At 37.9% G+C, this 72,089-nt stretch overlaps 1 protein-coding gene across 1 annotated transcript; it reads left to right on the forward strand.

The window, feature by feature from the left end:
* Nucleotides 1-1,477: 1,477 nt before the first annotated feature.
* CTSC (cathepsin C) lies at nucleotides 1,478-37,183 on the forward strand (the record flags this gene model as incomplete). The annotated part of the gene is made up of 7 exons (XM_080712213.1): nucleotides 1,478-1,649; nucleotides 3,390-3,535; nucleotides 22,533-22,699; nucleotides 24,286-24,441; nucleotides 29,028-29,143; nucleotides 35,343-35,474; nucleotides 36,681-37,183. The coding sequence occupies 7 exons, from the start codon at nucleotides 1,478-1,480 to the stop codon at nucleotides 37,181-37,183; spliced, it is 1,392 nt and encodes a 463-aa protein (XP_080568339.1).
* Between the last annotated feature and the right edge of the window lie 34,906 nt (nucleotides 37,184-72,089).

Consider the following 72,089-nt stretch of genomic DNA (forward strand, 5'->3'; position numbering starts at 1 on the left):
AGCCTGACCCCACCATAAAGTTCATTTCCACCTCTGAGCTTTCCAGGGCATCTCCTTTTGCCCCCTCCAAATTGGCTTTCCAGGCTTAGAAATCAGGATAACATTTATCATTCAAGAACAGTTCCTGGGTGTTTCTAAACCAGAATCTAGGGAGATAAGAGTGAATGATCACACTTGCTCCCTTTAAATGCTTATAACCTGGTGAGGAAATTTTACACAGAAAAATTTGTGACTGGTGGGAGGGGTCAAAAGGTATGGGCCCAAGAGGGCAGGAACAGACACTACAAGGCTGTCTGGTCATCACTGTGAACACTAGGGCTCGGTGGGGGAAAGGAGCCAACTTGTCAACAGCAGCCAGGAAGGTAAACTCTCACACAAAAGAGAGACATCTACACTGAGCAAGGAGCCAGGCAAAATAATGCCACCTAAAAACAGTGGGCCATCAGACTGGCTCACTGGAGACACTTAAAAGACGATGCTTTCCCAGCAGCACCCAGTGGCATCCTGGGCAGCTGCTTCCTCTTTCTGGTCCTTCAGTTTTTCATCTGCAAAACAGAAGGGCTTGAGCAATGTGATCTCTGAAAGCTCTGTGTGTGTGTGTGTGTGTGTGTGTGTGTGTGTGTATGTGTGTGTGTGTGTAACTACATCTTATAAAGTTAGGGGGGGGGAGGACAGGTAACATAAATTTGCACTACAATTGAGTTCTCCTCTAAGCAAACAAGCAAACAAAAAGACAAAACCAAGGAAACAAAAAGGTAGTGAGAAGCCTGGCCTGGCGTGGTGGCACAGGCTTGAAATCCCAGCTTTTGGGAGGTTGAGACAGGAGGATCGCGGTTCCCACACAGACTCGGCTTCTACTTTATGAGGGCCTTTGCAATTCACTGGGACCCTGTTTAAAAATAAAGAGCTCAACATAGGGCTGGGGGCGTAGCTCGTAGGTAGACCGTCCCTGGGTTCCATCCCCAGAACCACAAAACAAAAAGTAGTGAGAGCTGGAACAAGGAAGGAAGAGAGGCTGTCCAGCAGCTTAGAGTGGTGGAGGTTAGCAAGTAAAGTTTCTCGCAGGAAAACAAAGGAGAGCCGGTCTTGATGCAACTAGACTTCAGATTAAGAGGAGAATAAAAGCCAGTTATTAGAGTCCTCCATTTATTAGATCGCGTCTTCTCTCGGCTGTTTTCCCTTCACTTTCTGCTTCCCTGCCGGGACTAGGTCCTATTATCCTTATCCAGCTGTGCCAAACGTCGAAACATTCCTTAGCAAAAGAATCCGTGCCCACCCCTCTGGCTCAGTGTCCGGCGGCCACCAGGTGAGGGGCGTGCTGGGGAGCCCGCACCGCCCCCCCGCCGTAACCCCGCCCGCCGGGCCCCGGGCTTCCGGGCCGCTGGCTATTTCAAGGCGGGAGCCACCCGGGTCGCCGGAGTCCTCCTGCGCCGCGCTCAGGTCCTGCGCGTCCTCCGCCTCCTCCCGGGCCGCCAGCATGGGTCCCCGGCCCCGCTCGCCGCTCGCCGTCCTCCTGCTGCTCCTCTGCGGAGTCTGCGCCGTGCGCTGCGACACACCTGCCAACTGCACCTACCCTGATCTGCTGGGCACCTGGGTCTTCCAGGTGGGCCCCGCCAGTGCCCGACGCGACATCAACTGCTCGGTTATGGGTAAGCCGCGCGCGCCCCGGGACCTGCCGGCTCTCGGTGCTGGCCCGGGACTCCGAGTTGTGCTCTTTCGGTCCCTGCGCCCCCATCCGCGGCGGAGGCTGGCGGTGGCTGAACTCCGGATCCCTTAAGGGTAGTTCTACAAAGCCAGGGCCTCCAACTTAAATTCGATGCGCTGAGAACCTCTAAGGTCAGACAGAATCTTGATTATCCCGGGGCCTCAACTTTTTTTTTTTTTTTAAATTTTCCCAATAACTTTTTTTCTCCATTGTTATTTGCTTTGGTTTAGAAGAGAGTTGAAAACTTCTGTTATAAATTGTCCGGCCCAATCTGGCAAGTTTTTCTAAAGAGTGCAGGGAGATTTTTTTTTTCCCCCTGTAGGAAAAGACCCCTTGTGCTCAGCAATTTGGACGTGTGCTTGAGATGACAGTACTGGCCCTAGAAAATTTCTGGCACCACTCTGAACTGTCTCATGTATTGCAAAGAGGGGGTAGAAAAGCTTTTTTTCTTTTGAAAAATTTTTGTATCCAGTAATTATATTTGGAAATGCCCCAGTCCAAGCACAATGCCTGGCTCATGGAAGGCTCCCCATAAATCTCTAGAGCGTGAACACACTGAGGTGTTCCATGTGTCATCGGTAACTTGGTTGCACCCAGAACAAGGAAGCTAAAAAAGAAAGTTGGAGAGAAAACAAAACTGCCAGTCAGAAGAGCCACCCTCCTGGCCTGCCCCAAAGCCTGCAACCTCGACTTTGCACAGTGAATTAAGCTCTCCTCTGTAATGTTCTCATCAGCAGAATGCAGGTCGTCAAGCACATTTTTTTTCCCCCAGACCTGTTTAACTAACTCCAGATGGCTGCATGGCTTTTTGTGATCCTGGGCACGGTATGCCATTGTTTCTTTTATAAACTGAGTATGGACATCGGGGCAGAAGGGAGATTAGGATTTACACCACCTGGTCACATGCCATCTCTACAGTATTAATCTAAAGGCAAGAAAGCTGTCTACAGTGTGGGACTCTCCAGATGGACCCAGCTGAGCCCTGTTCCGGCAGCCTCTGCCTAGAAACCTACCTTTGACCTTAATCCAGTAATTAAAGACACCCTCCTTCATCTTCTGAAAGTTAAACATATGGTTCCTATCAGCACACATTAGCTTTATAGGCTAGAAATTCAAGTTTGCTGAATGTTTTGGAAGGATTTAGATTCTGAGATTCTCATTTCTAGAGCCATCCAGGATAAAGAGACCTCGTTTCTTCTCTGACTAGAGCGCTTCCTGTTTTCTCCTGGCTTTACCATATGATTTGATAGCCTGTCCTTTTATTATATTTTCATTACCATTTGTATTCTCCCAATTCTCCATGCAATTGTGAACATTCCTCATTCCTTATTTTTCAGTAGAAGAATTTTTTAAATAAGAAGGACATTTCTTTAAAAAAAATGGTACATTGTAATTGTGTATGATAATAGAAGAATTTTTAAAAGTTTAATTGCTCTGAAAAGGCTGTACTTTTGGGGGTCTCTCTGCCTTGCCGGGCTATATCACATTTTCCTGTCTCTGAGAAGCTTTCAGCCAGCGCTTTAGGGAGGCAACAAGATGGAGAGGAATCTCTTCATTAGCCAGACTGTGGGCACAAATTGGGCAGCATGAAAGGAAAACAGATGAATCAAGTAAAATTACTGAGGAGATCCTTATCCCTGAAGTTCAAATCGTTTTTCTTTGTTGTACATTTTCTTTTCTGTAGAACCATCAGAGAAAAAAGTAGTGGTGCACCTTAACAAGTTGGATACAGCATACGATGACATTGGCAATTCTGGTCATTTCACCATCATTTACAACCAAGGCTTCGAGATTGTGTTGAATGACTACAAGTGGTTTGCCTTCTTTAAGGTTAGTATGTTTCCACTGTTGACAGCTGAAACCCCTTCTGATTAGGAGACTCTAGAGTTTTAATCTCTGATTAAGAGGATAACCAGAATTGGCCCTACTTTTTCTAAGAGAAGTTAGTGTAATTTTCCTACTTCATTTAAAATTATGATTTCAGTAGGTCATAAAAAAACTCGATCTATATTTGTATATGTATAATCCATTCTATTTAAATTCACATTTTGGTAAGTATGACAAAATTCTCTCTTACTGTACCTTTATTTCTAAATGTTGCCTTGGTCACTTGGCTTTCTACTGGATCTGTGGGAAAAGTAAGGAGATAATAAATTTAGTTTTCTTGGAGTTTATATACTATTCTTATTGTTTTCTCTAACCTAAATTAACCTAACCTAACTTTATTGAAGTAGTATAATGTGGTAGGTATATGCTGAGGCTGTCCTCAAACCTGTAGTCCTCCTGTTTTAGCCTCCACAGTACTGAGATTACAGGAATGTGTACTATCCCTGGCTATGAGTAATTTAGTTCATTAGATTAAGGTTAAAAAAAAAAAAAAAAACATTGGAGCTACCATAGTAGTAATGCTGACTAAAATAAGTGTTTGTCCATTCTATCATTTGCTTTTCTTCTGTTGAAGAATAACTGTCCTTTCCTGTATTGAGAGACACTACTTCTAGTTTCAGACAAACTCTGGGTTAAAGTAGTCTAGCAGCAGATGACCATCCATCTTACATTTTCTTCTGAAAAATTTGGAACTCTTTCTATGAGCAAGTATTTAGTGGTTCAACTAAGTTGAATGTACAAGTCTGAAACTAGCTGTTTCTCATTATATACAGGATATAAATAAAGACAGACTTTTTCATGGGATAGAGTTTACAGCCTTTGTAGCATCTGGTAAGAATTGGCCATTTATAGGGACTAGCGGGATCGCAGGGAATGAGTTTTTCACAGATGACGAAACACAAAGCAGCAAGAGAGGTCGAACCCCTTTGTTGGGATTTCTCATGTGAGTTGTGATTTATCACCAGGATATGGTGTTCCATATGAGCCTACCATGTTTTGTAGAATAATAACTTCCAACAATTTTTTTAAAAGGATCCTTCTTTAGTATAAAATTTTTGGAAATTAAAGAGAGGGAGGGAGGGAGGGAGGGAGGGAGAGAGAGAGAGAGAGAGAGAGAGAGAGAGAGAGAGAGAGAGAGAGAAATTGTCTCTCTTCAGCTAGATTGGCTGGTCTGACACTTAGCTGTGGAATTGGTCTGTGCATGCTAGGACTGATGGCCACAGTCATTTCATTAGTTGAAGCCCATGCTTGACCAGTTGTTAGGAATATCTTTGTGAATTTTAAAAGCCGTAGTATGTATACGGTCAGAGGGATTCAGTCTGAATTTAATTCTCAGTTTGCACATTGTTGAGGATAGGGCTTGGAAAAACCTTTTGCTCTGTCACATTCCTTCAAAGTTTCTTTGCCTACATATCAGATTGCCTGTGGAATTGGTGCACGCAAAAGAAGAGAGATTCAATTTTTATTGTGTACCTTGAACCTTCTGTATACCTTCCATCTTTGCCATCATTTTCTCCTTCTTTTCTTCCTCTGCCTTCTTTGACACATGACAGACACTTTGTTGATATTCAATAAAATGAAAGGATGAATCGGAACTTCATTCAGAAATAAGTAAATAAATTATTAAATGGGAGGTAGAGACTAGTATATTAATGAATAAGTAATTTACCCATTTGGCCTAGAAACCTTTTCATTCTTCAGTACTGCAGAATTGGAGAGACTGCTGGAGAAACTTCTAAAGCCACCATTTAATCACCAGAGACATATAATCAGAAACAAATGAGGGCAATTTCCCTCAATATTTTTTTTTCATCAGGGACAGAGGTATTCATCTGTCCCTGATGAGTGATGGCAGATGAATGGGGAATTTGAGCATTTCTTTGTGAATTGATGTAAGCAGATTTGGTATTTTGCCAGAGCCGTAGAACATTAGGTTAGAAGAAAACTCACTTCTAAAGCCCAGTAAAGTGTTCTCAACCTTAGGTGGGAAGAGTCGATGTAGATAGGGATGATTGACTAGTCAATGACTAGGTTGATACAGTGGAATGTTGACTAAACATATGCTTCTGTATGGCATGGAACAAATGCCTGTTTTCTTTTAGAATTAACAGTAAGAATAGTGCTCCTACCCAACTGATTTTGTTTAAAAACATTTCTAAAGTGTTTATTTGACAAAACCATTATAAGGGCCATGTTTTCTTTTCCTGGAAAAAAATAAGAAAGAAAATCAACCACTCTGTTTAGTAGTTAGGCCTTGTGAAAGGATCATAATTAGCAGAGCATCATACTTCACAATGTAGACCATAGATAAAATACTTATGTTATTTCATTTTATTTTTGGCACTGGGGATCAAGCCTATGGCCTCATATATGCTAAGAAAATGATCTACTACTGAGTCACATTCCCAGCTCACTAAAATATTTATTTTCAAAACATGTTAGTCATTAGCAAGGTGTAGTGGCACATACCTGTGATCCCAGTAAGTACTTGGAAGGCTGAAACAGGAGGACCACAGATTCAAGGCCAGCCTCAGAAACTTAGCAAGATCTTCAGCAACTTAGTGAGACCCTGTTTCAAAATAATAAAATAGGGCTGAGGGTGTCATTCAGTGGTAAGTGTCTCTGGGCTCAATCTCCAGTATTGCAAAAAAAAAAAAAAAAAAAAAAAAAAAAAAAAAAAAAACATAAACTACATTAATATAATCAAGTGATTTAAAGTAAGTTATTTTAGGAAATACAGCTTCAAGAGTGATGGTAAACAGAAGTTAAAGACTTGGGGAAAATCATAGGGTGGGGTTGCTTTAGATAATAGGAAAGTTGGGCATTTTTGGTGATATTTGTTAAAATGAAGCTTGCTGGATTTTACCACAAGCATAAGGGTATTTCCTACAGTGTGCTGGGAAGCCATAGGATTTTTCCCCACAGACTTAGAAACTAGCTTCAAAAAGTATTTTTTTGGGGGAGAGGGAACTGTAGCTTGATCCCAGACCTCTGCATGCTAGGCAAATGCAGTACCACTTGGCTACACCCCCACCTCAAATTTTTTAAAATGATGAATCAGCCAAGGTTAAATCATCTTTTATCTTAAATATTAAGTGTATTAATATAAAAACTATAACCTCCACTCAACTCAAGACATTACAGATATGTCTGACCATATTTTTCATGCACTCCTGCCATCCTTATTCTATACATTAGTCTACAGATCGGTTGGGTTTTGGGGTCTCTACACTGACTAATACCAGACTATACCATGAACCTCCTTTTACCTTCTTCAGATGTGTTTTCCTGGGAATGTTTCTAAGTATTTTTTCTGCTTAAGTTTGTGGAGTAGGTGATGCTTGCAAAATATCCCATTCGGCTCTGGCTCCATCTCCTGTTCCCCTTGGGTATCCAGCAGCACAGCTGGTAGACACAGCTGCTGTACCATTCACTGCATTCTCATTTGAAGCAATTTGACACCACTCTTCTTGCCAGGAACTTGCTTTGTTCAGTTTCCCTTATTCAGGCCTTACCTGGAAGATGAACATTTTTCATGATTTGAGATTCTTAAACCTTTTTTACTTGGTTTTAACTGCTTGAAAAATTTGAGGTGGAGTAGGGATAATATGATTTTTTTTTTTTGCATGTGACTTTAAGCTAGATAAATTATAAGGAAATAAAGCTTGCCATTGAACAAATTTTCACAGTTCAAGGTGGGCAGGAAGCACCAGCTAAATATTTTTTGAGGGTCAGATGCCATCCAGGCAAGCACTTAAGCATTTGTAACAGCTCTCTATAAAAACAGTAGGGAGCCATTAGGTCATTAAAGAGTGGAAACTTCTTAGAGACATTCTTTTAAAACATTCTGCTTGCCAAAACAGATGACAATTCTATCTGCAGGCCAGTCTCTAAGACCATCAGATTTTAATAACATTACCCTTTGGTTATACTTGACACTGTCCTGCAAATGTGCTCTTAAAAGTTTCTGCATATTAAAAACAGCCAACCATTTATATTGTAATGCAATGAAACAAAATAAAAAATAATATAAAATGCTTACTTTTGCCTGACTTTGTGTGATGGGTGGGTACAAGAGGATTGCTTTCCTTCTTTATGCTTTTATGCACTTTATTAATTTCCTGTGAGGAGCCTGTGTAAAGCTGCTCTGTGCAGCAAACACTCCACCAAATCTTCCAGTGGCAGGAAGTCATGTGAAACACACTAGGCTTCAGAGGACCCCCCTGAAGTTCAGTAGGCTTTCCAAACTTTTACTGTTTCTCATTTCATTTTCTCAGTTGAAGAAACTCAATAGAAAAAAATGAAGAGAAAAGATACTCGAGATTTTATTTTGACAATTAACCTCAAAGGCTAGAGAATATACATGGAAAGGAAACTAGATTCATTATGGTTTGAAAATACATCAACTGATTTGTAATTGAGCCTTTTATTTAGGGGCTTTCCAAAAAAAAAAAAAAAAAAAAAAAAAACCACCCACTACCATCGGTAATTCCATAGTAGGTTTCTACTCAAAACCAGAATATGTTGCAAAACATATTATCAGCAGATTTAATTGCCTATTTTGTGTGCTAGTGATTTCTAATGTTCAAGCTTGTTGAAATTTAGAAGAACTTTTTTATAGAAATTTTGTGAAAATGTAGATTATGTTTCCACAGTAAAGTATATGGGGATTGGGCCACTTATTTTTCTTCATTGTGCCTTCTGGGTTCACATTTAAGATGAAACCATTTTAGAATTATTTTCGAGATAGGTGTACTTTTAAAAATACAGATTCACTATATCAAATTCAGAATTTTATTTTATCTATTTTTTAACAATTTGGGGTTTACTCTTACAAGGGTTTCAGTTGAGGGAAGGTATCAAAAGTTTAACACTTAAGCTGGACATGGTGGCGCACGCTTGTAATCCCAGCATTCAGGAGGCTGAGACCTGGAGGATCGCGGTTCGCAGACAGCCTCAGCTACTTAGTGAGGCCCTCTGCAACTCAGTGAGACCCGGTTTCAAAATAGAATAAAAAATAGGGCAGGGGGTGTAGCTTGGAGGTCAAATGCCCCTGGGTTCCATCCCCAGACCCGCAAAAAAAAAAAAAAAAAAAAAAAAAAAAAAAAGTTTAGCACTTAATTCATGTCTTTATTGTGTTCGTTATTGATGGTTGCTTAATTTCAGTGTGACTCAGTTTACCACTGTAAACTCTTCATAGGATGTCACTGATCTTATCAGTCACTTGTTCATGCAGCTGGGAACTGTGGGGATGTATGATTTGCCACATCTGAGGAACAAACTGGGTGAGCTCAATTGAAATATTTTTAACTTCCTTATTAAAAGCCAGCTTCCTGTCTTCCCTGGTGGCTTATGCAAATCAATGTATTTATTCATCAGAGAAAGGGAGACTGGAGAGATTATGGTTTTCATATGGATTTCCTGCTTGAGCCTGCTTATCTGCTACTTCTAACTTGCTTGCACTGTTTTACACAAGTTATTTTTAATTCTTGCATGTTCTCTTTGCCTGCATCAAATCCCAGAAATGATTGATGTGTGTAACCTGCATAGACATATACCCCAAAAGATAATGGTCCAATTAAGAAAAAGTTAGCCTGAGTTAGTTTACATTTTTAAAGTAACTATGGGGCCTCAGACTGCTTATTCTTTTCCCAAAGACTCACTCAAAGGGAAGAACCATTGGAGGCCACAGCATGGTAGCTCTGTCTCTCAGTGGGGAAGGTTTTCTTTCAGAGAGGTTGATGTACCTGTCACTCATCCCTGTGAGATTTAGCTTATCTTTTTTTTTTTTTTTTTTTTTTAAAGTGGCTTCTAGCAGGGTGTGGTGGTACATACTTGTAATCCCAGCATTCAGGAGGCAGAGACCAGAGGATAAAGGTTGGCGGACAGCCTCAGCTACTTAGTGAGGCCCTTTTCAACTCAGTGAGACCCTGTTACAAAAAATAAAAAGACTAAAAAATAGGACTAGGGGTGTAGCTTGGAGGTACAATGCCCCAGGGTTCCATCCCCAGTACCACAAAAAAGTAAAAAAATAAAGTGGCTTCTACTAGGAACTTAGGATATTGACTAGGAAAAGGAGGATTTTTTTTCTTTATATTCTCCTCCCATTTTCAGAATAAAGATTTAACTTGCTGCTTACACTAAATTTATAAATCTAGATTTCTAAAATTTCTATTGGAAAAAAAGGAGTGGATGCCTAAAGTCGATAGGGACTTAGCCTTCCTTGTGTTTTTGTTTTTGTTTTGCTTTTTGTGTTTTGTTTTTTACCTTACTGAGGTACTGGGGATAGAACCAGGGGCATTCTACCTCTGAGCAACACCCTCAGCTCTATTTTTCTTTTTTATTCTTTATTTTGAAACAGGGTTTCACTGAGTTGCAAAGGGCCTCAATAAGTAGTACCTGAGGCAGTTCTCAAACCACAATCCTCCTGTTTCAGCTTCCCGGGATTACAAGTGTACACCACCATGTCTGACTCTTCCTTGTATTTTAAATTAATATTCTGTCCCTTTTTCCTTGGCTTTCAAATGCCAAGTGAGGAGGGCAATAAGGGAAATGAGAACAAATGTTGAGAACGCAACCTCATATCTTGTAGCTCTGTTTTCCAAGCTTTGTAATGGGCCAGCTGTGGCCCACACATCTGCTAGTCAGGGATTGCTCAACAGTTATGCCACTGTATCTCCTTAAGCATAGGGTTTGCTCCAGAAAGCTGCTAATAACAGAGTGAAGTGAACACAGATAGAGCTGAAACAAATAGGTTGTTTGTTCTCAATTCTATCTGGTGACGGAGTTACTATAAATTGTGTTACTTTGCCGTGCGTGGTGGCGCACGCTTGTAATCCCCGCGCTTGGGAGGCAGAGACAGGAGGATCGCGCAGGTTCGAAGCCAGCCACGCGTGCTGGCTTAGGAGACCCTGTTTCCAAAAAATGTAAAAATAGGTCTGGGAGTGTAGCCCGGAGGTAGAAGGGCTTCTAGGAGCCCCAGTACCACCAAAAAAAAAAAAAAAAAAAAAAAAAATTGTGTTAGTTTTCTTTAAAACTCAGTTTTTAATATATTGCCAGTTGTTAGTATAGGGAGATAGAATAAGAAATACCCCAAATAAGTTCACAAAATAACTACTCTGAGAATGCAGACTATAAAATTCTGCACTAAGCCTCTCACCTTTCCACCTGGTTAGGGAGACTCAACTACCAGTAGAAAAGGCAAGCTCTGGTTTTGTTCTGTAAATAGGATACATAGACTGATACCTAAACCTGGATCCAAGGACACTAAACCTATACATTTGTAATGTATATATGTTATGTTGCTAGAATTTACATATTTCTTAAATACATTAAAAATCAGGGTTTTAGAGTGGCAGATGCTTGTGGATGCATGAGCTTTGTCTGCATGGTAGCTGCATGCGGAATGTATGTTGCCTAAGGACTGAGCTTGCAAATGGAAGCTTGTGTCTTAAAGAGCAATAAAAGATACCAGGGTCTCCATATCGGTGCTGGTATCTTTTTACTTACCTATGTTAACTTTTAATAAGATGCACTGTGACCCTTGTTGGGTTATAACCCTAGTCTTTATTGTCTTGTAGTTATTAGATAGAGCCTCTGCTAAGTGGTCTGTTAAAACCACAGCCAAGAACAGAGCTTGAGTCTAAGAGGCAGAGCAGCCTGCACCAGTGGACCTTCCTCTAGGAGCTAGCAGAGGAGGCAAGTGGCAGCTACAGTCCATTCCGGAGTCTTTATTTGCATGTAAAATGCAGAGGAGTCCTGGTGACCTACCTCTGAGGCAGCTGCCCTCCTGAACATTTCCTTGGAAAGCAGTAATCACCACCTTGGAATGTGAGCAACCAGAAGCTACGCAGGAAAAAGAAAAAAAAAATCTGGAAGAGACAAAGTCTCATGGAGCTTCACTCTTGAGCCTTTTAATAAAAGGAACACTATGGAACATTTGACTTTTTAAAAAAATATATTGTTATTTCAGTGAGTTTTTCCAAACTAGTCAAGATTTGAATTTTGTATTTTATTTTATTCATAGTTAAATTGCATTTCTCTAATTACCTTGAGGAATCTCAGAGCCTATTTTAAGGAAGAAAAATAAGGCTTCAGGATCTCTTGTGATGTAAATTACTGGAGGGAATATGGTCCTGTGGAGAACATGTTTAAAGGAAGAAAAAGAGATTGTCTCAGATAAGCCAAATTGCTAAAAAGTGTCCTCTTATAGACTGTATATCTGCAGTTCCTCTGGCTAGAAGAAGATGGTGTGATCCATACCTCTTATGTTTTGATTAGGTGCCAGTTTTGTACTAAGAACTTGACATACTATATATTTTTAGAAACCTGTAAATACTACTAATTTTTCTTTATGGATAGGGGAAATTTGTCTTACAGCACTTAAGCAAATATAGGTTCTAACTGTAAAACACTAGAGCTAGTCTTTCAAGCTTGAGGACTCTCAGGGGCCAAAAAGTAAAACAAAAGCCATTTCACAAAGAAGTAAATCGTATGTAGAGTCACGTTGGGGCAGATGATCTGTTTAATTTCAGCATACGAGTATCATGATTGTTACTTTAGTGGAATGGAACACGTACTGCATTGGCTCTTGCTGAAGTCTTGGGAGGAATTACCTTTGAAGCTTAGGTTTCCTTACCGATGAAGCTGTTCACTTTCTTGCCTCAAATTCTTTCATTAAAGACAAAAACTTACCTTGTCCTTCTGTCTGTAGCCTTAAAAATCAGCAATAGAGCCTTCTACTTCAAATTAAATACAAATTAAATCTCATACCAAATAGACTTCTCTTAATGACACTATTGTTCATACTGATTGCTTTCTTTTGGCCTTTCCCTGCTAAATAGTGGATTAATTTCCTCCTCTCTAGATTTAGACCTGATTTGATAAGCCTAAAATGTGGGTCTACACCTAATTCATATAGTCTAGGAGGACTTTAACCCTGTGTTACTCCTTAAATAGAAGAATTTTCCTTTAGATGTTAGTTTGTCATAATAATGACAACTATTTTTTTTTTCTTGCGGGTCTGGGGCTGGAACCCAGAGGCATTTCTACAACCCCTGCCCAGTTACTGAGAGGACAGGTCTATCATTCTTGGAACAGAGACCTCCTAAAGATGAAGTAATGATATAGTCGACTTCTCCTTCCAGGCACTTTTCCCATCCTACCTCCAGATACGATAAGTTATCACTCAGGACCCTGGTGCCACCTCCCCATCTCTCTCCACTGGTGGAGAGACTCTGTTACCTTGGTTTCCACTGTATTTTGCAGTTTTCTCTGGTTTCATACTTATAGAATATTTTGATAGTATGTCTTCATCTTCTGGGATGGAAATCTGTATTTCTCTCTCAACATTTCCAATACTTAATGCACATAGAATTTCATAGGTTGTTAATAATAAACCACACTTCTCCTTATTATAGACTTTTGTAATATCAGCGTACAAAATATGAATTTTATTGGGTCCTAGAAACACATATCAGCAATGGTGCTGTATCTTTTTAGTTCTATACTCTAAAAATATTACCAGGGTATCTGCATCCAGAGCTTTAAAAGAATCGTATATTCTTAAGCTGATATTTCAGGATATAAATATTGTCAAAGCAACCGATACATAGTAAAATGTATTTAATATGAAACATATTAAAAAGTACCAAAGATTTTTGTTTGAGTTATTTGGAATCTAAATATTTGGATTATCAAAGAGAAGAATTAGAGGCTACAAGGTTGCAGTTTACAGTTTCAATGTAATAATCCTTAGCATTCTCTGTCAAAATTATTCTTCATCTTTGGTCTTTAAACTCTGTAATGGCAGGGGGTCAACTGTGTATTACTCATAATTTTTTTCCCTATGTATGTGCAATATGTCTCAAATAATGAGAAATAATAGGCCTTCAATAAATATTTGCAAGAAAATTTTTAATATATTATTGTGGTGGTGTTTTTATTGATATGTTTCTGAAAAGGTCATTGATTTTATTTGCTTGGAGACTATGCATAGCATAAAGGCCATATTTATTGAATGACAATGGAAAAGAGATTAGACTTTTAAATTTTCTCTGCTTATTTATTTATGCTTTAATCTTCCTGAGCCTAGGTAGGCCAAAATAGAGCTCTATGTTAAAAACCAGTAAAAGTTCTACGTTTCGGAATTATCAAAAATTCAGTTTTCTTGGTTCCCTGAAGCCTGCTCTTTGAATTGGCCTGGAAGGCATTAGGTCATATCTCACCTCTGTTAAATACAGGGAGGATGAGATGAATTCTTCTGTCTTACAAACTTTATGAACAAGTACATGAGAACTGTGCTTAGGGACTTTGGCTACCTCCTGACTGGTATATAGCTTTTTCTTAGGTAATTCTAAAATGTGTATTTTGGTTTAAATGGAATGTCTTTAGTGATAGGAATAATCAAATGTAAGATTCTCCATTCATACATATAAATCTAACTGCCATTTTTTTGGTAAAACACTGGATGTTACTTGTTTGCAGCCACTATAATAAATTTCTGGCAGTTCAGCGGTTCATTAAAACGTGAGGTTTTAAATAAATGGTTTAGTCTTGTCAGGAGGCCGAAAACTAAAGCGAGTTCTCGAAACTGACTTAAGAAAGTTGGCTTTTTAGGAAAGGTATGATACTCTTGGAGAGTTTTGGCAAGTACCAATTTGGTAAAATTTGCCAAAATTTTTTTTTCTTGTGATCTAACAGTTGTATTCACACTGGAGATGTGGTAGCCAGTGGGACTGGTTAATTGTACTTAAATATCTATCATAAACAAAGGGCACAGTATTGAGTAAACATTTTTTGTTTTTCAGATTCAGTGTCTCCATGTTTTATCATTTATCAGTATTGCTCAAATTTAATGTCTATATTTTATCATAAAATCATTCTACTTTATGAAAGGGGCTCATTTTTAAAGTGGTAATTCATCTTGTGGTTCAGACTTAAATTTTCAAACTTTTATGTGTTCTCTAATATGTATAGAAATACATACATACATACATATATATATTGTGTGTGTGTGTGTGTGTTACTAGGGATGGAACCCAGAGGAGGATTTCTACCTCTGGGCTACACGCCCATACCTATTTTATATTTTATTTGGAAACAGGGTGTCACTAAGTTGCTGAGAGCCTCACTAAATAGCTCAGGCTGGCTTGGAACCTGCGTGTTCCTCCTGTCTTAGCCTCCCAAGCTCTGGGATTACAAGCATGAACCACCACGCCCGGCTATTAGAAATATTTAAAACTTGCATACCAACATTACTATACTATTGATTTTTTCATAATGCACATGAAATGTTATTAAGTAATATTTTATTTATTTCATATAATCATCCTACTGAAATATATTTGATGATAACACATGAAAACAATGAAAAATATGCTTCTGTGTCATAATTTAATTGTTACATTGTATTACTGTTAATAGTTCCCATAGTTGTAAATTTTGAACATTAGGACACAGAGTTATTTATTTATTTATTTATTTATTGGTACTGGGGATGGAATCCAGGGACATTCTACCTCCGAGCTACACTCCCCAGCCCTATTTTTTATTCTTTATTTTTGAAACAGGGTCTCACTGAGTTGCAAAGAGCCTCACTAAGCAGCTGAGGCTGTCCACAAATTGCCATCTTCCAGTCTCAACCTCCCGAATGCTCAGATTACAGCGTGCATCACCATGCCCAGCCTGGGACACAGGGTTTTTTTTTAATGTGTTTTGAAATATTTTAAATAAGAAAAAATTTAGTAGGACTTGATGCAATTTTGTTAAAAGTAAAAAAAAAAAAAAAGGAAAAAGGTGCTCCAGTTTTTACAAGAGTTTAGGAGAATTACTGATTAGTATTAGGACTGCTCACAATTTAATACACAAATTTGAACTGAAATGCTTGTTTTATGGATGTGAAAAAGGAAATATTGCGGTGATGCAGACCTGGAAACATTTGTTGCAGACATTTAAATATTTGTTCGTGAAAACATGGCTAATAGAACTCAGGCAAGTGTCAGCTTTCCCATTTTCCCATGTTTGGGTCATTAGTATTTACACATCCTGTGTTTTTCTGCAAGTATGTTTTTAAGTTACTGGTACATTTTATGAAGATTGGCTTGACAAAATCAGATACGATGCTTAAGTCTTTGAAAGCAGGCACGTGTAGGGTGACTACAAGATAGTAGGATGTGTTCTAGCCATCTTTTAGGTACTTATTAGCACACTTTGATAGTGGAACTGACTCGGAGCATCACTGTTGCTTTGCATTTTAAATAATAATGGAAATTGGTTTATAACTTTATATTAAAATATAAATAAAAAGCATAATAAGCTCTTTCCAGTATTCCACTTGTCATCTTTCCCCCTTATTTTAGAAACTGCCAGGTGACAGGATAGCACCCAATGCCAACAGCTGAGTTAGTTGACAGTTTGGGGTAGAATGGGTTACCCAAATGCATGGATGGAATCTTAAGCAGCTTTGTAACCCCAAAGCCCAGGTGGTAGTAATAGTAGTTATATTCTTACTTGCTTAGTGTATAGTAACTTTCTAACCTCTTGAAACTTTAATATCATCTTTGTTCTTCATAGCAGTCCAGTGAAGCACAGTATTAGTCACAGATTTTATTCCCATTTCAGATGAAGACATTGCGGGCCACTCCTTGTAGCTTGTTCAAGACTACATAAATAAGTGGCATTACTGGAATCTAAAGGGCAAAGTATTCTACTCAACTGCCTTATCTCTGAGTGTGTGTTATCTAAAGTATTTTAGTATTTGCTAGGTATATCATTAACCATAGAAACTCTGCAACAAGGTTTAAGTGATTTGATTTTTACCCTCCCAAGTGTTAAAGTGACCCAGGATAAATAAGTTCTAAAATATCCCAAGCTGTTCCTGTTTTTTTTTTTTTTCCTTCTTTTTGTGGTACTAGGTATTGAACCCAAAGGCATTCTACCTCAAGCTATACCTCAGCCATTTATATACACACATACCCCCCTCACATATATATACATGTGAGGGCGGTATGTGTGTATATAAACATATATATATTACATATATGTAGATGTAACATATATGTTACATATATTATATATTACATATATATGTTACATATATTATATGTTACACATATATGTTACATATATACATATGTTACATATATACATATGTTACATATATATATATAATTTTTAAACAGGATTTTGTTCACTTGCTGAGAGGCTCACTAAGTTGCTGAGGCTGGTCTTGAACCTATGATCCTCCTGTCTCAGCTTCCCATTTACTGAGATTACAGTTGTGTACCACCACGCCTGGCCTCAAACTGTTCTTTTTTTAAATTATTTAATATTCCTATGTAGGTCTAGTTGGATATTTTATAAAAATGGAAAATTTAAGAAAGGGGATTTTGAGAATGTTTGGCAACATAATATTAATTTTAAAGATATAAATGAATACTTACTGAATTGTAGTAGTTTTGAAATGTAAATGATAGGACTTGGAAATATGTCATATTTTGTGAAATTATGTATTTGTTGCAGTAGAAATTGGCATAAATGAATGGAAATGTAGTCTTCAGAGACCGATGTTTATATACATAACAAATTCTTTTGGGGGAAAATTTTGGCTATACTTAGAGCTAGTTAGCATGCCCCAAAATTCAACTGCTCAATTGGTGATAATATAAAAAAACAGGTAAGATTTCATAGTTGCAAGAAAAATGAAAGGTCCCCTGACAACATTCAAGTCAAGAAAGTAAAGAGTTGGAGCAGATGGTCCCTCAAGTTAAGATATTGAGTACTTGGCTTCTGAGCTGGGCAATATTCTTTTTTTGGTTGTAGTGCGCTGCATGGCCCTGGATGCCTCTTACTGTACCTGTTTCCTACAGGCTACTAGGGTAATTTTAAGTTCTAAGAAAATCCAAAATGCTTCAGACTATGAAAACTGCAGAATAATATAAAATTAAGTTTTAAAGGGAAAATAGTTTCATCAGTTTAATGTATCAGAAGTTATGTACAAGTGGATAGCATTTTTGTATATTTATAAGATTTGAGTTGCAACTACCACAATGAAGTTGTTGGTTTTTTTCAAGGATCAGTCTATACATATAAGGAATGGGTCTAGATTAAGAACTACTTACCTGGCTATATTAATTTTATGTAAAACCGGCACTGTAAGGATGTGCAAATATTCAAAGGGAACTTTTGGAACTTTTAGTGCAGCCTAAATTTACAGGTAGGGAACAGGTTTGGAAAAGCAAATTGACATTTCTAAAGCCATACTATGAGTTAAAATAATTTGAGTTTCTTATGATATCTTTGACAACATTATACAGCTATTCATCATGTTTTTTTTTACTTGTTTTAATATTGAAATTGGCGTGGCATTCATATTCTCTCTTTTATTTCACTTTTCCCTATTTCATATTAGATAACTAATTGCTTCTAGTACCAGACACTTTCCTAGGTGCTGAATAAATAAAAAATACTATTCCCACAGTGGTTATGTCTTTGTGGAAAAATTAGCCTCATGGGCTGTTAATAAAATTGAGTTTGAATGTATAAAACACAACCTATCATATAGAGTCTGCTATTATCAGCCTTATTTTATACATAAAGAAAATGAAAGTACAGAGAAGACGAGTCTCCTGTGCAGGATCAGGCAGCTAGTGAGTGGCACATCGAGGTTCTGTCTAGTGGTCCAACCCTGAAAGAGGTATCTCTACCCACTAATGCTTGCCCTACCCTTAGCAAGAATGCTAAAGAGACTGAAATTGCTGAGGCAGCGAAGAGTGGGGAAATGGCCATGCGGGCTGCTGGAATGTTGAGGCAGCTTTACAGGGTGTTGGACAATGATTTGAATCTGAATTCAGTTGTTCTTAAATGTGTGTGTGTGTGTGTGTGTGTGTGTGTGTGTGTGTGTGTGTGTGTGTTTACTGGGGATTGAGCCCAGGGGCATTCTACCTCCGAGCTGCAGATCAACCCCTATTTTATTTAATTAATTAGTTATTTTTAAAATATTTGTATTTTTAAATATTTGCATTGAAGTCATACATCTTAATGGGGTACAAGATGGTAGAAGCATATATGCACACATCATGCATTTAGCCCTCCCCAATCCCTACCCCATTCCCTTAGATAGTTTTGAAATAAGGCCTCACTAATTTGCAGAGGGCCTTGCTAAGTTGCTGAGGCTGGCTGTGGACCTGCAATCCTCCTGTCTTAGCCTCCCAAGTACTGAGATTACAGGTGTGTGCCACCATGCACAGCTTTCTAAAAGTTTTTTTTTTTTTTTAAGAGGATACAATGAATAAAGTAATGACCTTCAGAACACAAGAACCTGTATTTGATTCCTTTGTAACTTATCCACTTTTTTTTCATGAAAGGAATAATGCCTACTAATCCAAAAGATTGTTGTGAGCCTCAAGTAATATAGGTTGGAACCCATTGGATTTTAAGTATTTGCTGTGTAATTTCTGTATTTCTCCCCTCAGCTTCTTTAGTAATTGTTTACCTCTAGCTTTTTGTGAGAAGATAAAGTATATGAAGAAAGGGGGCATGGTAATGGGAATAATATTTGGTTATAGCCGTCTTTAGTTATAAATTGTAGTTCAACCACCTCGTTAGATCTCTTTTGTCTACTGAGAATATATTTCTATGTTCTATTGAATCTATAAGTTTTATGAGTGTTCTGGACAATGTTTATAAAGTATTAAAATAATGACATGTCTGCCATCATGACACAAAAGCATGAACTAGCAGGCACAAAAGCATGAACTAGCAGGCATACTGTTTTTCTTCTTTTTTTTTTTTGGTGGTACTGGGAGTGGAACCCAGAGGCTTTCTACCTCCGGGCTATACTCCCAGACCTTTTTAATATTTTATTTGGAAACAGGGTCTCACTAAGTTGCTGAAAGCCTCACTAAGTAGCTGAGGCTGGCTTCAAACCCGTGTGATCCTCTTGTCTCAGCCTCCAAAGCATGGGGATTACAAGCGTGCGCCACCACGCCTGGCTCATACTGTTTTTCAATAAGACTGGATTTATAGAGGCAGGTAGCTCTCTTCAGCCAGAGTTTGTTCATCCCTTTCCTATAGAACTCAGAAAAAAATTACATGATGTTCTTTTGAGTTAATATAATTTACTAATAATTTCAAAATTTTGAACATTTTTCAGCACTTTTTTGTTCTTGTTTCTATTTTTAACATTTCTGTTGCTCGGCATGGTGGTGGCTCATGCCTGAAATCCCAGTATTTGGGAGGCTAAGACAGGAGGATTGCAGCTTCAAGCCTCAGCAGCTTAGTGAGTTCCTCAGCAAATCAGTGAGACCGTATCTCAAAACTACTTATGGTGTAGATCATAAATAGAATACCCCTGGTTCAATCTCTAGTAACACGTACACACACACACACACACACACACACACACACACACACACACACTATTATTCTGCAATGAGTATACCCTATAATATAGCACTTTGTGTGGGTGAGAAAGAAAAAAGAGAAAAAGAAAGTAAGAAAGAGAGAGATAAAAGAGAGAAAGGGATGATTCCTGTAAGGTAAGTCTCAAGAGTTTTTGGAACATTGTCAGACTATATCCTAAAAGAACAGAGATGGAGGGAGCACTGACCTATCCTGCCTGGCCTGTCTAACCAGTAGGCAACAGAGGAGAAGAGAATATGATTGAGAGTCAGTGCCAAAGACAAGGTAGTAAAGCTCCAGCGGGTTTAGGTTGCATTGTATGAGCTCACCAATATTGTACTATTTTTGAGCAAAAAAATAAACATTTTGTGCTGAGGTTGTGGTTCAGTATTCGAGCATGTGTCCCAAGCATGTACCTGTGAGGCCCTGGGTTCAATCCTTAGCATCACAGAAAATAACTAAAGTTGTATATTGTTCCATAGGGATGTTGTTCTCCAACTTGATTTACATCCTGGTTGAAAGTAATTGTGTTGAAAATGGATTCAGTACACCTACCACTCCGTTAGCAGCACTGTGCCCTGAAGAGAATGGGTTTATTTGGTGAGAAGTGAGTGGCAGCCTAGAAAGTGCCCCTATAGTTGCTTCCCACATTCCTCTAACCTAGAGGCTGGCACTCTACAGGCCTGCTTTTGTAAGTACAGTGTAATTTGCACGTGGCCTTGCTCATTCATCTATGTATTCCCTTTGCACCTTTTACATTGTGGCAGCCTAGGGGGGGTAGTTGTGAAGGAACCCCTTTAGTCTGTAATCCTGAAATATTTTCTCTTTGTTCCTCAAAAAGCAAAAGTAGCATTTGTTAAACTAGATCAGGACCCGGGCATGGTGGCGCACGTTTGTAATCCCAGCATTTGGGAGGCTGAGACAGGAGGATCATGGTTCGTGGACAGCTTCAGCTACTTAATGAGGCCCTTTGCAACTCAGTGAGACCTGGTTTCAAAATAAAGAATAAAAGATAGGGCTGAGGATGCAGTTCAGAGTTAGAATGCTTCTGGGTTTCATCTCCAATATGGCCAAAACAAAACAAAAAACAAAAACACTAGATAGAAGCCTTAAACTATAGCCCCTGGAGCCAAAACCAACCTATTGTCTCTTTTTGTAAATAAAAGTTTTATTGCAATGCAGCTGACCCTGGTGCCAGTTTGCTCACGTGTCGTCTTTACTGTCATGCTGTGGCAGTAGAGTCGAACAGGTGTAACCTACTCATACCTGTATTTCCCGTCAGGCCGTGCAAGAAAATATCTACAAACCTGCATTTCTCCCTGGAATCCCAGAATGTGTCCTTTTCTATTCTAGTTTCTTAGTTTTACAGATGAGAAGACTAAAGCCTTGCCCAAAGTTTTACACAGAGTTTGTTCCATTAAATTGAGCTGAAGCCTAGAATTGCCTGTGTATGAGTTTCTCTTGGCAGAAATACAGCAGGACATTTTCCCCTTCTGCTGCCCATGTGCTGTGCTCTGATTCTGGATCATGTGCCATTCCCTAGTGAGATGCTTTTACAAGAAGGTAATGAGGCCCTGGGACCAAAGCACCTGTGTTCAAATCCTGGTGCCATCATTTTACAGTTATTTATCAATGTTAACACTGAAATATGACAGAGGGTCATATTAGTGAAATAAAGTAGAGGAAATAGTCAATAATCAAGTTACTTTGACCCTCTCATAATAAGTATATTCTAATGATTTTATTAAAAATGTTTTCCTTCCTTCCTTCCTTCCTTCCTTCCTTCCTTCCTTCCTTCTTTCTCTCTTTCTCTCTTATTTTAATGTGGTACTGGGGATTGAACCCAGGGGTGCTCTACCTCCAAGCTATACCCCTAGCCCTTTATTTTAAAATAGAGCCTCACTCAATTATGTGTGTAGGGCTCAGGTTTGCAGTCCTACTTCTTCAACCTCCTAAGTATTGGGATTACGCGAATGTGTTACTGTGTCCAGTGTTTTATTTTTTGCAATACTGGGATTTGAACTCAGGTCCTCACACATGAGAAGCAAGAGCTCTGCTCTATCACTGGCCTATATCCCCCACTTCTCATCTTGTCTTATAATCTCCTGATGTATTTTCTGAGTTTAAAAGTGCAGCTGGATAGGGTGTTGCTGCAGGTAGTGTCATTCTTCTGAGCGGAACCACCACTTTGTCACTGCTAAGTTGGTGTGTTGTCTCCTTCCTCACAAGTGTATCGTGTTAAGTAAACTAACTCTTGTGAAATGCTTTTGAATATAGCAGATGCTCTAAAAATGTGAGCTTCTTCTCTTGCCTTTCATTCCTAGAAGTATTTTATTTGGCTGCCAACAGTGCTGCACATAGATGGAGCTTCTCTCATTTTCTAGTATAATTCTCAGAACATAATCTCTCAGGTTAAGTTGCTGGTAGATTGGCAAAAAGAGAAAAACGGGGCATCTTTCCTATGATTGAGGGCTAGGGAAACTGACCTAAGAGCTGGATACAGATTTCATTCTTCCATCCTCTTTTTATTTGATTGCAGTATGAAACGAAGGGCAGCAAGGTCATCAGTTATTGCCAAGAGACGATGCCTGGGTGGGTACATGATGTGCTGGGCCGGAACTGGGCTTGTTTCATTGGAAAGAAGGTCGGAAGTACTTCAGCAAATGTCAATGTGAATGTGGCGCGCCTTGCAAGTCCCCAGGAAAAGTGAGTTGTCACAGTGAAACTTATGTTTAATTGTATTTTATGGTACCTGTGATTATATGCCTATATTCTTGGAATTTTTTATTTTGATTATATAGAATTCATTTGGCTTAGAAATACAGGCATGTTGTATCAAACTTAACTGAAAATATGTTGACTTAGTGTAACTGACTGAAGAACATATTTTTTTTTCCCCAAAAGATTCCAAAAGTAAGGGACCAATGAGAGAACTAATAAATTCAGAGTTCATATGAAGGGCCACAGAATTCCACATTACTAGTAATGAATGATTATTTTCAGGGTTGCTATGTAATAACATATTGCAGAATACATGCAAATATATATGTTTGGGTTGAACAAATGTAAGGGTGTACAAAATAAACAAATCTTAAACACGACAGGAACAAAAATCAAAGTTCTTAGTATTTATGAAGAATATTAGTTTGCAAAAAAACTGCTATAATATAAGGTACAATACACTGGGGTGGCTTAAATAAGAGGAAGTTACTTTCTTTCAGTTTTGAATATTAGAAGTTCAAGATGAAAGAAAGTGTTTCTAAACTTGGTTTCTTCCGAGGCCTTTTTTCATGGTTTACAGATGGCTGACTCTTCCTTCCCCTGGCCTTCCTTGAGTATATCCTAAATTTTTTCACCTAAGGATACAGGAAAACTGGGGTAGGCCCATCCTAATGGCCTTGTTTTACTTTAATTATCTTTTTATATTTATTTGTTTATTTACTTGGCACCGGACATTGAATCCAGAGGTGTTCTACCTCTAACCTCCACCCTCAACCCTCTTTAATTTCTGTTTTGAAGCAGTCTCACTAACTTGCTGAGACTGATCTTGAACCTGCAGTCTTCTTATCTTAGCTTCTCAGTACTGGGATTATAGGTGTTTGCCCCTATCCACGCAAGGCTGGCAATAGAGCCTGGCAGAGGTGAAGGAAGATTAGCTCAAAAGGATGAATCACACTTGTCTCGGCAACTGCTGACCAAGATGTAGACTGAGTGAGTTTAATTTTAAAGTAGTCGTCCTTGGCTTGATCCTTCAGCAGCACGCTTCCCACTACACTGTTCACTCTTCACCTGCCCTGCATGGTGTGCTGCGCACTGCTGAGCAGGATTTGATATTTCAAACACTGTCTCCTTTAGTGATGACGTTTCTAACCAGGAAGCTCAGAATTCTCATCGCCTCTCCCACAAAATGAGCATTTGGAACTAATGACCTTCAGCTCATAATGATCTGTTTTCCTGTAGTAGGATACATTATCTCTAATCTCCTTAGATCTTAAACACCAAAAATAATAGTGTTTGTAGCCTGCAATGACATCTCATCATTATCCCTAGTGCACATTTCAGCATATGAGGTTTTGCTAGATGTTACGGCTAACCAAGGGAAGGATAGCTATGCTTCTCAAATGCACATAGGTAGTTAAAAGGTTACTTCCAGACAGCCCAGCCCTCACCTCTCCTCCATCTCTCCATTCTAGTGAAACCAGTAGTAATACCTTAATATATTGCCAAAGCATCATTTGAACTGTTTGCTTCCTCAGCCCTCCATTTGAAACCATCTTACTTTTTGTCTACAGGTATTCCAATAGGCTCTACAAATATGACCACAACTTTGTGAAAGCAATCAATGCTATTCAGAAGTCTTGGACTGCAAAAGCATATTTGGAATACGAGAATCTTAGCCTGAGAGACATGATTAGGAGACGTGGTGGCAACAGTGAGAGAATCCCAAGGTAATAAAGTCCATCACTTTATCACTAGTAAAACTTTCAGTGTTGAATGCTCTCCTCCCTTCCAACTAGCCCCATGTGGGTTGCCCACCATCTTATTGGTTATTCCATTGCAAACTCATTGTCTTGTCATTGTGTGGCCATCTTCCTCTCTTATTCATCTACATTTTCTTGCTTTTCAAATCTTGTGTTGTTTTTGAAATGTATAGTACCTCCATTACTCCCTTTCCATTCTTTGCACTCTGGCTTGGAGCTTTGTTATCTCTCTTGTGTGCTATGGATTAGCGTCTTGCCTACCTTCTTCTTTTTTCCAGTGTCGTTGGTCTCTTCTATTCTTTGTCGCTATTTTTAGCTATTCTCCGAAATACTGGCAATTTTGTCTTCCTATATCCAGCTATGAATGTGTTACTCCCCACTGTCTAATGAATAAATACCCTGGTTTCCAAATCTATCTAATTATGACCATAACAAAATTTAATACTTTGACTTACTTTCAAACAATAGGACATACAATTTTTGAAAAAAACATTCTTTCTATTTTACCTTTATTTATGCCACTCTTTTCCTCAGATAACCCTCAACTTGCTATAAAAAACTGCCAAATATGGCACCTATAAGCATCTGAAAATCTCAGTGCTTTAAGGTCCAGAAAAAAACAATCCTGATTTGTCAATTAACCTTCCAGTCCTCTCACCAAGAAAGAATATTTCATATCTTTAGCTTATGTACTCCATAGTGTGTTTCTTACTTTGGGGAATTATGTCATAATAATTTAAATTTGTCTAACCAGGAATCTGGCTTTTTTTTTTTCCCCAAATTAAAACTGGATCTAGTAAAAGATTTGTCATCCATTAGCATTTCTTAAGTATCCAGTGATATTCCTGTGGTGCTATACCTTGCATTAGAAAAAAATAACAATATAATTAAAAGAAAGGGAAGTGAAAACCAATAGGGAGCAAATGGTACTTGACAAATTATATAAGTAAGTTATTTTCCCTCGGTTCCTGGATATATTCTTCAATTACAGAGAATATATGACCAACTCCCTAATATGTAGAGAATCCATGGTTCAAATTCATATTATTGAAACAGATCACTCAACTACCTAAAGTGCTTAAGTAACTTTTCCACTTGCAACTGATAATCCCAGTGCTCTGACATTTTTTTGCTGTAAGACTATGCGGGGCTTTGAAATAATAGCATCCTCCCATAATTCTGCCCCTTTGTCAAAATAATCTTTCTGGTGTTTCTCAGCGTTTCGGGTGGCATTTCTAGTCCATGAGGTTCTTTGGCTAATCAAAGTTGGGAAAGGTAACACATCATACTCTCCTCTTGGATTCACCAAGTCAAGTCCTAGTGCATCTGAGTGAGACAGGATGTTGAGATGTATTTAGCATCAAAACTCCAAGAGAACTTCCAGAGAGGGAGTGTTGTTAGCATTTGAGTCTAGGGGATTGGTTTGTGCCAGGAAGATCTGAGCATTACACACACAAGCTTCACTGTGTGTGGAATGCCATGCCTCTGAGGACCTCTTTTGTGTTTGTGCTTAGGCTTTCTGTCCGTCCAACCACTTTTGTTGTAGAGAAAGGCTAGCATTTGAGAAAGCTGTTTTTTTTCTAATAAGCTTGATAAAAAGTTTAAGATAAGAGGTGGGATCAAGTGAAGAAGGAAGTACTGAAACAGAGATTGCAGTCTGGCTGCCAGGCTTTCAATCTCATTCTGTAGAGAAATTAATTCTCTTACAAAAATTCCATGATGTAGTAGAAACTCTCAAAGATTCTTAATCAGAGGTTAAGGAGTTTGTGAAACTGCTGAAATTATAGACATAATTTACTGTTTAGGAGCATCTCTCTGAGTCCAGAATTTAGATTCCTGAAGAATCTGGGCTCAAAGCTTACTTCAGCATGCACCAAGCACCTTCCACTCTATTTCCACCCTAGTAAGTTTCACTTTTCAGATTATTTTTGTTCTTTTTATGCATGTAGTGCTGGAAAAAATACTCTGTCTGACAGGACTGTAGGGCAGAAGATGGAAATTAAAATTTAAGTACCTGTTTGGTCAGAGAATCACTTAAATGTGTCAGCATCTTATTTAGAACTCTTAATGAAATGAATGATGATGATGGTAGCTATCATAATAACTGCCATTTCTTAATGACTTAGACACAGGTACTGTTAACCATTATTACATCGAATTTTCATAACAACTCTGTGAGATAGGTGTGAATATACATATTTTAACAGGAATAAACTGTAGTTTTGTAATTTCAGGCTCTTTGCAAATGTCATCCAGATACTCAGTGGTAAAGTCATTTGTAGCCTGCTGATAAGACTCCGAGATACATGCCCTGAAACTGCATTATGTTGCCAAACTTAGATTTTTCTTTTAGCTTGCCTATTACTTACTATATCTTAGATATACTTAGATATTATATCTTAGATATTCTTAGATATATAGGACAATTAGTTGAAAGTATTGATTAGTATTGACTAAACATTTTGTTTCTTCATGTAAACTCACAAAAATAATTTATTCCCTTTCATAATTTGTTTGCACTCTTTTTATTCCTAAGTTTCATATAAAATGTCTGAGGCATGATTTCCCCCCACCATATATGTAGAGTTACCCATGGTACATATTCCTTGGACATAATCCAAGTTGTTTGTTTTATTAATACTACTATAACATCTTTGTATTTGTTAAACATTTTTTGTGTGCTTCATATCTCTTAACGTCGTCTGCTTCATGTTCATCTCTATAGCATATTAATCTTCAACTAATATCCCTGGCTTAGGAAATTGTTTTAGCAACTGATTGATAGTTTTGTATAGAATGTTCTGTCTATTCCGTGTAATTTTCAAGGTTATTGATGCTATTCTCAAGTGAATTGGTTTTTTTATTCTCTGTTTCATCTCACTTTTGTTTGTCATGGTATTCACCTGTGTCATCTGTGTAGAAAGGATCCACTAGAAAATAGGCACAAAGGCCATGAAGTAATCCAGACATAGCCTTTGCCACTGACTAAACCGGAACCTAGTGAACATCAACTCAGGGACCACTGAAAAGTTGCATCATATGATAAAACAATGCCAAGTTAAATAAATTCCAGTCGTTGGCAGTAAAAGAAAAATCTTGTTCCAGTGTAAAATTGTGCCCCAACAAATGAGTTGAAGAAGGATTTCAAGAAAGAGAAAGTGAGCCAGGCGTGGTGGCACATGCTCGGAATCCCAGCATTTGGGAGGCTGAGGCAGGATGATCATGATTTGAAGCCTCCCTCAGCTATTTAATGAGGCCCTTTGCAACTCAGTGAAACCCTGTTTCAAAGTAAAGAATAAAAAATAGGTCTGGGGGTATAGCTCAGAGGTAGAATTCCCCTGGGTTCCATCCCTAGTACTGAAAAAAAAAAAAAAAAGTGAAGCCAAGCATGGTGGCACATGCTTATAACCCCCATACTTCGGAGGCTGAGATTGGAGGATCGCAGCTTCACTGCTAGACTCAGTTACTTAGGCCCTCCGCAATTTAGTGAGACCCTGTTTCAAAAAAAAAAAAAAAATAGGTCTAGGAGTGTAGCTCGGAGATAGAATATTTCTGGGATCCATCTCCAATACCTCAAAATAAGAAAGAAAAAAAGAAAAGAAAAGAAAAAGAAAGTGAGTTTTCTTTGGGCATTGGTGGGTGGAGACTGCTCTGTAAGCAGTTTTTAAAATTACAAGTTACAGAAAAACTCAAGAGGGTGTTGCAAATAGTGGGATTTTATATCAAAGGAATAACAGCACAGTCACTGATGGCATTTCTCTGGTTTGGAAGTTTGAGAAAGCTTGGTATGTCTAGAGCTAGTGTGTGTATGTGTATGTGTGTGTGCGTGCATGTGTGTGTTAGAGTATATGTGTGCATGTGTTCTGTATGTGCTCATGATGCATGTGTGAGCATTTGAGCATGAGTGTGTGTCTGTTTTTAATCTAGAGAAGTATGTCTCACTGTCTCTAATCTAATAATTTTCTCATTCCTAAAGAAAGTATGTTTTTATTTCTGGGCCCAGAAAACTCTGCTTTGTATGTGTTACTTTCCAGCTACATCGTATAAGGTACAGTTCTCTAACGATGAAACATCCTATATCATTTGTGGAGCTAGGCTACCTACTTTATACTTTGACCCTTTTTTTTGGCCAATTTCTTTCACAACCACCCTACTACGAATACCACTATCTTCTGACTCAAACATCAGCACCCCTTTGTATGCCGTCGCCAGCTTCTCATTTATTCTTCCTTAGTCAAAAGCTAGTGTGAGAATGCAAGCTGCTCAGGATTACTGAAAATGGAATCACAGTGATGTATCAAGCCATCATCATTTCACAACGGAAAATGACCAGATCCTGAAAAAGAAATGGTTAATGAATGATGTTTACCAAACTGAGTTGTATAATGAAAACATTGTGTAATAGACACATTGAAATGCTCTTGGACAAATATTTTTGGATCTAAATTTAGAAAGTAGCTAGAATGATCGTTGAAATTATGGATTTAAAGGTTAGAAAATCATCCTCCAAGGATAGACTATGTGTTGATGTCACATGTTTATTTTCTTCCTAGGCCCAAGCCTGCACCAGTGACTGATGAAATACAGCAAAGGATTCTAAATTTGCCAAAATCTTGGGACTGGAGAAATGTTCGTGGTACCAATTTTGTTAGTGATGTTCGAAATCAAGGTAAAGTAAAAAACCTTGACTCTTCATTCATTTTTCTATACTATTTATTGAACATTTATTATGTACCAGGCTTTGAGATGGAGGGATAAAGAGATGGAATTGGCATGATCCACTTTAATGAAGAAATGGAAAATATGTAGCTTATGAATTCTTACTCCTTTCTTTCATGTTTATGGCAGGCGTTAGTAATAAATAATCCTTTCAACTGAGATCAGCATTTCTTTAGTGTCCTTTTTTATATATTGCGACAACCAGATTATTATATAAGTCACACTCAGAGGGTCTCCGATAGCAACAAAGAACTGTGTACAATTTAAATTGTTCCTCTTTCTGAGTGGTTTTCTGGAATCCTTTGCTACCTGCCTTCCCATTACCTTCATAATTTAGCATTTATTATGTGAGCCAAGAATATAGATCCTTGGAATTTTTATTCTGGTAGAATGTTGAGCTCGGTAGGAACCTTTAAATTCACTTTATATTAGAATATGCATGTGGTAGCACTAACTTGATTTCCTGAATCATAGCCTGGAAGCAGAGCTCAGAATTTGTAAAAATATCACTGTAATTGAATTTTACCAATTATTTTCAGAAATTTGATACAGTATGGGTCAAATCAATAAAATACTTTACCTTCATGGGATAGCAAAATGTCTTTTATCCTAAGTTTTACTCAACAGTTACTCAGAGAAACATTGATGTACAGTTTGAACATACCTAATCTGAAAATCTGAAATGCTCCAAAATCTGAAACTTTTTGATATGATATTCAAATATTTTAGATTTTAGAACATTTTGGACTTTCATTTTTTAATTAGGGGTGCTAAAAGTCTATGCAAAGATTCCAAAACCCAAAATTCTGAAATCAAAACATCTTTCATCCCAACCATTTCAGAAAAGGGCTACTCAAACAAATGCTCAAATTTACCTATTACTTCACTCATTTAAAAAAATGTTCCATATGCCTTATAACTAGATTTACTTTGAGGTGTGGGAGGGGAAAAAAGATAAAGAAATTGGGTGAGATGGATGGTTTTTGTTCTTCTCCCAGCCATGCCAACTTTCTTTATTACTGTATCTTTTTGTTGTTGTTGTTGTTGTTGTTGTTGTTGTTGTTGTTGTTGTTGTTGGTGGTGGTGGTGGTGGTGGTGGTGGTGGTGGTGGTGGTGGTGGTGGTACTGGGGTTCCTAGAAGCCCTTCTATCTCTGGGCTACACTCCCCCCCCCACCAAAAAAAAAATATATATATATATGCGTTTACTGTATCTTTTAAAGAGGAGTCAGCCGGGCGTGGTGGCTTGTAATCACCATGCTTGGGAGGCGGAGACAGGAGGATCGCGCAGGTTCGAAGCCAGCTGCCCGCTGGTTTATGAGACCATGTTTCCAAATTAAAAAAAAAAAAAATGTAAAAATAGGTCTGGGAGTGTAGCCCGGATGTAGAAGGGCTTCCAGGAACCCCAGTACCACTAAAAAATAAAATTAAAAAAAAGGTTTATTAGCCGGGCATGGTGGCGCACTCTTGCAATCCCCGCGCTTGGGAGGCGGAGACAGGAGATCGCGCTGGTTCGGAGCCAGCTGTGCTGGCTTAAGAGACCCTGTTTCAAAAATATAAAATAGGTCTGGGAGTGTAGCTCGGAGGTAGAAGGGCTTTCAGGAACTCCAGTACCATAAATAAATAAATAAATAAATAAATAAATAAATAAATAAATAAATAAATAAATAAATTAAAAAAAGAGGAGTGGCTCTCATTTGTCACATTAATTAGATAATAGAGTCTTTTTCTAATGTTTAAAACCTAGTCCACTTCAGGCTCAGATTTAAATGCTCTTATTAGAGCAGGAATGCAGGCAAGACCTAATCTATCTCATGCACAAGATAAGAAGAAATGCTGAAAGGTCAAGTGTCTTGCCCTGGGTCACATAGCTAGTGAATGGCAAATAAGAGGGGAGGGAAAGAAAAAGCGAATCCTCACTGTTTACTCCATTTCAGTGTTTTCTCCATTGTTAAAAGATGTATATCATGTGAAAATCATATTATCGCCTTAAGATTGTGGAAATTTGGTTATTGTGGAATGCTGATTTAGCCAGATCCACTTATTTTATTTATTTATTTATTTATTTTTATTATTTATTTATTTATTGGTGGTACTGGGGATGGAACCCAGGGGCCTCTACCTCTGGGCTACACTCCCAAACCTATTTTATATTTTATTTGAAAGCAGGGTCTCTTAAGCCAGCTGAGGCTGGATTTGAACCTGCACGATACTCCTGTCTCCGCCTCCCAAGCGCGGGTATTACAAGCGTGCGCCACCACACCGGCTTGATCCACTTATTCTTTATTGTACTTATTATTTTATTTATTTATTTATTTATTTTGCAGTTAGTGGGGATGGAACTCAGGGGATGTACCTCCGAGCTACACCCCTAGCCCTATTTTTTTTTATTCTATTGTCTCACTGAGTTGCAAAGTACCTCACTAAGTAGCCGAGGCTGTCTGAGAACTGCGATCCTCCAGTCTCAGCCTCCTGAATGGTGCGATTACAAGCGTGTGCCACCAAGCCTGGCTTGTTGTACTTTTTTTTTTTTAATGGATAATGTTCCTCTTTCCCCACATCCTCACCAGCATTTGTTGTTATTTTATTTGTTTATGCTTGCCACAGTGAAGGGGGTTACATGGAATCTCAGCATAGTTTTGAATTACATCTCCCTGATGGCTAATAATGTAGAACATCTTTTCATGTATCAGCCATTTGTATCTCTTCTTTTGTGAAGTTTCTATTCAGCTTAGTTGCCCATTTCTTGATTGGGTTATTTGTTTTGCTTAGTGTAGAGTCTTTTGAGCTCTTTGTATGTTCTGGATATTAGCCCTCTATCTGAGTGGTGGCTGGTAAAGATCTTCTCCCATTCTGTAGGCTTCCTCTTTAGGTTCTTGGTGGTTTCCTTTGATGAGAAGAAACTTTTTAGTTTGATGCCATCCCACTTGTTAATTCTGCTTTATTTCCTGTGCTTTAGAGGTGCAAACTAGTTCAGTTGCTGTGGAGATCAGTGTGGAGATTTCTTAGAAAACTGGGAATAGATCCACTATATGATCCAGCTCTACCACTCCTGGGTATATTTCCAAAGGGGTTGAAATCAGAGAACTACAGTAACAAATGCATACCTATGTTCATAGCAGCACAATTTATAATAGCCAAAATATGGAACCAACCTAGGTCTCCATCAACAGATGAATGGATTGCAAAATTATGGGAAATACACACAATGGAATTCTATTCAGCTATAAAGAACAAAATCATGGCATTTGCAAGAAGATGGAAAGACATGGAGAACATTATGTTAAGTGAGATCAGCCAAGCACAGAAAGAGAAGGGACATATGTTTTCTCTAATATGCCCAAACTAGGAAGCATTGGGGATACCAGTGGGACTCCAGATAATGGAGGGGAAACCTCAGCAAAGCTAGAATGGAAGGATAGGAGAGGAAAAAGGCTGAGGTTGATTAATGGAGGAGCTACATCTGAATATGTGTAAAAGCATGAATATAGCATGGTTAATCTGAACACTCATTGTTAGGAGGGGAGAGGGGAGCCGAAGGAGTGGAGAGGGCACCAAGTACAGTCTAAATGTATGCTATTTTCAATATGTTCCACTTAGCCAGGCGTGGTAGGGCATGCTTGTAATCCCAGCATTTGGGAGGCTGAGACCGGAAGATCGCGGTTCGCAGCCAGACTCAGGTACTTAGTGAGGGCCTCTGTAACACAGTGAGACCCAGTTTCAAAATAAAGAATAAAAAAAATAGGGCAGGGGGTGTGGCTCGGAGGTCAAATGCTCCTGGGTTCCACCTCCAGACCTGCAAAAAAAAAAAATAAATAAATAAATAAATAAAATATATTCCACTTATAAATAAAAGTTTAAAAAAAGGGGATAATGTTTCTTTTAGATCAACTAGTCTTGCCTTTTGGAAGGAGAAACTAATTATCTTGGCAGTTGACATTCTTCTGGAAAGTCAGGTGCTTGATAAACATTATTTTCTCTCCTAGTTCCTCTGATCACTGTGCAAGCAGAGCACATTCTGAGCCCTTGGGTCCAGTTTCATCCCAGAGGACATTGTGACCTGTTTTTCCCACAGTATCTAATTATCAGATAATGAGAATTTAATGGTTAATAGTGAGAGATTATTTCTGTGGCTACTATGAAAACTAAGTGGCCAGAGGGTACCCTGTGTAGGCTCTCTTGGAATACATTATTTTTCATAAAACTTTGATGTTTCATGAAAGAAATTTTGGCTTTGGCTACTTATTTGTTCCTCTAGTTCTCTGATGAGCTTTCAAATCCCATCATTTGAAGAGGGATCCTAAGGATAGTATTATTTAGATGGTTTGAAAAAAAAGTATAAGTTAATATTGTTCTATTTAATGACTACATGACAGGGAAAGAGAATCTAAAAATGCTTATGCTGTCTTACAAACTGAAAAGACAGTAATTCTGCTTCATGAGACAAGGCTCTCCCACCTGTTACAGATTAGCTGTGTGACTTTGAAGAGTTTATGGCTTATTTTAAAACTCATTTATATATTGTTAGGTGAGAAGGTTGTACAGGAGATGAATGCTAAAGCCCCCTTACAAGTGTTTCTTTTCCAATATTCATAATTTAGATGATCCATCAGTAGTAAGAACAGTATATGATATGAATAAATTTGAAATTTTTAGGAGAAGAATTTTGGGTAACATCAGAAATGATAGTAGTTAATAGAAAATGGCTCTAGTACTTTATATCCAGGACCTTGGGATACTGTGAACTATTTTAAGGAGGTTTACATTAGAATCCAGGGTTCTGCCTCTCCTATAACTTACCAATAAGTAAAGATTTGACTACTTCCTTTAAATTCATTTTATTTCCTGGCTGTAAATGTCTATCTACTTATTTATCTTTTGACTCATTATTTCTACAAATATGCATTGAGTTTCTTCACTGTAACCAAAATAAAACACATTTCTTGAGAACACTCAAGGAAATGTGGTTTACTTTGAGGAAAACAATGTATTTCAAATGGCGTATAAACTATTGGAGGCTGAGCATAGAGTATCCTAGTTTTCATTTGCCTCCAGGAAGGATGTAAATCACTACTTGGACAAAGAAAAACAGGGTCTCCTGTAGTATTTCAAATGTATGCTACTTTAGAGTAGTTCTCTCCCTAAAGAAAGCAATTGCTAAATTACTAAATTCAGATTTATGGATGAGAATTCTCCTCCATAAGAGAATTTAGAATGAGTTATTTGAATTATGTAATTCACAATTCAAAAATCTTATTTTATATTCATAAGCGATTGCTCATCATTCAAGTCATTCAAATAATTTGGTAAAACTAATATGTTCATAAATTGAATCACATGCCACTTTTGTAGAACTAGATTAATCTTACTTAGGCTTCATATAGGCAAGTCTCCATGTAGATTTTGTATTAGTGGCAGAGAAGAAAAAGGCTATATAATAACAGAGATAGTAAAATTGTGTGCCTGTTCTTATTAAAAAATTTAATAAGCAGAAGTTCCAGTTTTGTTGCATACATGCCATATTTTCTTATATGTCTTTATTTCTTTCACCCACATAGTTTGATGAAACATACAGAAAAGCAGTATTGTTCATATATATTACCTTATAATACAACCTTTGTCAATTTTTTGAAAAAGCAATTATATTCCTAGAAGATGCTTCTTTAGTTTGTTTTTGTCTTTGTGAGAGCATCTTGGTATTAAGTATAGCAGTCTTATTTTTCCTTTCCAACCTGCAGTTACCTACTTCTCATCTTCTTCTGACTCTGTTCACTTTCTCATTCAGTGTCTTCCTTACATACCATATCCATCATCATAAATCCCCTTTCTTAGGTTTATGTTATATTTTGTCTCCTCCACTCAGGTTAAATCCAGCTCTCTACAATATACCCACACCTGTGCTATTCTTAGGATTAGTTCCACCCAACATGTTTTAAAAAGCGTTGGGGGTAGACATAATTATTTTTTATTATCAAGAATACTGTGAAATGCATCACAGATACAGTGTTTGTGAGTGGAAGCCTGATCCTTATGAACAACAGCATTCAAGATAAATACTCTGTCCATGTATCATATCCATTCAGGTTTTATAGGATTCTTTGTAAGGCTTCAAATGTCTCTAGGATTATATATGTTTCTTTTTCATTTCTAGAATCTTGTGGAAGCTGCTACTCATTTGCTTCTATGGGTATGTTGGAAGCAAGGATCCGTATATTAACCAACAATTCTCAGACCCCAATCTTGAGTCCTCAGGAGGTTGTGTCTTGTAGCCAGTATGCTCAAGGTAAGTGTTGTATTTCAAGCATTATTTTATGAGTATTTCATCTATGTGTAGTTGGCCATCACTGGCATAGAGAGAGTTACAGCAACTAAGGGTAGTTTCTCATAGAATTCACTGTGCCATTTAGCAAAATGTCATTGGTTATTGTATATTAAGAAAGTACCTTCTTTTACTTAGATTACCTAACAGTGCTCAAAACTATGAGAAGCAAGAATAATCCCTATGTATAGTCAGGAAATAGATACAAAGTAATTTTATAATACTGTGAAGATCACACAACTTAAAAACATTGATATTTTGATTTCAACCATGGTCTCATTCCAAAACTCAGTATCAACTAAAACCATACTAATACTGGTTTCTTGCTTGAAAAATTTAAAAATCTTGGATATGGACTTCCAGAAAAACCCATATGTAACATGCATAGAAAACACGGCTGTAGTGGATCCAGAGAGGAAAGTCTTCTTCTGTCAAGCCCAGATCTGACCCCTGGAAAATTTCCCAGCTCTCTAGTGAAACTGCTAACGAATGAGTGTTTGTCAGCAAGCTTTTCATTCTTTTTGAAATGCTTATTAAATGCCAACATTGTGGCCGCTATGCCCTGTGAACTGCTGACAGTCCTCAGCCCCATGCAGCTGACAGATAAGTGAGAGAAATAGATATTAAGTAATTATAGTGATACGAAGAAGAATGATGAAAAGTGCAGGGTCATGGATGAGGATCTTAGGCCCAGGACTCAGAGGGAGATGAGGGAAAGACTCTTGGGCAGGAGGTTTCCAGGAGAGACTGGCTTAAGGAGGAGCCAAGGGATGTCTGGCTATTTAGCAGTGATAACAATTGCCTTTTATTGCTTTTGCATCAAGTAACTAATTTAACTATTGAGGAAGGTAGTCCTACTGCCAATATTTTACAGATACATAGAGGCACTGAGAAGTTCAAGTCTTCACACAGGGTTGTGTTTGTATCTGTATAGTCTTCAGGGCCTCCTCTGCTTAACCACTGTAACCCTGCGACCTGCATGTCAGTTGCTAAAGTAGATGAGGTAAGAGAATAGCTAGATGACAGATGGATGAAGGAAGTGGCATTTAAGCTAAGAACAACTTTCAGGGATAGCATAAAGAATAATAGAGCAGAGAAGAAGAAGACAGGAAGTGGCACAATTAATGTTGTGTCCTTTTCTAATAAATGGTGCATGTTATTCCTCCTCAGGCTGTGAAGGTGGTTTCCCATACCTCATCGCAGGGAAGTACGCCCAAGACTTTGGGCTGGTGGAAGAAGCCTGCTTCCCTTATACAGGGACCGACGACCCATGCAAAATGAAGGAGGACTGCTTGCGTTATTATGTCTCGGAGTACCATTATGTGGGTGGTTTCTACGGGGGCTGCAATGAAGCCCTGATGAAGCTCGAGCTGGTCCATCATGGGCCCCTGGCAGTCGCTTTTGAAGTCCATGATGATTTTATGCACTACCACAGCGGGATCTACCACCACACTGGGCTGAGAGACCCTTTCAACCCCTTTGAGCTAACTAATCATGCTGTTCTGCTCGTGGGTTATGGCACTGACCCAGCCACAGGGATGGACTATTGGATTGTTAAAAATAGCTGGGGCACCAACTGGGGTGAGAATGGCTACTTCCGGATCCGCAGAGGAACTGATGAGTGTGCAATTGAGAGTATAGCCATGGCGGCCACACCAATTCCCAAACTGTAGGTGAACCTCCTAGTGTTTCAGACCAGCCACCCACTGGTCATAGATCCATTCAGACTTGAGACTTTTACAATAGCCATTTCAGAAGCTTGCAGATAGATTTCTATGAAGATGTTGGTCTTTAAAATTAAAACCACCTTGATTTTTGTGTGTGATACTGAGAATTGAACTTAGGGGCATTCTAACCCTGAGATATACTCCTAGCCTTTTTTATATTGTTTATTTTGAAAGAGGATCTTGCTAAATTATTGCAGGCTGTCTTGGAATCTTTGCTTCTCCTGTCTCAGCCTCCCAAATACTGGGAGTACAAGTATGCTCCACTATACCTGGCAAAATTATCCTTGACTTTTCTATGTCATTAACTACTTGCTTACATTTTCTTTTTTGTGTGTGTGTGGTACTGGGGGTGGTACCCAGGGGCTTTTCTACCTCTGGGCTATACTCCCAGATCTATTTTATACTTTATTTGGAAACAGGGTCTCACTAGGTTGCTGAGAGCCTTGCTGTGTAGCTGAGGGTGGCTTTGAACCTGTGTGATCCTCCTGTCTCAAACTACCAAGAGCTGGGATTACAAACGTGTGCCACCACCCCAGAGCATTTTCTAAATACTCAAGAGTTGCGAGCTTTCAAGTAATAGATTTTACTAATAATTTGTAATTCAAACAAACATTGTATTTTTTTAAACTATGTGAAAACCCAAACTTATTTTTAAATTTTCAAATAACAAAAAACATGACAAGGATTATTAAACATTTCAGAGGTTTCTAAATAAATGCTCAGGTGATATACATTATATATATATATATATATATATATATATATATATATACATTATTATATATCAGGTGATATACATTATAGAACTTATACATAGGCTTAAGAGAATTATCACCATCGATGCCTTTAATTAGACTCATGTAATCTATGATAGTACTTCTTTAAGGAGGAAAACTATTTGAGAGTACTTCAACTAGGGAAAAACATCAATCTTTTGGACAAGAGGTATATTCAAGTAATGCCTAGTGAACCTTAAAAGCATCCCTGGACATTTGATAAGCCAGAAGCCATTGAGGGGAAAGGGGCAGTTTTGATAAAATCTGCATATTGGTTAAACTATTTCTTATGGTATGTATCTTGCATTGGGGAGTCTTGGTTAACCTTCATTGGTGAGCATTCATAGCTTCATGTGTGGAATATTAACAGTTTTGATTTGGATAGCTCTTTGGGATCTCCAAGGGCTATTTTACAATGATATAAACCTTTATGTTGAGTAAGCAGTTGGGATCTATTAGCAATAATGTGACAGTCAAATTGGGCAGTCAGTGCTCTAGAACCAAAATCAAGAACCACAACCTTTCAGAGCTCTAAGAAACCGTAGAGAGAAGAGGCATATGACTCATCCTGTGTGCATATCTGGCAAGTGACAGAATCATGTTTAAACCTGGCTCTTATGAATCCATTCCTCCTGGAGCATCTCAGAGCACCTGCCACTAGAGTAGGCATAATTCTTATGGATGTTAGCTGCATGTTTGTAAATTTCACCTTGATATGTGAAGTCTCAGAATTTTGTCTTAAACCTCATGTATTTTGTGTGTTACAACTCACTGAAATGACATCTTTACTACTGAGTTAAAATGGCATTCCATGAGTATGCCCAGTGTTTAAGGTGTGGCTTGTTGGGCTCCCTGACACCTGCCACATGGTGACAAGGAAGCCAATACAGCCAAGGCTCTTATCCTCTGGAAGGCCTCCAACAGGGTACTTTTCTTTGTTACAGATTGAATTTAATTTTAGTCTTATGCTATGCATAGGCTTGCTCCTATGTGAAAGTATAAACAGACCTTGAAATCAGGCATGAATTCATTCTATAATAAAATGTATGAAGATACTATCTGTCAGCCCAAATGATAAGATTTGGTGTAACCTGTAAGCATGAGTTTATCCTCTGGTTGACTGGTGGATAGCACTCAGCCAAGACAGAACTAAGCACCTGTTCTTACATGATTTCATGAGGGACTGGCGGAGATGTTAAGGAAAATCATCACTAGCATCATTTACCAAATGTTGGGAAATATTGCAAGGATAAATACAGGTGAGAACCTGACTGTGTGAACCAGTACTTCCAAGCATGATTAGCTGAGAGCAAGCACTGCCTTGAAGAGGCCCCGAGTTTTCAGAGACTGCAAGAGAAACTGCTCGAACAAGAGATTGAGTTATACTCTCCACAGCGAGACACAGCTTCTTCTGTAAGGCAGAGCACTTATTTCTTCCCACTGTGGTAGAATTCATTAAAAACAGTTCCTAAGTGTGTGCATTATCATGGTTCCGTGAGTCATGTGATTAGATTGCTATTCCATCCACAGAACGAGTTTCATTATCTAAAATGTGTTTGTATTGGTGCTAATGGAACATGTAGAAATCAAGTTTGTTGGCAAATTGAGCTCTGGAAAAACATAGGATGAGACTTCTGGCTAACCTCCCCTAAGACATTCCCTTAAAATCCACAGGAGAATATGCAGAGATGACAGACAAAGGAGAAAAGGAGGGTTTACTGGCAAACTAGAGCAAGCTTGATGTTGACTCTGGCGCTGTGGTGCCTGTGTTAGATTTCTGACCCTGACACTGAGCCAGCAGCTTCCTTCATCTATTTGCATTTTTGTTTTCCCTTTTGAAAAATGGAGATAATGGTATAGGTAACTTTCACGGTGACTTCTTTTATTATTATTATTATTATTGTTATTGTTATTAATATTTATTATTACTGGACATTGATCTCAGAGGCTTTCTACCTTTGAGCTATGCTTTTTATTCTTTATTTTGAAACAGGGTTTTGCTAAGTTGCTGAGGATATTGCTACGTTGCTGAGGCTGGCCTCAATGCTGCGATCCTCATGTTTCAGTTTCCCAAGCAGTGTGATTATAGACCATGTATACATTCGCACTTTTAAGTGACAATACTTGCCATTTAACCTCAAGCCTTCACTGCACTTAGGGACTGAAGGGAGCTGCATAGTAAGGGATACAGGTACCCACCTGAGAGGTCTCATGAGGATGTGATGTGAAGAACAGTGTTTGGCATGTGGTAGGGAATACATAAATATTAGTTACTATTCAGGTCATCTTTTTCTGAATTCAAATTGTAAAATAATCTTTTGCTATGGGGAAGCACCTAAGATATATTCTATAAATAAAAAAAAATATCTACTGTGAGAGGGATTAGAGAGAAACCTTCAAAAACTTTGTAATAAGATGATTTACACATATGTCTGAGAAATTAAGGTGCTTTAGTAAGATGCCTCCACCAAAGAAAAGTCACTGTAGCACCAAAGTAAAGGAAGATAAGTTTGATCTAAGATTTTAACAATTTGATTTTTCTTCTCAGGTTCTAAACAGCATTGAGGTAAGGCAAGCATAAGAGAATCACGTAACATTAGTAGCAGGAGGTTTTCTAGTCTTTGCCACTAAAAATGGGCCTGTTTATGGGATGTAAACTAACATGCCCGAGGCTCCAGCTAACAAAGATAAATCTAGAGCCTCAATATATCCATAACTTTTTACTGTATCTGCTGCTTCCCGATTAAGAAAAATGAGAAAGGAATCTAAATGTTGTGAGATAAATCATTTCCAAGACCCTTCCAGCTCTCAAAAACCCAATTTTCCTCTTTGGTAGCAACTTGTGCCTTCATTCAACACATGGTGGTGGTTTACAAACTTAAAATCAACAGTTTTTCTCTGTATTAATATATCTATCTCTTTAATGAAGGCTTGTTTTTGTTCCAATATAGAAGTTTCCTGACTAAAATTGGAGAGTTTTTGATATATCAGAATCTTCTGCTCTGATGGAATGTACCAGGAATTGAAATTATGTACTGGGGGTGGGTCAGTTAGCTAGGAGGCCCAAATGAGATATTAGTTGTAATATATTGATCTCACTGAATTGTAGTTTTGATTGAAAGGGCACATTTGCCTGAAATTGGCTAGGCTATAAGTGAAACCTCAGCAGACCTCTGGGTCCTAGCACACTATGTCCTCATTGTGAGAATAAACAAAACTCACAGAAGATGAACTTGCTCCTAGACAGAAAATGTGATGTATACATTTGTGGGTGTATTCCTTTTTTCTGTCAGAATTTTATTTATCAACACTCATTTTCTTTCCATGCCTTTTAAAAGTAAGTAGAAGTAACACATTTAACCTCTCCTTTTCCGACTTCAAGGCTGTGATGCTGCTGCAGTACTCTGTTTGAACTTTATATGCTAGAAGTCAGGTTATTTTTTTTTTTCTAAATTTGATTCTATAGGTAGCTAAATGGGGAAAGAGTGTGCTACACTTTAAATACCCCAAATGGAGAATAAATAGCAGACCTGTTCCTTCCTCTAATGCAAAAAGGTCTAAAGAGATTGAAATCCTAGCAATCAATTGAAAAGAAATAAGTTAGAGAAATAACCTTCCCCTGAGGAAATGAGGGAACAGCCGTGCAGCTGAGGTTGGGCATTATAGTCATCATTTAGATTATATTTTTCTGTAATGTATTTTCTGAACCTTCAGAGATATTGAAGAGTTTCAGTGTAGTTTAAATGATAGAAAATGAATGCTCTTAGTATGAGATTTTTGTTTAATACTCCTATTCCCTTTTACAGAGTTTCTGGAGAACTGAAATATAAGCCCTGGTTTTTCCTTTAGGATGACTGTGCCTATGCTATCTTAAGAAATGAACACCCTTCCCAAGAGATAGCAAATATGGTCCTAGTTCTGCAGGAAAAGTTTAGTGGGGCAAAAATGGATGTGTTTATGAAAAAGAAAGTAAACAATATGGCACTTTGCCATGAAAATGGGATGGACTTTTGAATCAGACAGTCCTTATTTTGAGTCGTTGATCCTTACTGTTTGTTATTTGGGCTCTGTTGAATTACTGAAGACAAATTTCCAGTTGTCAATGTCTTTGCCTATTAAAAGGTAATGCCAATAGCTATTTCCAAGGGTTGTGGAAGGTTTAAAAAGAAGCAATGAGTATTTATAAGTAATGTTGCTTGTTTTAAAAAATGTTTTACAAAGTTAAAGATGCAATACAAAATAAAAATAAGTGAGTAAACTGAAGGGAAGATAATGGGAGGGAAAATAGTATCATGAAGTAGAGATGATGCAGTCTCACACAGTACTTGGCACATGGAGATCAGTTCTCAATGGTGGTTCTCATCTAGAGGCTATTTTGCTCCTCTAGGGCCATTTGATAATGTTTATAGGCATTTGAAATTATAGTACTTGGAGGGAGGGGAGTGTGCTACTGTGATGTCAAGTATACAGGTAAACATTCTACAATGCATAAGACAGTCCTTCACATGAAGAATTGCCTACCAAAATCATCAGTAATTCCAAGGTTGACAAACTTGTTCTACAAGATGCTAACTTCCTTTTATGCTACCAGGTAAATGTTATGGTCTTTGGAGGAGGGAGAGAAATCTGTGGGCTAAAATTGTCTCGAGGCTTCCAAAGAATATATGCATCGTGAGCTGACCTTTGGTAATTCAAAAGTAGTCGGCATCTCTGGCCAAGGGAGTGAGGAAAGGTAGAACCATTAAGAGAAAACAAAGACATGTGCCTTAGGCTTTAAGATGACAGTTCATCCTACAGTACTGCCTCCCAATAGGAAACCACTGGCATGATTAAAAAAGATGTAAAACTTGTTAAGTGCACAGCTGTAATTTATAATAAAGAGACTCGTTAGTTGACCAGAAATTCCAATGAATCATAAAATGGAGGGGAGCGAATAGGAAAGTATAGGGATAATTAGAGAACTGGTTTGTGTGTGAGAACATTCTTCCATAGAAGATGAGCATATCATTCAGCTCACCAAACATTTGCTCAAGAAAAGGATTGAAAAGCCAGGCGTGGTGGCCCATGCTTGTAAAATTTGGGAGACCGGAGAGGATTGCTATTCATGGACAGCCTCAGCTACTACTTAGTGAAGCCCATTGTAACTCAGTAAGACCCTGTTTCAAAATAAAGAATAAAAAAAACATGGCTGGGGTTATAGCTCAGAGGTAGAATGCCCCTGGGTTCCATTCCCAGTACTGTAAAAAAAAAAAAAAAAAAGGATAAAGAGAAAATTGCAATATTTTTTACTTAAAAAGAGCATTTGTTACCAGGAAAAATCAAGAGAAAAACAACAACGAAACACCACTATACTCTGTCTAGATCAATAAAATTAAATAATGTATGACACCAAATGTTAGAGTATAAAATGATAAAAATTTTCATCTGCTGCTGCTGGAAAAGTGGCACAATAACTGGGGGGGGGGGGAAGAACATTTGTTTAAACCATTGATCCTTCACTCCCACAATATCATGGGCCCTTTGAAACTGATGAAAACTATATATCCTTCACCAAGAAAAAGTCACACTCCTACTAAGTTTTACATAAAATTTTTATCAGACCCATGGAAACGTATGAGTCCTAATGCAGTAAGCTGTGTGTGCAGATAATTCAGCTTCCTTTCATTTTTAAGCAGAAAGGCATCATAAAAGGTCTTAGCAGAAGGGATCCAGGGAGCTGATGACTCGACTTCAAATCATATTTCCACTGAAGTCAGACCCTGTTTGGAGACTAAGCCCCATTTGTTCCTTGAGCCTTAGTGGCTTTCTCTGTGGCAGCCCTCAGTTTCTCTGAGATTGGGATATTATCCTGCTATTATCTCTCAGGAAAAGACTGACAGGTGAACCACATATTCCTACAAATAGAGGAACCCTCTGATGCCTACTGCATACCTAATAACGTCTCCACTTTAGCAGTGTCTGGATTCCCCAGGACTATGCTCCTACCAGCCTTATGAGCACCCCCATTTCCTTCCCACGGCCTGTTCCCTGGAAGCTCACAGCAGCCTCCTAACCTCTGCTGCCCGATGCTGCTGCTCCACTCAGCAAACTCCTCCAACTGGAAAATTATATTCATTTTTATACCCACCTGGTTCTGTCTTTATAGATAACAATAGCTGCTATTTACCAAAGTCACACTTTGTATAAGCGAGATGGTAAGCTCTTTACATACAATGTCTCATTTATTTTCTTTTAAAAATCCTGTTTCACAGCCTGGTGTGGTGGCATGGCATGGTGGCACATGCTTGTAATCCAAGCATTTTGGGAGGCTGAGACAGGAGAATCGTGGTTTGAGGACAGCCTCAGCTACTACTTAGTGAGGCCCTTTTCAACTCAGTGAGACCCTGTTTCCAAATAAAGAATAAAATGTAGGGCCGGAGGTGTAGCTCAGAGGTAGAATGTCCCTGGGTTCCATTCCCAGTAACACACACACACACACACACACACACACACAAAATCCTGTTTCACAGATAAGAAAAAAGACCAGTTAAGTAACTTGTTCTGAATCTCAGAACTTATATATTTACTAGTACTTGAACCCAACCCTCTCTTTTTCATTTTAGAAGCACTGTTCTTAACTACTCTATACTTCCTTTAAGATGTCCTTGTGCCTTCCTCAGGGATGTACAGATTTTTCAGACTTTGGTCCTTTTTGTTCTTCCTGTCTTTTCCCCTTTGGGAGCCCAGGGACACTCTACCACCACTGAATTACATCCTAAACAACACACACACATACACACACACACACACACACACACACACACACACACACACACACGGCTTCTTTTTTATTTTTATTTTTTTGAGATAGGGTCTGGCTAAACTGGTGAGGCCAGCCTCAAACTTGTATTCTCCATGCCTGAGCCTCGTAAGTAACTAGGATTACAATCATGCACCACTGCACCTGGCTGTGTATGTGTGTGTGAAGCCGAGAGTGCTGGGATCAAACTCAGGCTCTTAGTAAGTGCTTTACCACTGACCTACATCCCCAGCGCTTTCCTTGTCTTTTTATAAGGAACTAGCATACTCATATAAGTTCTGAGAGCTAAGAAGTCTCCTTCAGCATCATAAACCATGATCTATTTTCTGTTGTTATAACAGAATACTCAGGACTATATAATTTGTTTTTTAAATGAGGATTATTTTGATTCACAGTTCTTCAGGCTTGGAAGTACCAACTGATATCGCTGGCATCTTCTCTGCTTCTACTGCTTGAACTTATGGTAAAAGTGGAAGAAAAGCCGGGCGGGTGGCTCACGCTTGTAATCCCCGCGCTTGGGAGTCAGAGACAGGAGGATTGCGCAGGTTCAAAGCCAGCCATGCACTGGCTTAGGAGACCCTGTTTCCATATAAAAATGTAAAAATAGGTCTGGGAGTGTAGCCCGGAGGTAGAAGGGCTTCCAGGAACCCCAGTACCACCAAAAAATAAAATAAAATAAAATAAGTACATAAATAAATGTGGAAGAGAAGCTAGTACATCTAGAGGAGTAAAAAGAGGGCTAGACTTACCTTAAAGTCACCCACTAATCAAGTCCTACAGAAGTCAGAACTCACTCATGCAAGAAGAGCATTAATTCACTAACAAGGACTCCCCCATTACCCAATCACCTCTCAACAGGCCCCATCTCCCATCATTGCTGAGTGGAGGACCATGACTCTACATCAGCTTTGGTAGAGATAAACCATGTTCAAACCATGGCAGGTGGTCTCAGGAGAGAGAGAGAGGTTAAGTCAGAATGGGATCTTGAGAAAAGGATGACAAACTCTTTTAAGCATATTGGATCTCAATTGATCTTAGCTGAAAAGATGACGAGCTTTTCTTTTCAACAAGCATCTTATCAGACATATGATAGTAATTCTTTGGGGGGGATTTGGCAAACTCAATGTTTAGTAGGTTTGCAACAAGTGCTATAAACTCAAGTGAAAAATCTTTCTGCAGTGTACTTGGTCTTCCCAAGGAGAGTGGATTATTTTACTTGGAGTACAGTAACAAGGGAGATGTTCAGAACAGCAACATTTCTTCTAATGAAAGAAAGAAGAAAAAGGAAGGAAGGAAAGAAGAAAAGAGGAAGGAAAGAAAGAAAGAAAGAGAGAGAGAGAGAGAGAGAGAGAGAGAGAGAGAGAGAGAGAGAAAGAGAGGAGAGAGAGGGAAAGGGAAGAGAAGAGGAAGAAGGGAAGGATGGTAGGATGGTTGAGGCCATCCCTGCTGTATTCCACATTCCTCAAGATGTTAGAAGAGAGACATAAACCCATAATGGGTATAGAGAATACACTTTGGTTCACAGAAAACTTAAAGTCAGTCTAGGTACTCAATGGTCATATTCTGATTATCTGAACTATTCACCTGATGGGCTCTTGAAGTTGGTATATTAAACAAAAAAGAAGGATCCCCTGCAGCTTTTCATTAATTATTATGAAGTTAGTTCGGAGCCTTTTAGAACAAATATTGCTGACTTTGAAAAGCATCCAGAAAACATTTTTTTTTTGGGGGAAACCTCTCTGTTTTTGTTCTGGAGCAAGTTTATGCAATTAATCACAATATTATTTACAATTATAAAAAGTTGGAAACAACCTAGAAGTCCAATACATGAGAAATAAATTATTTATAGTACACAGATTTGAGAATATGTTGTAAATTAAAAATAACTCTGCAACCCATATAACAATATTAAGAAATATTTATGTTATAATAGGTGAGAACTGGCATTTTTATATAAACATATAATATATTGTTATATAAAATTTAAATAGGCATATAGGCACCTTCAAAGGTGCAAGGGGATTATGAATGGCTAGACAAGTTGTAGTATTTGTTGGTTTTATTATACAAATGTTCACATTATAAATAACAAAGTATGGTCAAAATTTGCATGACTAAAGTCTCTATCATGTTAATATATTCAAGATTTTCTCTCTTTGCAAAAAAAAAAAGCCACCAACTTTTCACCCACTATAAATATTACTTTACTCTTTCCTTTTTGCAATAGCTTAATTTCTTCAAATAAGATTTTTTTTGTGTGTGTGTGGTACTGGGGTTCCTGAAAGCCCTTCTACCTCCGGGCTACACTCCCAGACCTATTTCATACTTTTTTATAGAAACAGGGTCTCTTAAGTCAGCGCGGCTGGCTTTGAACCTGCACGATCCTCCTGTCTTCGCCTCCCAAGCGCAGGGATTACAAGCATGTGCCACCACGCCCGGCGCCAAATAAGATTCTTTTAACTTCTTATTTTGTGTTTTGACTACTGAAATCTGCCTTTCTTTGGGTTACTTTTTATTTTTCACATCAAGGAAAGCACTGTCTACCTTGTTGCTGAAAACAGTTCTCATTCTCCTGGTCCTTCATCCATTCCTTAAATTTTATTATTCTTGCAGGTTCTGTACTAATTTCACTTTTTTCTATCTCTACCCATTATCTCTCACTAAGCATTTTCACACTCAATATACAGTACTTACATGCTAGTGAGTCTCAAATCTACCTTTCATCCCCAGCATTCTTGTATTATTGTATTATTATTGTATTATTGTATTATTGTGACATAACACATTTCCTAAAAAGGTGGGACACACATTCATTATCTTATGGTTTTGTGGGCAAGGAATAAAGGCACAATTTCTCCTGGATTCTTTGCTTGCTCTTCTCAAAAGGCTGCCATCTAAGTGTGAGTTCATGGGCTGGAGTCTCAAAAGAAGGCTCAACTAGGATGGACTTACTCAAAGATTGTAGAAAAAGTCCAAATTCTTTGCATGTACTTGGATTGAGACAGCTACTTTCTGGCAGTTGGTAGCAGACTGCCTTTTTATGTAGGTCTTCCTTTTCAACATGACAGTTTGCTTCATCAAAGTTTGTGAGCTGGAAAGTAATATAGTGTACTAGCAAGAGTCACAGTTTTTTGTAGCCTAAGCATGGAAGAGCATCTCAGTGTTTCCACATTCATTGGTCAGACACAAATTACTCAGGGATAAGGTATTGCACAAAGCCTATGTACCAGGAAGGAAGAAATTATTGAGGCTTCTCATAAAGGCTGCCTACCATGACCATAAGTCAGATATCTCACTCTGCACTAATATACTGAGTTATTAATAAGTGCAATATACATAAGTCAGGACACATATTTTCCTATAAAAACAACAACGAAAAGCTCATTTCCATCATTTTAGTTAATGGCACCACAATTCATGAATTTTCAAAATTAGAAATATAAATGTATTTATCCTTTTTTACAACATTTAATTGGTCATGGCTTCCTACTAATTATAATTTCTAAATGCCTATTAATCTGTCTCTCTGCAAGTGTCAAGCTCAAGCTATCATAAGCTATAATGGAGGTCACTGCTATAGCCTCTTAACATAACATACCTTCCTACCCTGAGCCTTGCCTCCTTCCAGCCATCACCACGGCATTGGTGACATCTCTTTCCTGCTTCACATTCTTAATTGGCTCCTCATAACTCAGAGATATTCCAAGGTAGATAAAACTAGTTAATTCTAGAAATACAAATACATAAAATTGTGTTTTTATAATGCAAGATCCAGAAATATAAAGTCAGCAAAATATCCTTGGCTGGTAGGGATATATAGATATGACAAATATAGTGATAAGTATAGTTTTTAATTCAAATAATATCCAATCTCTTTAAACAAGATGTAAGTGAAAGTGATCAATATATAATTTCAAAGATGGATAATATTAACTTGAAAGACTCATATTTGTTGGCAGTAAATAATATCATTTTTTTGTGTGGGTCTGGGGATGGAACCCAGGGGCATTTGACATTTGAGCTACATCCCCTGCCCAATTTTTTATTCTTTATTTTGAAACAGGGTCTCACTGAGTTGCAGAGGGCCTCACTAAATAGCTGAGGTAGTCCATGAACTGTAATCCTCCAATCTCAGCCTCCCAAATGCTGGGATTACAAGCGTGTGACACCACACCCGGCTAATATCATTTTTTTAAAACATTGTCTTTTGGGGAGGCTGAATCTCTTAAAAATATTTGTAATGTTATATAACTTTCTATTTATTAAAGGCATTTCTATTTATTAAAAGTTTCATAAAGTTCTGAGAAACTCAAATCTATTTGTTGTAATATTTCAGTCTCTCAGGGGCCCTGCTTGCCCACAGGATACCAATACAAGAAAAAAATGATGCAGCTCCCACATAGCAGAGGCAGGGGCCTGCACATACCAATCCATAGCCTTAGGTCCTCCTTAGATCACATAACTTTGTATGGTTGTATCTGATTGGAATTTGGGGGTGCCATGATCTGATTGTGTGTGTGTGTGTGTGTGTGTGTTATGGGAAATTGAACCAGAGGCATTCTACCACCGAGCTCTACCCCAAGACCTTTTATAGTTTTATTTTTGTTTTAAAACAGGGTCCCTCTAGGTTGATAAGAGTTTGGTTAAGTTGCTGAGGCTGTACTTGAGCCTGAGATTCTTCTGTCACATCCTCTCAAGTGCTGGGATTACAAGTGTGCTCCACTACACCTGGCTTGTAGTCTGCTTTTAGAAACAAACTTCCTTTTCTTTTTCCTAATCTGATCTTGGTAGGAGAATAACTAATGACAAAAATGTAATTTCCTAATCCTTTGTAACATGACTAGTTATCCAATATTTCAAACACTGTCCTCACTATAGTCCTTAGAAGATATTGCTAGTTCCGATGTCTTGTATGGGAGCTGCCTGCACACAAACAGAACTGGGCAAGCCAACTTTAAAGTAGAGGTCAGTAGAAAAATCAGTTATGAATTTTATATGGAGAAAGAAAAGACCCATAATAGCCAAAGCAATTCTCAGCAAAAAGAATCAGGCAGGAGGCATCACAATCCTGGACTTCAACTTATACTATAGAGCAATAGTAGTAAAAACAGCATGGTATTGGCACAACAACAGGCATACTGTGGAACAGAATAGAAGATACAGAAACAAACCCACACAGCTATACTCAATTAATCTTTGACAAAGGGGCCAAACTCATATGCTGGAGAAAAGACAGCCTTTTCAACAAATGGTGCTGGGAGAAGTGGCTATCCATTTGTAGAAAGATGAAACTAAATCTTTACCTCATGGTGCACAAGATTCAACTCAAGATGGATCAAAGACTTAGACCAGACTGTGAAGTTATTAGAGGAGGGCATAGGATCAACCCTCCAACATATAGGCACAGGCAGTAACTTTCTCAATAAGACCTCCAAAGCACAGAAAATTAAAGCAAGAATTAACAAGTGGGATGGCATCATACTAAAAAGTTTCTTCTCATCAAAGGAAACCACCAAGAACCTAAAGAGGAAGCCTACAGAATGGGAGAAGATCTTTACCAGCCACCACTCTGATAGAGGGCTAATATCCAGAACATACAAAGAGCTCAAAAGACTCTATACTAGCAAAACAAATAACCCAATCAAGAAATGGGCAACTGAACTGAATAGAAACTTCGCAAAAGAAGAGATACAAATGACCAATAGATGCATTAAAAGATGTTCTACATCATTATCCATCAGGGAGATGAAAATCAAAACTATGCTGAGATTCCATCTAACCCCAACCAGAGTGGCAAGCATAAAGAATAACAACAAATGCTGGTGAGGATGTGTGGAAAGAGGAACTCTTTTACAGTGTTGGTGGGAATGCAAACTGGTTCAGCCGCTATGGAGATCAGTGTGGAGATTTGTTAGGAAACTGTGAATAGATCCACTATATGATCCAGCTCTACCACTCCTGGGTATATTTCCAAAGGGGTTGAAATCAGAGAACTACAGTAACATATGCATACCTATGTTCATAGCAGCACAATTTATAATAGCCAAAATATGGAACCAACCTAGGTCTCCATCAACAGATGAATGGATTGCAAAATTATGGGAAATACACCCAATGGAATTCTATTCAGCTATAAAGAAGAACAAAATCATGGCATTTGCAAGAAGATGGAAAGACATGGAGAATATTATCTTAAGTGAGATCAGTCAAGCACAGAAAAAGAAGCGACATGTGTTTTCTCTAATATTCCCAAACTAGGAAGCACTGGGGATACCAGGGGGACTCCAGATAATGGAGGGAAAATAACAGCAAAGCTAGAATGGAAGGAGAGGAGAGGAAGAAGGCTGAGGTTGATTAATGGAGGAGCTACATCTGAATATGTGTAAAAGTATGAATATAGCATGGTCAACCTGGACACTCATTGTTGGGAGGGGGAAGGGGAACTGGGGAATGAGAGGGCACCAAGCACTGTCTAAATGTATACCATTTTCAATATGTTCCACATATAAATAAAATAAAATATGATAAAATGGGAGTGACTAACACTTTACACTGGGTACAATTTTTTTTTCTGTTACCAGCAAGAAAGCTGAGGCTTGTGGTTTAAATTAAAAAAAATAAAGACATTTACTGGGAAAATAAAGTGGAGGTCAGTCACCTGTGCTTATTCCAATCAACTTTCCATGACTTCAAGGCATAAGATTCTCTAAAAATTTTCCCCATCTTCAAGTTCACTTTAACTGGATCAATTTCCCAGGCTTAGAAAACAGTTGAGACTTGTTATTCTGACAGTTCCATTAAAAATGTGATGTGAAAAATGACCTTTTCATGGGCATATATCGGAAAGGACTATAAAACTCATAAGACTTGGTTTGGCAGAGATCATTTCCCATTCAAAACTGAGTAGTGATTTTGGCACTTGGCTTTGGTGCTTTGTAGCTGGCAGCTGAATTATATTGGCCTCTGCCCAAAACTCAGGCCTCTAAAGCTGATCTTCAAATCTACTGGTTAGTTAAAGAATGATTTAAAAGTTTTAATGACCATTTACAGGGCAAAAATAAGACATTCTATTAACCTGATTTTCATACACTATACCCTGTATATAATGATCATAATAATAGATGAAATGACTGCCTTTTAAATGGTACTGTATTACTTAAATTGCTCTTCAAGAAAAACTTGGGGATAGGATAGGTTTTAAAGGATTATTTGCAGATATAAAAACTGAGTTTGCAGATATGAAAATGAATTTAAGCAAGGCCCACGCTATTTAGAAGAACCAGTATATGAGCTTACAGCTCGAGATGTAAGACACACCATTTTAAATGTACATTTTCTGAAATGCAATGCAGTAGGTCTTGAGTAAGTAATTCTTCCTTTAAGTATCTTGTAGCAAATAGTACAACTCTTAGCCAAACATGACTTGGATAATTATTTATGCCTTCATTAGCATTAATCATTCTTTTTATTTCTTTATTTTATTTTTTGAGATACCGGGGATGGAACCCAGAGCATTCTACCTCTGAGCTACACCCCCTGCCCAATTTTTTATTCTTTATTTTGAAACAGGGTCTCAATGAGTTGCAAATGGCCTCACTAAGTAGCTGAGACTGTCCACGAATTGCAATCCTCCTGTCTCCCAAATGCTGGGATTACAAGCATGTGCCACCATGCCTGGCTAATTTTTATATTATTTTAAAAATTAATTCTCTTATGCATGACTGATATATTATTATAAAGTGTAGTCTTGGATTTTTTTTTACAAATTTGTCCACAATTAAGTGTTTCCTGGTGCCATAAATTACAATTATTTTTATTATTGTTTTCCTAGAAAATTGATAGTAACTATGATCCCTTGCCTCTGTAAACAAATAGCTTTATATCATTTAGTGCTCTGGGACCTCCACAAGTTGTCTCTTACTAGACAAAAAGACAGTATAATGTCTCCTCTATATTAAAAGCTAATATTAGTAATTTGCTGTCTTTTAATTTGGTATTAAATCTGGCTTAATTCAGTTTCATGAATATTTCCTATCTTTCTTCAATCTTCTCCTTGAAAAAAAGAGATTAGAAGTTGCTGAGGGAAAAATCAATGGAACACAATGTTCTAAATCTAAGCTCATGAAGCAATCTGCTACCACAGATGTGAGTTGGTGTGGAATGAAAGGAAGCACAGTCCATTATTTGGAGTTTAGTAAAACATGGTAATGTGATCCAGACAGTATAGCTATTTCCGGGAGGGCATCTTCAACACTGGATAGAAGGTAGCTACAGGAGTCTCTTGGGCATAAGCAATAGTAATAACCTGGCTTTAAATTCTACCAAAGATCCCTAATTAGTACCTAGGTGAATTAGGTAGGCAGAGTTGCAATTTAGCAAAATAGTAGGTAAATATGGTATCTAGACCCAGGGATTTGGGCTGTGGGTCTTTGGAGGAAGTGAAATACAAACATGGAGGTTCTGAAGCAGAAGAAAGGCCGCTTTGAGTCAAGGATTGACTCCATGTACATTGGATATTTTTTCTTTTCTTTTTGTGGTACTGAGGATGGAAACTGGGGGCCTTCTACCTCCGGGCTACACCCCCAACCTAGTTTATATTTTATTTGAAAACAGGGTCTCATTAAGTTGCTAAGAGCCTCACTAAGTAGCTGAGGCTGGATTCGAACCTGTGCAATCCTCCTGTCTCAGCCTCCCCAGTGCTGGAATTACAAGCGTGCACCACCACGCCCAGCTACATTGGATTTTTTTTTTTTTTTTTTTTTTTTTTTTGTGTGTGTGTGTGTGTGTGGTACTGGGGGTGGAACCCAGAGGCTTTCTATCTCCGGGCTATATTCCCAGACCTTTTTTATATTTTATTTGGAAACAGGGTCTCACTAAGTTGCTGAAAGCCTCACTAAGTAGCTGAGGCTGGCTTCAAACCCGTGCAATCCTCCTGTCTCAGCCTCCCAATACATTGGATTTTAATAATAATAATAATAATAATAATAATAATAATAATAAATCAAACTTACGATTGGCAAGTATGGAATCAAAGGAGAGAAAGATTTTGTTCAAGGAAATGACCTAATCAAACCTTTCGTTTGGTGGTAGTATGTGTTGCTAAGGAAAGTCAAAGAGGAAGATCAGGGTTAGTGACAGTTAGTTAGGAGGCTGCTTTATCTCCAAACACTGTCCTGCATTTCACTTTCATTCTTGTCCAACTTCTTTTTTTCCAGTTTCTAATAATTTAACACTTATGATTTGTTTTCATATCATGATTCATAATAAGATTCTAAGCTTTGATGAATTTTATGAACTTAATGTTACTTGTTTTATAGCATTGTTAATAATAAAAATCAGAAAAAATACATAGGTTCGTTTTAGTAGAAAGTGGGAGTGAGCAGAGAAATGAAGGCATAAAGTGTTTGATTCAGTGATGTAAACATATGAAAGTGATTCCATTGTCAATGTGTCATCACGTGGGCAACTATTTGAACCACAAGTCATACTCACTTATGCTTACCAGGGAGAACTGACCCCCCACACACACACACACACCGGCCCAGTTCTAGGGTTCAAACGCAGGGCCTTGCACATGCTAGGCAAGAACACTAGTACCAACTGCATCCCCAGCCCTAGTTAGGTCATTTTTATTTTATTTTTTAAAATTTATTTTATTATTTTTACACCACTGGGCATCGAACCCAAGACCTTGCACATGCTGGGTAAGTGCTCTACCACTGAGCTGTAATAGCCCTGTAGTTGGGTCGTTTATAAATCTAGCCCAACAGTTTAGAACTGAGATATGGATGTTTCTTGTAGTTCATCTGGAAAATTAGGTAGGCCCTGTGCACCTCTATCTTGAAAGGAGTGATCTCTGCCCTTCCTTCAGTGATAGACTGCCTTCTTTCAGAACTTAGCACTTGAGCGGTAGAAGGCTTTGCTCAGCTATTTTTTTTTTCCACCATTAGACTTAGCCATAAGCAATTTACACCAAAGAGTGTCTTTCATTATCTACACTTAATCTTACCTATGAGTGCCCAGTGAAGGCCCAGGTAAAACAGTATGTGGCTGGGAAAATCTATGTTCCTCAGCATTCGAAAATTAGCCACGTCTATAGAATCTTCCTCCTCCTGCCATAGTTCCACCAAAGGCAACTCCTTTCTCTCATTAGGGTGGCTTGGCACCTTTTGGGTTTTAGTTTGTTAGGTTAACTTATGCCCTCAGTCTTCTAATAAGCTTTGAAAAAAAAAGCCTATGACTTTGTACATTATCCAACTTGTTCTCATTATTACAGAGGAAGCAAAATTCGCTTCTGACTTTCTATATCCTAAGAAAAAGTACAACTCAGAAAATATATTTTCACACATAGCACAATTGCAGATACAATCAATACTCAAAAATATTTGTTGGTGAAATAATATGAATTTCCCATATACTAATTATATGTTTTTAGACTATAGTTTATTTTTATCTGTGCTTAAACTCAAATATTGTCTCAGAAACAGTGATATATACTCTTAATATGTTATGCCATCATATCATGTAGTAGGATTGCAAGTTCTAGGCCAGCCTCAGAAACTTAGTGATACCCTGTTTCAAAATAAATAAAATATGGCTGAAGGCATAATTCAGAGGTAGAAGATACCTAAGTTCCACTGCCAGTACTGCAAAATAAATATATAATAACAGCAAAGAGGAAGTAGACTGTTAAAGTGTGTCTTTAAATTCATGAGTGCAGTGTTGTGTGCCGTGTTAATTAAAGTTAATAATCAATAATAGAAGTTAATAATCAATAATATTAAGCCACCACAGCAGGCTTCAAACCTGCGTGATCCTCCTGTCTTTGCCTCCCAAGTGCACATATTACAAGGGTGCGCCACCATGCCCGGCTCTGAATTGACCAGTTTTAAAATAAGAACACAGAAATTTAATAAAGAGCAAAAGTGCTAACATATCCTTAGTTCTTTTATGATAAGCAGTAAGCCTCGCTACCTTTTCCATATAGACTATATAGTGTCTAGTTTCCTTCATTCACATGGGTAAGTGCTCTACTTAATTATGTTTATTTCTGGGTCATGATAGTGAATCGATGGGAAATAATTGCTGTATACACCTCATATCATATCGATCTCTGACCTGAAGTATGAAGGATGGAACATATTTAGAGTTCATTTAAAGGGCATATAATGGAGTAACGTTCTATCTGGATGTATAATTAGGGAAGTTACCAGTCTACATTAGTCTATTTAGGCCAATAGCCTCCTTACCTCTGAAAAATAGGCTGGTTGGCATGAAGGAAAAGGATGGACTCCTTTTTTCTTGTGATCAGATAATCAAATCTCTTTGTCTTAATAAAAAAAGGGCTAAAATACCATAAAACAGACCTGGGTTATTAAAAATAAAAAGGCTATTTATAATTAGCCTAAAATCTGTTACTTAAAGAGGCAGATCCTGAGCAGGCCTTGAAAGAATCTAGAATATATTATTAAATTACTAAAGCACACAGGAATCAGAGAGAACTCTGAGTTATATTAAAGGCACAAAGGGATACCCATGTTGTTAGGAACTAGAGTTTTAAAATGGTATATCAAAGAAAAAAAATTTAATCAGTAGTATACATGAATATGTATGTATGAACATATATGTGTGTGTTTATGTGTGTGAGAGAGAGAAGAGAGAAGGGAGGAGGAGGAGGAGAGAGAGGAAGGGGGGAGGGAGGGAGGGAGGGAGGGAGGGAGAGAGAGAGAGAGAGAGAGAGAGAGAGAGAGAGAGAGAGAGAGAGAGGGCAATTGCTATAAAATTTTTAAATTTTGTCATCAACTTATAAAGGGAAATTGGGACTATGCCTGGTATAAAGATGAAACATTTTGAGTTGATTAGGCTTTCTTTCAGTTGCAATTTTTGGGGCATAGAATTTGCAATCTATCATTACTTCCTTTGAATGCCTATACTTTGGGGATATTTAAACCTATGTATCTTTTGCAGTTTGATCCTGAAAATGCTGACTACCTGACTGATCTCTTCTTGTGCCTGGGGCTGTTTTATCCCAAGGCTTGGCATGCAGCCAGCAACTCAAAAGTACTTAGTCCTGTTATTAAACTAAGCTATATTTGCCTCCCAAGAGAAAAGAAGAAGGGCTAAGCTTTCTAAAAAAGAAAAAAAGAAAAACAGCATATGAGTTAAGTTGATCTGAACTCTTTAAAAATATCAAACGATTTTAGGGATGTTACATGCTTATGTGGATTATTTTAAGCCACATTTATTTTCAATTACTTGGCATATGGTTATTCTTATTCTTAATTTCCCTAGCAATACTGAGAGCTAAACTTGGTATCATAAACAGTCTCTTTTTATCATTTGCGTGATGTTTATAAAAAAAACTTAATTTGCCTAAAATTATTTTTGATGATGCATTGGTTTAAACTTTTAAGAGATTACTACTGTCTTTGGGTTTTAAAATCAGCCTGAGGAATTTTACTGGATTTCTCCAAGCATGCTTTTTTTCTTCTTCAAATTTATGTAATAGTCCCACTGGATAGATGATGTCACTCTTTTTTCAGATATAGAAATAGACACTTCACCATCATAATCACTACTGTCACTATCATAAAAACACTCTTTTCATGTGGACCAGAGAGAGAAGAGTAAGAAAGAGGAAGGGAAGGAGGAGGAGGAGCAGGCAGAGGAGGAGGATGGGAAGAGTAAGAGGAAGAAATACGCAAGGAACTGGCAAGATCTTTACATAAGCGTAGAATTGAGGTGTCATTTCGTTTTCTAGCACCTGGCTCAATATCTTCTTAAGACACAGCAGTAACAATGAAAATTCTCAAAATTTCTCCTATAGTTTTATAAGGAAATGTCTATCATTGGCTGAAGATATTTTTCTTGTAAATTAAAAAGTCCTATCTGCTATTGTACTCCTGGTATCTGTATAGCTTACAAAGAATTAAAGCCTATGGTTCTTCAAAGATGCTGTGATGGAAGGCTTTTGAACAAAGGAATCAGGTTGCTGTGGGAAGGACAAGAGGCAGAGATGCAAGTTCTGTGTACCAAAAAGTATAGGGACAACCTGTTCCTCAGCTCATGAGATTTTACTAATCCTTCTCTCAGTTCAGTAGATACCTGCTGGTTTTGTATTTACACATCTAGAAGTTGCTACTGAACAGACTTCACCCATATTATTGAAAATTTCTGTGATGTAGTCCTATCTCCCTGGACATTTTGCTACATGACTAATTTGTGGTAGACAGCATAAATTTAAAGATAAATGATGCGATGTATACAAAGAATTGATATGGTCTCAGATGGAATTGTAATAATGCTGGAACATGCCTGGAGTACACAGAATAAGGTGCTCTTGAGTTTGGGAAGGAAAATTAATATCATATCTCTTAGTTCTATTAGTATTATCAAACTCACACGACTCATCCCTGAATTCCCATCACAAATATTTGGTTCTGCTTGTTCTCATGCACAGTATTCTCAAGTTTTATGACAGGAAAAGAGTTAAGGTCTAGATTCATTATGAAAAATTCTATTTTAAACTAGGAACTGACTACTTAAATAATTGTTGATGGCTGAAAACTAAGCCTTGCTCTTTTATCTCATGTATCTTGTTTTATTTTCTCTATTATCCTAACCCACCATATGTGGGTGCAATCATATTATGATAAAAACAAAAAACTTAATGAAATGATTTTTTCATTGATAGTTTATTTGTATGTATAAAATCAAACATCCCATCTCTTTTAGTATCACTGAGCTTAAATTTAAGATTTTTTTCATTTAAAATTGAGAAGCTATACTGAATTAATTTTATTCATTTAGAGTTTAAGAATCATTATCATGGTGATAGTTTCGCCTTTCTTCCTTAAAAAGTGGAGGCATAATTGTTGTTCAAATATATATATATATATATATATATATATATATATATATCATAAAATTTAATAAGTTTTTCTAAATATATATATATAATAAAAATTGATAAGTGTTTTTGGGGATTAAACTCAAAGGCATTCTACCTTTGAGCTATTTCCCCTTTTAGCCTTATTTATTTATTTATTTATTTATTTATTTATTTATTTATTGAAATAGTCTCACTAAGTTGCTGAGGGCCTTGCTGCTTTTCTGAGGCTGGCCTCTACACTCAGGAAACCATGACCATAGTCAAGATCATGAACATATACATTGCCTGCAAAGTGTACATTCACAAACATATCAAAGTCAATCACTAAGCCAAACATGAGGAGGGAGGGGAGAGGGAATGGAGTGAGAATGGTGGAAGGTCTAAATGAGTGATGTGTGCATGTATGCCTCTACCATCTTGTACTTTATTAAGATGTATGAATGCAATGCATCAATAAAAAAGAAAGTTAATAAATTAATTAAAAATTAAAATGCACACTTTCACATCTCAGAAAGAGAAATATAGTCTTGTGATGCTTACTTGTCTTTGTGGAGATTCATGAGAGCCTATATAGCTAGAATGGTTGGATTACCTTCAGAATTCCTTTCATAGAAGGAGCCCCTCAGTGAGATTTCAAGGGAGTTTTTACTCCCAAAATTATTCATCATGAATTTGTTGTGATAACTCATTAATTCAGGCTCTTCATAAAATAGTCTGCATATACAAGTCTCCCTATGAGTAATATAGCTTATATTTCCAAAGGTTGTAATCACAAAAGTTAATATAAATAAAATGTGATTTTAAAAAGTTTATGTATGTTTGTTCATACTGTATTCTCCTACTGCTATCTGCCCATACACTACTTCCATAAACAATCTGCCCCATACTTCCTGATCCAATCCTCCATAAATCATTTCTAAACCTATCCCACAACTCTTAAAGCCTATTGACTAAGCATATTTCTTTGAATTTATTAGACTTAGAAATAAAACACATTATTTTGTTTAATTAAAACAATGGCAACAGCAACAACAACCTTATATATATTATCAAGAAAAAATATTTTGCTTGAAAAGTTTCCTTCGGGGATCCTATTATGGAATGTTCTGGGACTATTATGGAATGTACTGCATTGTAATGACTATGTTTGTTTTCAGTACATTTTAAGTGGAATATTTTTCACCCTTCTGAGTGGAGCAGACAAAGGCTTTAATTAAACAAATGTCACAAGGGAACCCTTGCCCCCAAAGCCTTTGTTGGCCCTAATTAGCAGATGCAGCTGTAGACTCTATCAATATTAGATGGCCTGTTTATTATGTCCATTTATATCACACTCAACAGGGAGCATGTGGAAGGTACTCCTGAATTACCAACTTTAATTAAAACTAGTTCAAATGATGGAGAAAATATCCCATTGTAAAATGGGCCAGGTAGAAGAAGGAGATTAAAACAATAGCATACTGGGAATATTACCAAGGCTTCTTTAAAAAAAACAAAAAGAGAATGTTTGATGTTCTTATTGTCAGCAACTTCCTGGAAGCAGCACAGACACTTGGGAGCCAGATCAAATTATGAAGATAAGAAGCCAACTAAACTGGAGCATCTCCCTCCCCTGTCCCAGGTTCTTAAGTACCTGCCAGGGCATCACTAGGCTTCATGCTAAATAGACTGGAAAGTAGCACATTAATGTTGGCATATTCATTGAATCCATCCTTCAAAGAATTTTAAAAAGTATAAATCTGAGCCTGGTATGGTGGCCCATGCCTGTAATCCCAGTACTTGGAAGACTGAGACAAGAGGATCACAGGTAGAAGCTAGCCTCAGCAAATCAGCAAGGTCCTCAGCAACTTAGACCCTGTTTCAAAATAAAAAAAATAAAATAGGGCTGGAGGTGTAAAATGTCCCTGGGTTTAATTCCCAGTAAAATAAGTAAGTAAATAAATAAATAGTAAAAAATAAACCTGTAAGCTCCTAGAAGATCACTTTATGGATTCCAAATATAACATGCATCTTGTTATGTCCATGCTCCCTTTAATGTGTGCCTCCTTCACCCTGTGGCTCCTCATTCCTAAAGAGTTCCAATGAGGTGTGATATTATAATCCAAGATGTACAAGTTTAGAACAAATATTTCAGCCTAGGTAGAAATCAGCCAAATACTTCTTTTTGCCTTTTAGAAATTATTTCTAAGGTGATGGTTGTGAAAATAAATTCCTTTTTGGCACTCGACCTAACATTCTGACAGTAATCCCTAGGAGGTCAATTATTTCTTGGTTAGCATGACAGAGAGGAAAGAGAAAATAATTTAGGTTGTATACCAGTTATTAATTTTCTATACATGTTGCTGTTTATATATTAGAACATTAAACATTAAATTCCTCATTTAGTTAACTGTTCAGATAGAAATAAGATTTAATGAAAAATAATGAGAAACCATAGTCTAGGGTATTCCCAGGTTATAGCTGATGATTCCACTTCTAGATTTGCTCTTAAAGGGAGAGTCAAGGTATATTGCTCATATCCCTCTATTCAGGTCTGAGGTCTTCATTCTCCAAGTTTCCCAAGCTGGTGTTTGTTGAATGTCTATGGCTCTCATTTGGGCTCCTCTTAAAGGACTACCTAGCTTCTGAGTGTGTAAGCCAATCTGATGAGTCTCTGTTTATAAAATATACATCCTGTGATTCTATTTCTGCATGGAAGCTTGACTAATACATAGGGCCATCATATATGCTCTCGCTAATGGCACGTGAACAGAAAAGCTGATGACCCTTTCTTTTATTTTTCTTCTCCGTAGCAGGCAGCATAGATGTTCCACATGGTAGCGTCTCCATCAATTTGGGCCTCTGCATGAGGAAAACATGGTTCAGGACCTCCAACATATTAATGAATATAGGCCTAAAATAAATAAAAAAGTATTTTTAGTTCTTTGAAGTCACTACAATCCAGGGATTGTTTGTTATCACAGCATAACCTACATAATTGGATTGATATACAAATTTCAACTAAAGAATACTTTTAATCTAAGGAATAATAGTAGAGAATTGCCATTTTGCTAGAATGAAAATATTTTAACATTAGAATTTATTTTATGATATAATATAAATTGAAAGAATTTGGGTTTTGTAACTATGTTGATGTAAATTATTTAAATATTTGAGAAGAATTGATGAAAAAAAGAATTCTAATTTTGCTGTGTTTTTGTATGAAGACATCACTAACGACTTTACTATTATGTATGAGACAGGGGATGTAGCAAGATTGAGACCTGAAGGGAAACACACCAAGACCTGTGTGCATACTCATTTGTATGACTTTGAACCTCACTGTGATGTATAATTAGAATGCCTAATTAATGTAGAATTTGAATTATAAAAGTATAAAAACCCTTGACTTTATATTTTTTCTCATCTTCCATTTACTCATCTATAAAATGAGCTAACATTTCCACTAAAGCATTGACATGTTTGATTTTTTTTAAAGGCCCATAAAGCTTTTAACAGATTGCTTGATACACATGTAGTATCAAATAAGTGTTTTACAGAATGTGATCATAAGACTCTATCCGAAAGTCATCATTAAAAATGGAGAATCCCTCGGCCGGGCATGGTGGCGCACGCTTGTAATCCCCGCGCTTGGGAGGCGGAGACAGGAGGATCGCGCAGGTTCGAAGCCAGCCGCGCGCGCTGGCTTAGGAGACCCTGTTTCCAAATAAAAATGTAAAAATAGGTCTGGGAGAGTAGCCTGGAGGTAGAAGGGCTTCCAGGAACCCCAGTACCACCAAAAAAAAAAAAAAAAAAAAAAAAAGGAGAATCCTGACACCTATACCAGACCTACTGAATTAGAATCTTAAGTTTGGTTTACAATTTTAACAAATTCCTTTGGCAATTCTTAACTAAGATGGAAAAATTATTGTACTAAACAACTGTTAAGTACTGTGAGAAGCCGCATGCCTGCAAGGAGTGTGAGCGCAGGTTCACTCTGTCCAGAGACCTGTACAGACACATCCACAAGTTCCATTGTGAGTTGGTGAACTCCTTGTCGGTCAAAAGTGAAGCACTGAGCTTGCCTGCTGTCAGAGACTAGACCTTAGAAGATCGCTCTCAAGAACTTTGGAAATAATCACACACACACACACACACACACACACACACACACACACACATCTCTATATAGTTGTGGTACAGTCTAAAAGCAGTTTTGTTTCCTGGAACTAAAAAGTTGGGATCTTAACTAGTTTGTGCACTTTAGAATAATAGAATGAGCATCTCACTAATTTAGCATTCTGATATGAGAAACTGTAGAGCAAGTCAGAGAATAGAGAGGTATCTTTCCTTTGAGGGGTAGGCCGAGTGAGCCAATAAGAACCTGCTAAACAAATCGTCCTATCACAAAAAAAATGCTTTTACATGGCTTAATTTTGTCCGTACTGAGCTGTCTTTTCAGCTGTTGTGTGTGTGTGTGTGTGTGTGTGTGTGTGTGTGTGTGTGTGCTCCACATTTGTCTTGTTTTGTTTTTCAGAGTAAAAAGAAATTCCCTAAAAAAAATGGCTCCTTCCTATTTGCAAACATAAATGGCTTAGACAGTCAAAAATCCTTCAGTAGGGTTCTTGAAGTAGTCTTAGAACCCCTGAGGGAAGATTACTCACCGTGCTATAGAGCATCAAAGTAGACCCAAAGGAGGATTTGGAGGAACACAACACACACTTCAAAGCAATAACATCTAAAAGAGAGGACTTTGGATTCTTTGTGTTTCTGACTACCATGTGAATGGTACTGACTGATGTAATCTTAGCTGATAAGGATCGAGGAGTGTCTAGGACTTAAAGTCTGATTAAATCAATGCCCCCGAAACAAGGATAAGGACACTTGCAATGGCTACTCCTACATGTGAGTAATTACAGTTCTTGAAATGTTCTTGTGGAATTCTAGGCTAGAATTTTTCTCTGTTGCTTTTAGTAACAGAGATGCCTTTGATTCCTGCAGGTCTTTTGCTTGTGTTTTCCTTTAAAGACATCTCACTATGTTGCCCAGATTGGTCTTGAATTCCTGGGTTCAGGGATCCTTGCACCTCAGCCTCCTCCCAAGTAGCTGGGACTATACGTGTGCCTCGAGGTTCCAAGCTCCCTGCCGATGCCTTTAGTAGTGATGAGTACACTCAGAACCTGTCATAACCTCCTTCTTACCAAGTTGCTTTTCTCTATATTTCTCTTTCTGAGTTTGTGTTTCCATATACTGTGAATTTGCAAGCAAAAGAAAAAAAAAGAAGTTGAAAATAGCCAAGGCTGATGAGGCTGACTGTAATTCCAAGGAAATAATTAAGCTTTCTTGTTCAAGAACAGAAGAGTAAAAAGCATGTTTGGCTTTTATATTTGTGTGTCACAGAGGGGAAATCCATACCAACTTGATGCTGGAGAAAAGGGCAAGAAGAATGCAGGTCAGGAATGGTCGCTGTGGCCTAAGAACATGGTGTGGAGGACTGGGGCTGAGTTTAACTTTGAGGGTCTGGACATCACAAAGAGCTTCTTTCTTTGGCAGAGAACTAATTACGGAGCTCTAAACCCAGATTTGAGCTGCAGAGGTAAACCCAGCTCTAAACCCAGATTTGAGCTGCAGCTACAAGGAGGAATGATGGAGATCACAGGCACATAATAATCTTGCTTATTGGCTCAAGATTTTTATTCCTGGTAAAAACTATAGTTGGGCACAGTGGCACACACTTGGGAGGCTGGCAGAATTAAGGCCAGCCACAGCAACTTAGGGACACTTTCAATAACTTAGAAAGACCCTGTTTCAAAAAAAATAAAAAAAAGAGGGAGTTTAGTTCAGAGGTAGAGTCCCCCTACCCCCGGATTTCAATCCCTAGTACAAAAAATAAAATACAAAACAAAACAAAACAAAATAAGAGGGCTCTTTTTTTTTTTTTTGTGGTACTCAGGGTGGAACCCAGGGGCTTTTCTACCTCCGGGCTATACTCCCAGACCTATTTTATACTTTATTTGGAAACAGGGTCTCATATCTTGCTGAGAGCCTCACTAAGTAGCTGAAGCTGGCTTTGAACATCTGTGATCCTCCTGTCTCAGCCTCCCAAGCACTGGGATTACAAGAGTGTGCCACCACGCCCGGCAAAATAAGAGGTTTTAAACAAATGTGGTGTTTACCAGCATTTTTATTACTGAGAACTTTGAATTTGATCATATGACCACTGCATCCATAAGTCACCATTAAAAATAGAGAATCCCAAGACCCACACCAGACCTACTGATTTAGAATTTCAAATTTGATTTGAAATTTTTTTAAATTTATTTTACATTACTGGGGACGCAACCCCAGGGCATTCTACCTCCGAGCTACACCCCCAACCCTATTTTTTAATCCTTTTTATATTTGAAACAGGGTCTCACTGATTTCAAAAGGCCTTGTTAAGTAGCTGAGGCTGTCTGGTCTCCACCTCTCGAATGCTGGGAATACAAGCTTGTGCCGCCATGCCCCACCTGATTTGCAATTTTAACAGTCTCCTTTGGCAATTATTAAATGAGACAGGAAAATTATTGTACTGAACAACTGTTTAATAACAACTGGTGGTTTGATTATTGAGAAGTTTGAATTCATAGTCTAATTGATCGTCCTTGCCTGAGTTAAACTGGATTCAGTTGGCAGACTCCCATGTTTGATATCTGCCAGATATTGAAATGGAATGTAAATGTTATTTCAGATCTGGACTGTCTCTGAAAGGCTCCTGTGTTGAAAGCTTGGTCTTCACTGCAGCGATGTTCCGAGGTGGGGCTTTTGGGAAGTGCTTGGATCAGGAGGGTGCTGGGTGCTGATCACATTAGTAGATTAATGCACTCATGAGTTCATAATTGAATAAACTACTGGGAGATGATGGGAACTCTAGGAAATGGAGTCTAGTTGGAAGAAATAGGTCCAGAGTGTGTCCTGGAAGGGTATAGCTTGCCCCTGCTCATTTCTTTCTCTCTCTGCTTCCTGGCAGCCATGAGAACAGCTTTCCTCTACCATGTCCTTCTGCCATGATGTTTCTGCCTTGTCTTAGATGCACCACAATGGAGCCCAACTTCAGTCCCAACTGGACTAAAACCTCCTAAGTCCATGAACCAAAATAAATTTTGACTTTTCTAAATTGATACCTTCTGGTATTTTGTCAGAGTGACGAAAAGCTGACTAATAAAGGCAAGGCTATAGTATTCTGATTTAGCTTCGAGTTGGAGAAATAAATTGCTAAAGTCATCATTTTTCTAATCACATGAGAAAGAGTGGCAGTTAGTCTTGGCTTCGCCTTCTCTTTCTTCTGATGTCCCTCTGGAGCCAAATTCAAAACTACAGAGAAGCAGGACATAGTGTTCCATGCACGTAATCCCAATACTTGGGAGGCTGAGACAAGAGGATCACAGGTTTGTGGCCATTCTCAGCAATTTAGTGAGGCCTTCTGAAACTTAGTGAGATCCTGTTGAAAAATTAAAAAATAGATAAAATAGAACTAGTGGTGTAGCTTAGAGGAAGAATGTCCCTGAACACAATCCCCAGTAAACACACACACACACACAAAAAAAAAAAAAAAAAAAAAAACTACAAAGTTTTCTATTCCTTGTACCCTCTGCCTGAACCATACTATCATAAAGAATTATGCCTCTAATTATGTTTTGATAGTATAGACTGCTTCAATCTTTTATAACCTACCTACTAAAGCGGGTGCTATTAGATGTCCCATTTATCACCCCAACCCTACCGTGGCATCAACTCCTGGAACTTTAGGCCTTCTGGGGCCTGAAGTGGGTAGGATGGCTAGAAAATGCCATTAGGTGAGAATCACATAGACTTTCTAGTACAAACCTACATGGTTCTACAGAAAGTCTATATGATTCTTACCTAAGGGTATTTTATATCTCCCCCAGCCCTGAAGCCAGAAGTGCCGGGAATTGATGCATCAAGAAGTTTTCAGCTAAGGAGAGATGTCAACTGGATGATCAATGATGATCCCCTTGTCTGAAAAGCCAGGGAGGAGGTGAATAACTTGGTGACACGTTCTATATTGTCTCTGAATTCCCCATTGGGACTTGTTTAATATTATAAACTTTGCTTGGTGGCTTTCTCTTCCTACTTTTCTACTGGTGTTTTCTAGGACCACCTCCTGCAAATGTTATTTGCATACAAGAATTTATCTTAGGGAATGCTTTTGGGGTAAATCTAGCCAAAGGCACCTTCTCAGACTTTCTTAGGGGAAAGAGGAATGGATAATTAATACTTTACGGATGACTAGGATAAAAATTTTGAAATGATTTAATATAGCCATGAGGTGATATTGGGTTATCTCATCAAAGGAGGCTCTCAGGTATTCCCCAAGGGCCTCACTCATGAGGGAATATGTATGGCCTTGGTGAATATTTCCTAATCTGAAGTCTTGCTGATCTTATCAGCAAAAAAGAGCTGATCTTTTAGGCAGACTGATACATAGAATGGAGGTATGAAACTGAAGTGCCCAGTTTATATTTACCATAGAAAACAATGCCTACAGGGACTATGATACTGAGCCTCCAAGTGATGTCTGCATATGATTATCCTAGAGACTGTCCAAATGGGATTCCAAATGAGCATCAAAGTTGTACAAATGCTGCGGAATCAGGATGGGGAAGCTGAAGACACCTAAGTTCTAAAGGCACTAGTCAGATACCCGGATTCCCAGATCTGTGGATAAGAGCCAAAATGCTCACAAAAATTCTTTCCACATTGGAGATTCTTTCCCAAATAGGACATGCAGATTATTGGATAAATTGTAATATCTGGAATATGCTTAGATATGGAATGTGTCTGAGACTTCAACCCCTCCTTGTGAGTCTCACATTCTTTTTTAATTTTAAAAATTCAATGAGATATGAATCCATTCTTCTGTACTGTAAATTATTCAGATATATTCAGTGATTTAGCATATTCAGCTCTAATTTTAATTTCCAGGGGGCAAGTTCTTTACCCTAGTGTTTAATTTGATGAGGATTAGCAAATTATAGTCCCCAAATACCTCAACCACCTACTAAACCCAGACTGTTTCATTTGTTATCACAACAATCTTTGGCGAAAGTGTGATTTTCCTTATTTTACTCACAGGAAACAAAGCTTCAGTTAGGCCATTTGTCTAAGGATGGTGCTGGAATTCAACCTTGGATTTGTCTAATTCTATAACTTTTTCTACTTTGTCACCTACTCAAAAGTCACAGCGTCAAAGTTGCATTGTAGAGTTAATTTGAAGAAAAATTTCACTACTAAAACAAATTTTAAAAATTCCTAAGAATGCAATGTATAATTTTCTAATGTTCCTAGCTTTGACAAACCTCAGAATTAAGATTTTTTTAAATAAATAATTCTGACAAAAATTATTCTTTTGGTTACTCAGGGACCCAAGACTGTCCGAGTTATCTTTCTAATTGCCCAATTTTTTTTCACTTCACTGATTTTAGGATCATGTTATAACTTAACACATCTCCTTACTAATGCATATTGCATCTGATATCGATGTTTCTCAAGGAATGAGAGAAACTTTCTAAAGATTGTAAAAGATCTAATTACCTGTATTGATCCTGCCCAGAAGCAACTACAAACAATACTGTAATTAACTGAGTTTGGCTATAAATGGAAAACATGTGGGTGATTTTTATTAGACAAAAATAAAGGAAAGCTTGCTAACCCAGAGGGTGACTTATTTAGCACTGTGTAATTTGTTTAAAGCTTCTACTACTTTATTTATATCCTTCTTTCTTTCTTGCTTTTTCTCTTTTTCAATTCTTCCTTCTCAAAACGTTAATTTTTTCAGTATAAGATTAAATACATGATCAAAGACAGTTTTAAAATACAAAAATGAAGATAGATAAAAATATCCCTTTCTACTAATTATGAATTAATACTGTTTATCTTTCTGTTGTGTGTATATATGCATGTACATATGTAACATAAACTATTTTTTTTTTTGTTTTAAAGATTATTAGTACAAATGCTCTTTGGAAGCACTCTTCTTTTTTCTTTTTTTCTTTTTCTTTCTTTCTTTCTTTTCTTTTTTTTTTTTTTTTTTTTTTTTTGAGTATCTGGGGATGGAACCCAGGGGCATTCGACCTCTTAGCTACACTCCTTGCCCTAAGTTGCACAGGGCCTCACTAAGTAGCTGAGGCTGCCTGCGAACTGCGATCCTCTGGTGTCAGCCTCCCGAATGCTGGGATTACAAGCATGTGCCACCATGCCCGGCTGGAAGCACCATTTATTCTACAATCTCCTTTTCCTAAAAGAGTTGAGTTTTGAACAGGCCAGGAAGGAAGAAAATGGTGACTGTGGGATGTAGCACGTCTCAGTAGCTGTAACAAACAAAACTCAACTACCGAGAAGGCAGCTCCTTGACAAGGAAAAAACAAAACAGCGAAGATATATACAAACAAAAACACAAAAAAGGGAACCATGGCATAATAAAATTCTAGTCAGAACGTGAGATTGATAATAAAGAGCTTGAGCATGTGACTGATCTGGTGTGGCAGCTGGTGCCCTATTGGGGTGCCGGCTTAAACCGCAACTGCTGGCTCCGCGGCCCCAAGAAATTCTGGCAAGAAAACCAAGAAGTGAAGTAAGCAGAGGCAGAATTCCAACATTCTAAGTGATCAGACCAGCATCATCACACTTTAAAAACAGAGGAAAAATTTCAATAGTCCATGTGCTCACCAGAAGCCAGCACTCACAGTGGTACACTGTGCCCTCCAGAGACTCGGGCCCACAAGACAATAAGTTAACCTTGTTTCTCAGGGGGCAACTGCCAGAGAAGCCCCAGGGACCCAGAGGGCTAAGATTTGAGGTGGTCAGGTTATAATCTAGAGAGAAACAGGAAAGGCCCATAGTGCCCAGGGTGCAGTACCCACACAGGGTCACAGGGGATTGCTCTGAGATTACATTGGATACTCTCTGCCTGTGTGGGTAGGGAGGTGCAGGCCCAGGGCCAGAGGTGAAGAGCCCAGGGCTGGAAGACACAGAGCCCGGGGCCAAAGAGCGCAGAGCCCAGGGTCAGAGTGTAGGGCCAGAGCCAGAAAGCACATAACCCAAGGCAGGAAAACACAGAACCCTGTGCTTACACAGAGTGACCTCGATTGCCCTGACACCTGAGTGCAAAGTGCTGAGAGGCAAGAAAGGGGCACAAACACTCAAAAAGTCAGTCTAAAAACTGACAATAGGTTAGGGACCAAATGAGAGATATTGGAATATACTCCAGAATCTACAACAGTAAACAGACATTATAAGGGCCCTCCCTATATGTGTAAATTGGCAGTACCTTTTCTTTCTTTTTTTTTTCTCACTGTTGCTAGGTTTTGTTTTGTTTTGGTTTTTTTTTGTCTTTGATTTACTCTTTTTATGTGTGTGTGGGTCTGAGGAGGGAACCCAGATGCATTTGACATCTGAGCTACACCCCCTGCCCTGTTTTTTATTCTTTATTTTGAAACAGGGTCTCACTAAGTTGTGGAGGGCCTCACTAAGTAGCTGAGGCTGTCTACAAACCGTGATCCTCCAGTCTCAGCCTCTCGAATGCTGGGATTACAAGCGTGCGCCACCATGCCTAGCTGATTTACTCTTATTATTGTTGGTTTTATTGCTTGTTTTGTTCTTTTAAGCATGTTTGTTTGCTCCCTCCCTCATTCCTTTTATAAGCCTCTATCCTATCTTCTCTCTTTTCTCAATTTTTTTTCTTTCTGTATCTCGTTATATATTCAAGGTATTTCATATCTTCATACTTAAATACTCTTTACTAACTACAAGAATCCTACTACATCACCATCTTTCATCTCAACAGATACTACCTTATTATACTTAAATTCTTTCTCAACTTAATCATATCCTCTACTTTACCCTACTCCTATACTCATCATCCCAGATCCTCCTAGCTCACCTAACCCTCACCATTGAAAACAACACTACTTACCTGTGCATGAGCCTGCTGTCACCTCTAAATCCCTATGGCTAAGATTGGATCAGACAGGCGATTCACAGGAAAGAACAACCAGACAATAAAAGTAAATTAATCACAACCAGTAGATGGAAGCACTCAACAGACCACACATCAAGGTTTAAAAAAACACATCAGTCACAAACTGTTTTGCCCAAATAACTGAGCTGACTCTCTATAAAGGTAGTAGTAGACAGAACACCTGACCTTAACACCTGAAATTCATCCACAGCAAGCAGAGCAACTCAGTTTTGATGATCTACAGGTAGAACAACAGTAGAGTGATAGTAGACACAGTCTTTAGGATTAATATCAAAGTGTAAGAAATAGCTGGATCCATGTCAATAATGACTCACACACAGAAAGTAAAAGGATGTCAAGATAACAGAAACACAAACTCAAGAATTTGGAAAATATGAGAATGAGGAGCAGTGAGGAAATAAGGAAAATCACAAATATTGACCAATAAAAATGCAAAAAGGAGAATTCTGAATCCTGATCATCAATGCGATGAAAGACCATATCAATAGAATTTTACATCATGACTAACTTGGCTTCATCCCAAGAAAGCAAGGCTGGTTCAACATATGTAAATCAATATATGCTATTCATCACATAAATAGAACTTAGGACAAAAACCACATGATCATACCAATAGATGCTGAAAATATATTTGACAAAATCTAACACCCATTCATGTTAAAAAAAAAAACACTGCAGGAATATAAGGGATGTATCTCAACATCATTAAGACAATGTACAATAAACCCAAAGTCAAGATCATACTAAATGGGGATAAACTACAAGAATTCCCCCTAAAATTAGGAACAAGACAAGGATGTCCACTATTACCACTCCTTTTCAATATAGTCCTTGAGACTCTTGCCACTGCAATAAGATAAGAGAAGGATATCAAAGGAATTCAAATAGGAAAAGAGGAATTAAAATTATTCTTGTTTGTAGATGGCATGGTCCTCTATATGGAAGACCCTAAAAATTCAACCAAAAGACTACTGGAACTGATTAGCCAATTCAGCAAAATGGCAAGATACAAAACCAACCTAAAGAAATAATTTGCTTTTTTATATGCCAACAATGAATCCATGAAGAAAGAAATAAAGAAACAATTTCATTCACAATAATCTCAAAACCAATAAAATATCTAGGAATAAACCTAACCAAAGACATAAATGACCTCTACAATGACAAAATATAAAACATTAAAGAGGTAAATTGAAGAAGACCTTGGAAGATGGAAAGATCTCCCTTGCTCATAGATAAGAAGAATAAATATTATCAAAATGGCCATTCTGCCAAAAGTGATCTACAGTTTCAATGGCATTCCCATCAAAATACCAAGGATATTCTTCACAGACATAGAAAAATCAGTCATGAATTTCATATGGAGA

The sequence above is a fragment of the Muscardinus avellanarius genome, assembly GCF_963383645.1.
Source record: "Muscardinus avellanarius genome assembly, chromosome: 1".
In the NCBI taxonomy this organism is placed as follows: Eukaryota; Metazoa; Chordata; class Mammalia; order Rodentia; family Gliridae; genus Muscardinus; species Muscardinus avellanarius.